This window comes from Dasypus novemcinctus, chromosome 6 (assembly GCF_030445035.2).
Source record: "Dasypus novemcinctus isolate mDasNov1 chromosome 6, mDasNov1.1.hap2, whole genome shotgun sequence".
Taxonomy (NCBI): domain Eukaryota; kingdom Metazoa; phylum Chordata; class Mammalia; order Cingulata; family Dasypodidae; genus Dasypus; species Dasypus novemcinctus.
This window is the reverse complement of record NC_080678.1, coordinates 23,239,014-23,302,904: the sequence shown is the minus strand read 5'-3', so window position 1 is coordinate 23,302,904 and position 63,891 is coordinate 23,239,014. Positions and strand designations below refer to the sequence as shown.

The window sequence follows — 63,891 nt, the reverse complement described above, 5'->3', positions numbered from 1 at the left end:
ATTCATTCACTTACCAAATTCTATTGATCATACCTCATCCTTCAAGTCTATCCTTCTTATCCCATCATTATTGACCCTTATAATCTCTTGCCTAAACTCTTGCAAAAGCGTCAAAAATGGTTTCCATCCTGCCTCTGGTTCCTCCCCTTAACAAACAAACATTAGGTTCATCAGTTACGCTAGCTTATAGTTTAGTCAAGGGGTTTTACAAGGTTTGTTATGAAAAACAGCAGGTCCCCAAACTCCCAGTTTAACAGCACCAACCTCTTTCAATACTTTGGTCTCTTTTATTATTTAGTTCCTTGTCTTTAAATACAGTATCTTGTATTGATGCTTCTTGATATGTCTATTTTGAGCATTAAGTATTATTTCCCCACTATGGATAATAAGGATTTAGCTTTCTTTTACACAAACTTACTCCACTCCCACCACACATCCATCCTTTCATCTTCCTACAATAGCGAAAATGTAATTGTAATGAGATCAACAGTCACTGTTTATATTACTATGATTATGTAAATGCTATTTACAGTTGAGCCATGAAGTATACTATGGTTAATTGTTCCTGCCCAACATTTTATTTTTCCTGCTGTTAATAATGATCTAGATTTTTTTTCCCTTTGCTGAGTTTCCTTTGTATTTATCCCTAATTCAACATAGAATTGTCTCCTATCTTGTAAATCTGCTCAATACATTAAATATTCTGTCACTTTCTCCTTCTAGAGGAAATCGTTCCTGAAGTCTTCTGACCTGTTCCAATCTGTGCTGACTGGTGACTCTTGAAGCCTGATGTTTGGTTACCATCCTGGGACTCTGCTTCACCATCATTCTGAGAATTTCCCTTCCCTCTCTGCTATGGTGGACCCTGTTACCTGGTTCCTTTGTCTTTCTCTTCCTTGGTTTATACCATGAGTTTTGATGGAGCATATATTCTAGTAGTTTCCTAAGAAAGGGTGCAAGGTAGGAAAATTTTTCAACACCTTACACATCTAAAATGACTTATTTTACATTCACACTTGATTGATAGTTTATGTTAGTATATAATTCTAGGTTGGAAATAATTTTACCTCAGAATTTTGAAGGCATTGTGCCATTAACCTTCTAACCCCCATGTTATTGAAAAGTGTCATTGTAATTCCTCATTCTCTGTGTGAACATGTTTTCTTTTTTTCTCTTGTTGGAAGTTTTGTGGGATCTTTCTTTGAGCCTGGTATTCTGAAATTTCATGAAAAAATGTATACTAGTGTGGGTCTATTTTCTGGGTACTTCTAGGACCTCAATTTGGTTATCTTTCAGATCTGGAAGATTATATTGAGTTTTAGTTTAATGATCTCCTTCCTCTATTATTTCTAATTATTCAGATTTGGATCCACTGGATTTGCCCTCTAATTTTAAAAAATCTTCCCCCCATTTTCCACTTTTTTTGTGATTTTTGCTTTGTTCTTTGGGAAAGTTCTTCATTTATTTTCCATTCTTTTTATATTGTTTTTCATTCTTTTATTTTTTTGTCTAAAAGTCGCCCCCCCCCTCTTTTTTTAGGGGGCACTGGGGATTGAACCTGTGACCTCATACATGGGAAGCAGGCACTCAACCAACTGAACTATACCCACTCCCTAAGAGTTGCATTTTGTTCTCTAAATGCTGTTTTTCAAAATAGCAATAGTTGGGAGAGCACTGGAGTTGGCTACAGGATGGCATCTGCAAGGGGCCACGTCGCACCTGACCTCCTGCCGCTGCCCTCTCCTGAGTCTCCCAGCTGAGCCCGGCACCAACCCCACCAGCAGCAGAGGCAAGAAAACGCCAGAAATTTACTCTGTGGCACTCAATGCAAACAAAGAAGTGGCGAAAATAGACAAAGGGGACGGCAAGGAGAAGTAGAGGGGCCTGAAGAACAATGGCTTGGAAGCCAAAAAGAATCAGCAGAAAGAAGAGCTTAAGAAAGAAGTTGATCTGGATGACCACACACCCAGCAACAAGGAATTGGAAACTAAATATGATACAAACATTGTTACGGTAGCAAACATTGTTAAAGGTCTTTCCAGCACCAGAGCTGAAGAGCTGCTGGCTGGGATAGCCCCAACACCCTCAGCCCTCCCAAGGAAACACCAGAGATCATCAGCTACCTCAAGCAGATGATTGGGAGCGGAGGGAAGGGGGATTTCTCCCTCTTTCTGTGTACAGGAGCCGTCCTATGCTGGACTGCAGATGGGATTCAGAAGCCCAGCCATAGATCCTCCTCGCTAGACAACAGGTATTTGGGCTCCGGGCTAGCTCTAGTTGTTATTTAAACCAGATGCTCTGCTTATTACCAAGAGTCAAAAAGCACCAACATCATTTCTACCTTCAGTAAAATGATTCCCCAGCAAGCTCTTGTCATCAGAGGTGCAAAGAAGATAATCCCTGCAGAGCAGCTGGTGGTGGGAGATATAGTCAAGATTAAAGAAGGAGACCAGATTCCTATAGACATCAGAATGCTGCCTTCTCAGGGTCGTAGGGTAGACAACTCATGCCTCACTGGGGAACCTGAGTCCCAGTCCCACTCCTGTGACTTTACTCATGAATATCCCCTGGAAACAAAGAATATTGGCTTCCATTCTACAACCTGTTTAGAAGGCACAGCAACCAGCATGATCATCAACATGGGGGACCACACCATCATTGGACAGACTGCCTCACTGGCTTCAGAAACTGGAATTGAGAAGACACCCATTGCCATTGAGATCAAGCACTTTGTTCATATTGTGGCAGGAGTGGCCATCTCCACTGGCCTCCTTTTCTTCATCATCACAGTGTCCATGAAGCACCTTGTGCCGTGGCCAATGTGCCTGAGGGCCTCTTGGCCACAATCGCTGTGACTCTGTCCCTGACAACAAAATGCATGGCGAAAGGGAACTGCCTGGTGAAGAACCTGGAGGCAATGGAGACCCTCGACTCCACCTCCATCATCTACCCTGACAAAACTGGGACTCTGACTCAGACCAGGATGACCGTGCCTCACCTGTGGTTTGACAAACAGATCGTCAGGGCAGGCACAAGTGAAGAACATTAAATCAAATGTTTGAACAAACTCTGAAACCTAGGTTTTCTTATTCAAGATAACACTGTATAACTGAGCTGAATTCAAGCCAGGGCAGGAAAGTGTTCCCATCATGAAGAAAGCTGTAGTTGGAGATGCCTCAGAAACACTTCTTTGAAAATTCTCAAAGGTCATTTTGGATGATGTGATGGAAATTAGAAAAAGAAAACCACAAAGTGGCTGAAATACCTTTTAACTCTACCAAGAAATTTCAGCTCTTTGTATATGAACTGATGATCACAATGACAAATACTTCCTCTTGGAGAAGTGCAGCACCATCATGATCAATGGCCAGGAGCAGTCTCTGGACAAGAGCACAGCAGAGGCCTTCCACATGCAGTTAGGAGACCTGAGGGAGCACATTCTGGGTTTCTGTCATCCCTACCTGCCAGCAGATGAGTTTCCAGAAATCTACTCACTTGACATAGACACCACGAACTTTCCCACCTCCAACCTCTGTTTTGTGGGGCTCTTGTCAATGATTGATCCCCCTCAGACCACTGTACCTGACACAGTTACCAAATGTCAGAACACTGGGATCAAGGTTATTATGATTACAGGTGCTCATCCCATCACAGCCAAAGCTATTGCCAAGAGTGCAGGTTTCATCTGAGCTAACAGTGAGACAATGCAAAATGCCTCAACATTGCTGTGGGGCAGGTTAACAAAGGGGATACTAAAGCTGCTGTGGTGACTGGCATGGAGTTGAGGGACATCAACCCAGAACAGCTGGACAAGCTCTTAGCCAACCACTCAGAAATTGTCTTTGCCTGGACATCTCAGCAGAAGCTGATTATCATGGAGAGCTGTCAGAAACAGGATACAGTTGTTGCTGTGACAGGGGATGGTGTCAGTGACTCCCCAGCTCTAAAGAAGGGAGACATTGGAAATACCATGGGGATAGCAGGTTCTGACACCGCCCTTCCCCCAAAAATGCCAATGATGTGGTCCTGTTGAATGACAACTTCACACCTATAATCACAGGTGAAGAAAGGTGGTCTGATCTTTTACAACCTACAGAAGACTATTGCATACACCCTGACCAAGAACACTACCGAACTCTGCCCCTTTTTGATCCACATTATCTTTGGGATCCCCCTTCCGACTGGCACCATTACCATCCTGTTCATCACTTTGAGCCCAGATATAATCCCCTCTCTCACCTTAGCTTATGAGAATGCTAAGGGTGACATTATGAGTAGGAAGCCTCATCACAAGAAAGACAAGCTGGTGAACAAGTCACTGGCCATGTACTCTTACCTGCCCATTAGTGTTATGCAATCCCTGGGAGGTTTTATGGTTTATTTTGCTGTTTATGTCCAGGATGGGTTTACACGCAATACTCTCATTAACTTCTGGGTAGAATGGGAGGACAGGGTGAATGACTTGGAAGACAGCTGTAGACAAGAATGGACAAGATATCAGAGGAAGTACCAGAATGGAAAGGTTACACGTCTTTTATTGTTTATTTGTTTCTTTACAATCTTTTCTTATTGGCATTATGGTCCAGCAAATAGCAGATCTGGTTATCAGGAAAACCCAGAGGAATTCCATCTTCCAGCAGGATCTTTTCAGATATAAAGTCATCTGGGTAGGGATAGCCTCACAAATTATCATAGCAGTAATCTTCTCCTTTGGACTTGGAAGAGTCACAGCCCTGAATTTCACTATACTCTGGCCTCAGTGTTGTTTTGTGGCTGTGCCATATACTAGTCTGATTTGGGTATATGGTGAGATGCAAAAACTTTTCATCAGACTTTGCGCTAGAAGCTAGTGGGTTAAGAATGTATATTATTAATACCATATTATTTGCCAGGTCTCCCAATTGCACATTAAGGAAGTCTTCTTCATCTTCTGGCCACTAGTTGGAAGATCTCTGGTACAATAAGGACATCATCAAAATTAATACAAGACAAGGAAGAAAACTGTATGAAAGATATTCAACTGTTTTGTACTTTAAAACTGAAATTTAACTGTTTGTATATGATTTTTATCTCTATCTCCATCTTCTTGTTTTAAGATATGTGAATTTCAAAGTAATGGAGTAGGAATGAAAGAAACATTAATATGTACATAAATTTCAAATGTCAATGTCTTGTGTAACAAGGTTATCTGCTAGGGTCTCCCTGCTCCTTAAGCTCTTGATAGGGTTGCTCAAACATCCATTCCAAACTTTGTTGTAGGTCCAATTCCCTTTCCAAAATTTCTGTGAATTCCAGAGAATATTTTACGCCAAAAAAGGTTAATCCGACTGAAGGTTTGTAGTAGATAGAGGTGGTAGCCGGGTTACTTCACAACAACATGGACAATCTCAATTTTGACTCCTAGACATTCTTCTTAAAGGTCTCACCATGCCTCACCCCAACGTCTTTCCATCTCACCAGTCCTTCTATGCGCTGTCTCCTCCTCTCTTTCCTCCTCACCTCCCTCTTAGACTTCCTTCTGCCCTTACCACTCAACCTTGGATTTGGGTTTCTCCAACTCCCCCCACACTGAGCTCCTAGTCCATTTTGCATATCCTTACTCAACTGATCCATAGGGCCTTTCCTTTACCAGGATTCAACCTCAGTAGAAAGCACCTGTGGTCTTAAATAGTAAATATGTGTTTCTTACAAAACAGTTGCATTCTAATTTTAAGTCAATCATGACTCCTGTTTTTTTTTTTTTAAGATTTATTTATTTATTTTAAATCTCTCCCCTTACCCCCCACACCCCGTTGTCTGTTCTCTGTGTCTATTTGCTGTATCTTCTTCTTTGTCTGCTTCTGTTTTTGTCAGCAGCACGAGAGTCTGTGTTTCTTTTTGTTGCGTCATCTTGTTGCGTCAGCTCTCCGTGTGTGCGGCACCATTACTGGGCAGGCTGCACTTTCTTTCGCGCTGGGCGGCTCTCCTTATGGGGTGCACTCCTTGTGCGTGGGGTGCACTCCTTGCGCGTGGGGTGCACTCCTTGTGTGTGGGGCTCCCCTACGCGGGAGACACCCCTGCGTGGCAGGGCACTCCTTGTGCACATCAGCACTGCACATGGGCCAGCTCCACACGGGTCAAGGAGGTCCGAGGTTTGAACAGCAGACCTCCCATGTGGTAGACGGATGCCCTAACCACTGGGCCAAGTCCGCCGCCAGGCCTCATGTTTTAACTTAGGCTTATTCATTTGTGAAATTCACCCACATTGACAGGTTCAGAGAGGTCTCATTTTTAAACTAAAGTATGTTTTATAAAACCAGGTCTAATTGTGGTGTTTTAATTATTTGAGTATTTCTAGAATGCAGACCATTTGACACAAAGAAAAAATGAGATCTCAAGATTTTTACCACTTCTTGTCATTTTACTTACCACCAGTATTCCTGCTTTATAACCTCTGCTTTCTGATGCATCTACATCTCTAATTCAGGATTCTTATGAGAAGGATACATCCTCAATCAGCAACCCTGTAGGGAAAGTAGTTTTCACAGACTTTCCATTGATTGTACACCCAATACAAATATCTTCTGACAGAGTCTGAAAATCATATTTGGTTCAATTTTTTCCCATTGACACAGCCTACTCCATCACCTTTTCTCCATCATGGTTATTAAGATAAGGGCAGGAAGCCACTGCTGGCTCTATATTGGGATCTCTGGGACAGGAAAGGAAGGTTTAGAGCCATAGTTCTCTCCCAGTTTTTCAGGAGTCACATTTAGGAGCATGAAAGAGTGAAGGGGCCACTATGTATAACTTTACTTAAATATATTATAATGTATTTACTTAAATTAAAACATTGCTGTCCTAAAAAAAAATAGCATGTCGTTCTTTTTGTCAGATGTCCCCTCCACCTCTAGATCAAGAGGGGGCTTAGATTCCACATGGATGATGGATGCAATTCCTCTGCTTACAGTTGTAGGCACTCTTGATTTCCTGGTATGGTGGTTGACCATCTTCACCTCCCTGCTAGCTGACCTGGGTAAGACTAACGAACAAGAGAGTAGGAGTTGCCACTCTGCTGAGGCTCAGGGCCCAGCTGGCACACGCGCAGTCCAGAGATTCAAGTCTCCTGAGTGTGGAACATCCCTAGTGCCAACCACAGGTTCAGTAAAAGTGACAGAAGAGGCACGTGTAGAAAAGTCACATCTGAGTCCAGCTCCGTCACACTCAGGAGTACAAATTCCAAAATAGGGCCCTCTGACATGGCACAGAGCTCCAAATCCATCTGCCATGACTATATACCCTCTGGATCTCCATAGCCTTCAGGAGAACCAGTACCTAAGGTTGTATCTATTTTGGCTTTTTCTGGGGTCCTGCTGAGGTGTGCGTAAGCTCGACCCCTCTGATGACCTCCCGACTCTTTTTGAAAGACTCAGCCATATCAACTCATTTGTCTTTGCCATTTCCCCCTTTTATCCAGGGTCAAAGAGCAATTTTTAACACTTGACCCAACATGTAGGCTGAGATATTCTGCTGGTCTGAGTTGACCCTTTTATTCAAGGTCTCTTTCTAGTTGCTTCTCCAGTTAGTGATTGGCAGTAATCCCTTGGCGCTAGGGAGGCTCATCCTCAGGAGTCATGTCCCACGTTGGGGGGAAGGTAATGCATTTACACACTGAGTTTGGCTTAGAGAGTGACCACATTTGAGCAACACGGGGGCTCTTAGGAGGTAACTCTTAGGCATCCTACAATTCTAGACCTAGTTCATATTTCAGGCACACAGGCTCCTAAGCATAGTCATCAGAATCAAGGACTCATTATTGGACTATCCTTCCTTGTTGATCTTTGCCGTTGTACTTGGGTCCTCAAATTTTTGATGACCTTAGGTTGTCTGACCATATTAAAGAGAACTACAGGAAAAACCGATCAACAGCTCTGAGGATGTAGATGAAGCTCGTTGAGTAGGGACTGCACTGTAGAGCCTTCTGGGTTTCTTCTGTCAATATTTTTAGGTCTTTTCTCTTGGACTAGTCAGATTGTCCAGAGAAGACCCTTCTATTCTCCTAGCTGGAGAGATCAGCCTGATGACTATTCTGGGAATCAAGAAGTTGGAAGTGTGTGTTTCAGCATTCACAATGTTTACATTTACTTTTTGTCCTCCTCCTCCTCCTCCACGACCTCCTTCTTTTTCTCCCCATATGGAACCCTTGCCCCAGGAAATAAGTGGGAAAGGAGCAGTCAGCCAAGCTACTGGACTGGGAAAGGGTATAATTCTAAACAAACTTTTAACCCATCCTGTGATCTTCAGTCCCATTTTTATCCCCACTTCCAGAATCACCTAATGCCACCAATTCTTGAGCCATTGAGAGATTCTGTGATATATTGTATCACTCTGGTTCTTGGCTTTCTTCATTGTTCCATTAGGAATCATCTTTCTTGGGCCAGGCACATAAGTTCCCTCTTCTACATTTACTTTCCAATTCTTAAAATTCTGTTGCTGTTATCTCCTCTTCTAATTTATTTGCTCTTTTGAGTTTATACTTTGAAAATTCCCTTTACTCTAATTTTAGTGCTGTTTGGGGAGGGAAAGTTGTTAAATTCCTACATTCATCCCACATTTTAAGCCAGAAGTCTGTCAATTTTTGGAAATAGGTAACATCTAACTCTATTTCCTCTCTCTTTTTTTAACTCCACCCAAAAGGGCTTCAGTTTTGTGTGTTTGCTGTGTCCTGGATGATTAAAGTTCATTTCAGAAAAGAATTGAACAAATTTCATTCACCCTGAGGTGTAATGAATGACAGAGTTTAATGTGTTATATCTCCCAAGTGTACATTAATCTTAGCAAGGAGTAAACTTTTTATTTGGCTAAGCCAAAGTAAGAAAGGAATAAAGTTCTAACAGGAATTTCAGGCAACTATACCTAAATGCTTTGGAGTCTAGAGGATCCCTTTCTTGTGCTTTCTTAAATGTTCAGATTAGGTCCAACTCTGCCCATGCATAAGGCTCATGATACTGTTAGTGTTACTACAGGCATTCTAGGATAAGAATGAGAAATAGGAAAACCTGCTCATTTACAATGTAGCCCAAATTGTATGTTATGGAGCCTAGATATCATCCTAAGTATTGATATTAACCTAGAAATCTAGAATACAAACATATATTTTATTGTGTTTATAATAAGTAAACAAAGATAAGCATCATCAAATGCAAATGTTTCTAAGTAAGGCTATTATAAACAGACTTCCTTATACAATTAGTGGTTGTAAGCCATTATGGAAATATAAAATGCCATATAAATGCATGATAATTAGGCCAGGAAAAGAAATATAGTTAATAATATGACTGACCATCTTAAACCATGTGAATAATAATAATAACCACTGTGTTATTATTAATAATAATTAACACATTGTGCTCTTGGTTGAAGGGGACAGAATTAGCCAGAATTAGATAAGGACTGCATTTCAATTTGCAGCAAACAACAGCGAATGTCTCCAGCTTTCTAGAGGACTAACACACAAAATTAAGGTCAAATTTACCTGCCATTGAGCACAGCAGGAATATAAGCAACAAAAACCAGGAAGAAAAGAAGACAAGCCTAGTTAAGAGTCTCCTCTAATCTTGATATCTGGTGCTATTATTTTGTAAAATACTACTAATACCAATAACAAAAATAATGATAACAGTGAATGCTTATAACGTATCTTTTACTATGGACTGGGCACTGTTGAAAGTGTTTTACATATATTAATTTCCACAACAACCTCTTGAGATAGATCATATCCTCCCTAGTTTACAAATGAGAAAACTAAAGCATAAAGAGGTCAAATAACTTGCCCAAGGGTATGGAAGAGCTGGGATTTAAGCCCAGGATATACATCTCCAGGGACTGGGCTTTTCACCCCACTCCTGCTGCCTTTTCTGCCTTTTTTCTCTGTTCAGCTAATTCAATTACAAACAGTATTTTCATCACTGGTTATGCAAAGCTTACTCCACTCCCATTTTATTAAGAACTTAATCATCCTTTTGATAAAATGCCAATACTAGCATAAAAAAAAAACACAAAATTCTCTGGGACACAAACATTTTCGTAATTTGTGTCAAAGCAAATTAAAATATACCCGCGCTGTGGATCTTCTAGCCTGGACTCATATATTGTTGCACAGTAATTTAAGAAGCCCCTATAAAAGTGCTTACCCTACATAACTAGTAGAATTGCTACCGATTTTCCTCACAGCTGTTTTCCAGTATCATCTGGTAAAGTGAATAGTAATTACTATACTGAATGTATTGCACCTAACAAATGTGTAACATTATAGTATTGAATTATTAATATTTAACTGAATCATCTTACCATTTGTCCAATGGGAACTTCTTGTTTTAACATTGGAAAAAATAACTATATTTTACAGTTATCAAAGTTACTTCACCTGCATTAGTTGACTTGTTAAAATTTTTAGCAACTAAACCCAAGGTCCTTTTTTTGCTTTAGGAATACTGTTTCTTGTTACCAGTCTTTCCCATCTGACCTTAAAAGATGAAGATCTGAATATAATATACATATGTGACTACATTCCCCAACAAAATCAGCATACTATTTTCACTGGGTGAACTGCGAGAACGACTGGGAATGGCCAGGTCCGAGTCACCCAGAGTCCCCGGGAAAGCGGGGGCTGCCCTCAGGGCCCGGCTCCCGCCGAGGCCTGGCCGCAGCCTCCGGGTACCTGTCCCGCCCCCGCGGCGTGGTGCTGCCAGGCCGCAGGGTGGGCCTGGCAGGGGCCTCCCCGGGCCGCGGCGGCGCCCTCTGCAGGCCCCGGCGGGCAGAGCGAGCGGAAGGAACAGAGCCGGGTTGCCACCGTGTCCCAGCCGGAACCGCCGCCACCGCCGAAGCTTCGTGGGCCCCGAGGCCGCGCAGAGCCCTCTCCCGCCGTCCGCCGCGTCTCAGCGCCCGCCCGAGCCGCCGCGCCGCCAGCACACACCTGAAGCGGCCGGCCGGGCCCTTCCTCGGCCTTGTGCTCATCCGCCCCGCCCCGCCCCGCACCGGCCTTCACTCTGGAGCGGCCCCGGCAGCCGCAGCAGGGGCGGCGGCGGCGGATCGAGGAGCTCTCCAGGTCGTCCCGGGAGAGGCTCCTGCAGTCCCGGGACAAGATGTTCTCCAAGTTCACCTCCATCCTGCAGCACGCCGTGGAGGCGGTAAGGCCGCGGATTGCGGGCGCACTCCAGGCCGGGGATGACCGCGGCCTACGCTCCCTGCCGGCCCCGGGAAGATCCGGGCGTCCTTGGCCCGGCTCTCGGCGCCACCGGCCCTTCCGAGGGGCGGGCGCCACCTCAAGCTGCGGGGCCGTCGGGGGCGTCAGGGGTCTCGGGCCTGGGTCTGAACAGGCCCCCGCCTTTCCTTCCTTCCCCGGCTCTGAGAGGATCCCTTTCCCCCGACCTGAGAGTGGGCGGCGGTCTCCCGGGAGAACCGGCCCTCCCAGCCAGGGGTCTGAGGTCGCTCATTCTTCCGGCGAGGGGCACTCGGGGGCACCTGCCGGGCCCTCAGGGAACTGCCCCAGGCTCCATGACCGTTAACCTCGTGAGGATAAAAAATGGAACAAGACAAAAGAAACAACCAGGCACTGCTTGGGCTTGTTTTTCTGTTTTGTTTTCTTGTGGGGGGTTTGGGGGAGGTGTGATCTTGCAGTGGAGCAACTCTGGGGAGGAAGCAGCTGACGAGAGCCCGTGTCGTAAGCCTGCTGGCAGGGCGTTTGCGGCCGAACTTGGCTGGACGTTATTGATTGATCAGAAATAGGAGTGTGGTGGCTCGTTACTGATCAAGTATGGTTTAGACAGCTTCCAGGCTCGCACAGAGACCATCTGTTTCCTTTCTTGTTTCCTGTCCTGCGTGGACTCTACGTTTACTCTACAATTGTACTCTGAGGATTTTTCGATGCCAGCATAGGAGACATTACCCAAATATCCTAATAGACTACTAATAAAAAAGAAGTACCTAAGATGAGAATGCCTTGGCTACTGTTTTAATAATCTAAGAGGGCCAGTTGTTTTACTTAAGTTGATTTACTTAACTCTGGGAGAGTTGTCCAGATTGAAAAAGGTATCCTGTAAAGAAACTATTACTTAGCTAATTCTTAGAATGTCATTCTCTTTCTCGTTCAGATTATGTAGTGTAGCACTTTAAAGTCCACACAACTTTTTTTTTTTCCGTCAATGACAATAGAACATTTTTTTATGAGCAGGTAATAAAAAATAAAACAAACCTTAATACAACTGATTTAAATGATACTTGGGAAATGTTTAAAAATGTAGCTGTACTCCAAGCTCTTGGGAAAATGTGGGTCAAATTAAGAAAAGACAGTTTTCATGAATGAAAAGCAGTATTACACATGAGGGAGATGACAGTTTGTGACTTTTTTAGGTTTTCCTTACTTGCCTATATAGATTCACTTAATTTATAGCATCAATACGTTAAAAGGATTTAACCAAAATTTATAAAAACAATGGTAATTACGTTTTGTGTTCTTTAATTTAAAATTACAAGAATTTTTATGTTTAACATTGCATTAATATTGACGTAATTGGGAATAAAAATTTATTACATCGTCTATATTCTTATCAGGTTGATTTTTACAAAAATGATACTCAGAAAAAATGGCTTTCCCGTTCTTCTCCTAGTGACTCATTTTTGTCCTGAGGCCTGTGTTTTCTGTCCTCCTTTCTTTTTATAATTGCATTTATTAGCATCTACCAGATTATCCACGTAAATTGTTGGGCTCTAGCTCTTTAATATCCCAGTTCTCTGTTTTGCCAACGTTAGTGAGAAATGCCTTACATTTAGAAAGGCAGTGTTTAAATTTACTTAATGTTTTGAGCCATGGTATCTCCTAGTTAGCTTCAACCAGATAAACATTTTTTGTGTACTAACTTTTTGTTTTTCCTTTTGAAATTCTTTTCTGGGGATGAACTCTTTGTGGTATTTGTTTGTTTGTTTGTTTGTTTTTTCAGGAGTAAGCTATTTATTTAGAGCTGAAATTTTATTTTTAACACCTTGGTAAAAATTCTGAACAGGTGACTAAAACTTAAAACATTGTCAAAGTCAATCCCATTCAAACTTCCACAGTTTACACAAACATTACAGGCTTTCAGTTTTGTAATATATATATACATATATTTTAAAGATTTATTTATTTATTTCCCCCCTTCCCCTCCTCCTTCCCTGCTGTTTTGCTATCTGTGTTGTCTTTGTGGTATTTGAAGAACATTTTTTCATAGTCCAACTTTGGTTTCCATTTATTCAGTTCTATTTATTTGTTTGATATGTTCTTCTAAACTCATTTTACCTTTCTTCAGTTCATTTCATTAAGCTTTCTCTGAACTCCTTTTAATTTTATGCTTATTATTAGCATTTTCTGATGCAATATTGCAGTTAACATACTTACCAGGATTAAATAGAAAGGGGAGATAATCCTATACCTGGATGCTAACATGACCTTTTTTCAATTGTGTCATTGTCATTGTATGAATCTGCAGAATAATGTTTCCCCCCCCCCCAACCTTCTTTTTTTTTTAGGTAATGGGGCTGGGGATTGAACCCAGGCCCTCATGTGGGAGCTGGGTGCTCAACCACTGTATTGGTTCCTCCCAACCATTTTTGAACTATTGCTTTCTAGATTTCCTAATTCAATTGGATGAGCCTTCAAATGTTTTTATATGGTTGACCAGGTGCATTTAATACAAATTAGGTTTAAATATAGAATCTTCTTTATTGTTTTATGTTAACTATTTACCAAGAGAAAAATGTAACTAAGATATTTTCAAAGATTAGTATTTTGAAATGTTTTTAAACTGATAAACACAAATCCTAGTCCTTGTAGCACTTACAATATCTAGTGGAGGATGAATTAAAAGGGCTAAAGAGATAGATGTGTATAGAATTGGCTATATTTTAGGCAAAGAGAGAGGCAAGGCTTTCCAGAGAACGTGATGACTGCGTTACACATTTATGATAATTCTTGGTTGAGATAGATTTTATGATTTTGTTTCTTTTTAAAAATTTTCATCACTGTACTGTAAAGAGAGACTCAAATTAGAATCCCATCATGCTTCTTTTCATATCTTTTTTCAACCCAGAGCATAAATGCTTTCATGCACTGTTAAAACAGGAAATTTGCATGTTAGAAGTAGTAATTAATGAGATAGGTTTACTAGGTTTTACATAAATAAGGAAATTTATTCATGTTGGAACAAGATTGGCTTAAATTATTAACAATTTAGGACTATTTAACTGTCTGCTTAAAAAGTTTCTTATTTAAATATAACTCCTAGGAGAGAGGTAGTCAAAAACTAAATAACACCATCCTGTTTTGAATTTGATTGTAACCGGTACAAAAGTCCTGATACAAATCTTATGAGACTTCTGTCCTAGTGACTTACCCTTCAAATTGAGTTGAGTCCCATTGGTGAAATAATCTGGAACAAGGATGCTGTCATTCTTTATGTACCCAAGAGATTTCCTTGGAAAAATTTAACAAATCACAATATTTACACTTAAGAAACTAGATATATTTCTCAAAACAACAGATTTTATTTGGGCATATCCCAATTGTTACTACACTTAACTATATAAAACTACTTCCTATAAGTAGGTTTCATACCTTTCATAAGGTATGAAAAATGAGGGAACTTTATACATTTTGAAGATTTTTTTAAAATGGCAAGTTAAAACAGTTTCCTTCTACACATAATTTTTCTCCCCATGTTCTCCTTGAAGTACAGTATCCCAGAGACTTTTACTCCTTTTTCAAAAATCTTAAAGTTTTTTGCATTTGTTCTTCTTTTTTTTTAAGATTTCATAGCATTCCCTTTGAAGATGAAATGAATACTTTATTGTCTTGGGCCAGTAGTATTAGGAGTGGTATGGAGTGGCAAGCATGAGAAGAGTTTGCATTAAGAAATGATGGTTGCTGAAAAATTTTCAGGTCCCTTTTTGGATCACAAGTACATTTCCTCTTCTGGATTAAAATACTCAGGATGTCTATGACCAATGTTTATGATTTGCTCAGTAGTTTAGAAATTGTTTTGACAGAGTTGTTTTCAACTTGAATTTGCTGCTAGGGATACCAAGATATAAAAATGGGACAAGTTAGAAGTATAGGAGAGGCTTGACTTCTTTTAGATCATCTTTTAGAATGAAGTATATGAAAATAGAAGATTACTCTGTCACATTTTAGGTTCCCAGATAATCCTGCTTGTTCTTAACTAAACCTGGTCAACTGTACTCTCTGACAAAACTGTATTGACTATACTGAGACAGGGGGCAGCTCCACCTCTCTCTCTCTCCCTCTCCATTTTTTTCTCTCTCTCTCCCTCCCTCTCGAAAAGAAATATTGCAGAAGGTGCATCCAAGTCTTTTTCTATCCATTTAACTCACATCTGAACCTACAAGTATGTAGGTTTGTTACAAGATGACAGAAGGGATGTAATTTTGGTCTTAAAACTTCTGAAGTACATTTTAAAGCTAAAATATAAAACATTTGACATTGTAGATTTTAAATTGGTAGGTTCTTGTTCATGTAATTATTTTGCTAAAAACATACACTGCCTAATCCAGACAAAAAAGTTTACATCTATATGTCACTGAAAGTGGGGAACAATTTTAGTTTGATTATGAAATCAGCTTTAGTGTATGTTTTAGTAGCCATGATGTGTAAGTAATTACGTAGCAGCTTTTCACTGTTTTGTGTTCCAAAGTCCTAGGTACAAAGATCCCTGCTTATCAATAATTTCATGTTACTGATACTGCAATAATAGAATATTAGTATTGGCATTTAGTACAGTGCTTTTGAGTCTACATGTAGTTACTACGGAGGGGGGGAAAAAGCCCAATACTACAGTTTAATAATTGTGATGAATGTGTTTTTCCTCATCCTTAATAAATAATTTTTACTTTCTCAGAATTGACTTGTTTTTATGTGCCTTACACATTATAATAGGTGAATGTGGAGTTTTATGGGAAATTTTTAATGACATTTTCTTTATTATTGTGGTCTTTTTGTGTAGCTTGCACCTTCTCTTCCCTTACAAGAAGATTTTGTTTATCACTGGAAGGCAATTACCCATTACTACATAGAGACTTCCGGTAAGAAACTTTGTGAGATACTAAAACATATTTAAATATATTTTCAAAGTATTTTGTATTTGAATTCATAGTTTATTTTACCTTTAATTTATCTTTTAGATTTCTATGATTATTAAAAAATACATCTATTGAGCACCTTCCTTGTATCAGGCAATATACTAGGCACTAGAGGATAGAACAGACAAAATTCCTGCCCTAATAGAGCATATATTTTGATTGGGGGAAGAAAACAATAAATAGACAAATAAAGCATGTCAGTTGATAAGTGCTAAGAAGAAAATGAAGCAGGGTAAGGGGGAAAGAAGTGAAAGAAGTGTGTGTTTGTGGTTATGTCTTTTAGGTTTGAGAAAACCTCATTGGCCAATGTGACCTCTAAGCTGAAATCTAAGAGAGGAAGCAAACCTGGTTGATATCTGCAGGAAGACTGTCCCAGGGAAAGTACTAAAAACAAATCCTGAGACAGGAACTTGCAATATGCTTGGAGTATTCCAGGAACTACAAGGAAGCCTGCATGGCTAGAGAAAAGTAACGAGGGCAAATGGTAGGATTAAGTTAGGTGATAGGGGACCATATTCACCCAGGGCCCAAGAGATGATGGTGGCTTAGAAGAGGGTGAAGTGGTAAGAATTGTTTGTATTCTGGATATATTTTAAAGGGAAATTTGTTGATGGATTAGAGGCATGGATAACTCCAAAATATTGAGTTTAATTGTTTAAAAATATAGAGGTGCCACTTACCGAGATTATCTAGGGAGTGAGGGTGCATGGATGAGAACAGGTATTCAGGAACTGAGTTCTTGGGCTTAATATTTAGAGTTTGAGAAGACAGGGAAGATAGCAAAGGAAGCTTTGTTTTTGCCATTGCTGTAAAAGTATTAAGAGAAAATGATGCTTAGAAGCCAAAGAGAAGAGGGGGATTGTGTCAGATGATGTTAATGTCAAGCTAATGAAGACTAAGAATGGATCATTGAATTTAGCCACAGGAGCTCATCAGCCCTCTTGATAAGAGCCATTTTATTAATGGCGGGGAGGAGAACTAAACCTGATTTGGAGGACCTTTAAGAGAAAAATAAATACTTCCAATGCAATGTATAACATATCAAATGAACTGAACTACTTTAGTACTTTACTTTTTGCTTCTACACCTTTACCATGATTATGTTAATTAACAGGTAATTTACTTTAGCAGTATAGGACTCCCAATGGAGTCAACAGTTATCTTCCCTTACCACCACCTTAACAGTCAGATTTACATTTCTGTCAGGCAGCGCCTACTCCCCCTAACCAGCATGAAGCAGCTCAGAAGAATGACCATTGCCTTCCAGTGCCCTCTTAAGAATAAGGGTGTAGGAAGCAGATGTGGCTCAAGCAGTTGAATACCCCCTCCCACATGGGAGGCCCCTGGTGCAAACAACGAGCGGACAATGAGCACAAACAATGAGAAGGCAATGAGTGCAAACAACAAGCAAAAAGAACAAAGAGCAAACACGAGAGAGCCATCCTGGGGTGGGGTGGCAGAATAAGGGTATAAACTCTGAGGGAGGGTTGAGGCAGGTTAGTATAGAGAAAGGGGGAAGGCGGCTAAGGGGCATGGCAGAGAACATGCCCGGCAGAAAACATAGCTGTGAGACCCTGCCTGGAAACCTCCTGAGGGGAAATCTGCCAGAAAGATCCCATGAGACCCTGGCCACGAGATCCCATTTGGAACTCGTTCTGGGGTCAAAGGGAAGCTTCAGATACCATCAAACAAAAGACCTCACTCACCATTGGCCCTCTGAGACCTGATAGGTGGGGCAACCAATCAGAACCGCAAACAGCTGGGGCCCTTCCCCAGCATTAGGGAAGGGGAGGAGTAAAAGTCTTAAAAGGCCTAACCTGGGGTCCCACATGTGCTACTCACCCTGTAGCACACCCACAATCTGCTCAGATTGTGTACTTCTCTAGTTTTCTTGTTTCTTAGTAAACCTTATTCCCTTGCCTACCCTAAAAGAGAGAGAGAGCGAGAAATAGGTGGACAACTTTTTTTAGGAGGTACTGGGGTTTGAACCCAGGACCTTGTACATGGGAAGCAGGCACTCAACCACTGTACTATATCCACTCCACAATGAAAGCTGTTTTTTCCATTTGTTTTGTTTTTAGGAGGTACTGGGGATTGCACCCAGGACCTTGTATATGGGAAATAGTTGCTCAATCACTTGAGCTACACCACTGCCTGCTGGACAACTTGTATAGACAGTATGTATAGATTGCTCTTTTGTGGAGTGTTAGTGTACAGGAGAGCTGCGAAATAGGCAGCAGCCAGAAGATGATCTGGCCTCAAGAGAGGGTTTTTATGGTTGTTGTTGTTTTTTTTGTTTCAGTGGGAAAAATTATAGTTTGTAATTTGGGAATGATCTAGTAGAGAGGAAAAGGTAGATAGAAGAATGAGATAAGACAGTTTCTGAGTACTTTCTACCTATTCTTAAGTAGGCAGCTGTGGTGGGATTTAGGGCACAAGTAGAGGTTTGGCCTTGAGTAAGCATGTGGACAATTCAGCCATAAAAATTAGATGCAAAGCAGAGCATAGGGGTATAAATGCAGGAAGGGAGTGGATGTGGTGGAGGGATTCTGGTGATGTTATCTTCTAGTTGCTTTTATTTTCTCAGAGAATGAGTGGGAGAATGTGAATAAATTAAAGGGTGAGGTTCTGCAGACTTTTTTGTAAAGGGGCAGATAGTAAATATTTAGGCTTTGCAGGCCATAGGTCTCCTTTGCATCTATCTAACTCTGCCATTGTAGTGCAAAAGCAGCTTTAGATGATGTGCAAAAGAATAAGTTTGGATTTGGACCCTGGGCTGCAGTTTGCCCACCTACCTCTGAAGTCCAGCAATATAGTAGTTTTGCTATTAAGCTTTCTAGGTTCCCTTAAGGAGGTAGAAGTAAACATTAGTGGGTATGCTGTGTGATTGGACATGTGTCATTTAACTGAAAGTGGGCATGAAATGAAGAGAATGCTTGATATGGCAAGCTAATGGGGTCATAGGTGAGTTTTCCTTTAAAAAAAATCCTTTGTGTTTGTGCAATATGTGAAAATCAGGGGGAAACATCCTTCAAATATAAAATATAATTTCTAATTTCATATGGATGTTTAGTCAGCAGATCTGCAGAATTGGTTTTTGAGAAGGGCTGCCTTGTGAGTTTTCTTTATCTCCTGTGGTTTTAAGGAAATGCATAAATTCTTGCTTTAAATGACATTTTGAAATTTAGTATGGGAAACAAGTTATGTACATTACAAAAAATTATGAAACAAATCTCAAAGTCAATGTCAGATAGTGTCTGGTACAAAGAGGACAGAAGGGAGAGATAGGAGGAGGCAGAGTCTGACTGGACTTTAAGGGAAGATTAGGAGATTGTGAGGTGGTAAAGGAAAGTAAAGGCATTTCTGATAGAAAGAAGAGCATATGCAAAGGTACAGACACACTTATAATTTAGGAATGATTAGAATGGAAGCAGAAGCTTAGCTTTTGGCTTCTAAGGAGCTAGATTTTAACACTGTAAAGTCAAGTTTAACTCCTATTGTTCATTCCCTCCCCCCCTCATAAATACCTACAATCAAACCATGCTTGACCATTCAACAACCCCCCTCGTTGTCTGCTCTCTGTGTCCAGTCGCTATGCATTCTTCTGTGTCTGCTTGTCTTCTCTTTAGGCAGCACCAGGAACCAATCCCTGGACCTTCCAGAGTGGGAGAGGGGTGCTCAATCTCTTGCACTACCTCAGCTCCCTGGTCTGCTGCATCTCTTATTGTCTTTCCTCTGTGTCTCTTTTTTGTTGCGTCATCTTGCTGTGCCAGCTCTCTGCTCAGGCCAGCTTGCCACATGGGCCAGCTTTCCACTGGGCCAGCTTGTCTTAACCAGGAGGCCCTTGGAATCAAACCCTGGAACTCCCATATGGTAGATGGGAGCCCAATTGCTCGAGCCACATGTGCTTCCCCATTCATTCTTTCTTGGAGAATTTATATACAGTCTATCATTATAGAGGGAAAAAAAAAATTAAGTTAATTACAAATAAATTTACAAGTTACTTTTTATTAGCACGAACTTACTCATTTTAGAAGAATATGAAATAAGACGTTGTTAAGTTAATATTTCTTGAATTCTTACTGTATGCCAAAGCAGGGACAGAATGCATTACATACGTTATTTCATTGAAATCACACAGCAACACTTGGTGTCACTTTTTATTGTCTCCATTTACAGATGTTGGTGAATGAGGCTTAAATAATTTGGCCCAAGTCATCCAGCTAAAAGTGACAGAGCCAAGATTTGATTCCAAGTTGTCTAACTCCAAGGCCCATGCTTTTAATGGTTATCCCACAATATAACAAATTTGAAGCATATGTCCCTCTGGGAAACAAGGGTGACGCTTCTCTTTCCATTGTTTTCTCCATAAGGGTTAATATTATGCTTTTCTGTATGTCTGTGCACATATACAAATGTAGACATATAAGCACATATAGCTAAAACAACATACTGTCAAATACATAGCATACAAGGATTATGTTATACAAACTGACAGTAGAGACACAAGAACTTGGCATTTCCTAATGTATTTTGTATTTAAACATTCTGTAAAACTTCACATTTTATTAGGAGTAATTTAACCCTTGTAAAATTAGAGTAGGTTGATAAAACCATGTGATTGTCAAGCCCAAATAGGACATGTAAAAATAAGAATTTTTATTTTTTAAAAATCAGTAAGATTTAATATTCTCCTGAGAAGTGGCTTTGAAAAACAAATTTTGGAAATAGCTATCAAGTAATGAAGGGAGATGTCAGAAATTTTTAGAGGGAAGTTTTCTTTTGGCTCTTGATATTTTTGTAGATGGGATGGATTAGGAGTATTAAAGTGACTTTCTTTCCCTGTTCCAAAGTAATGTGCTACCAATCAAAAACAGAACCTATGCTGTCCTTCTATCTTAGGTTGTTCAGTTTAATATTTAAGGTCAACCAGTCTCTAATAAAGTGGCTTCAAATTCAGATCATCTGAACTATTTAACTGGAGAAGAAATTTTTACGTGAAATTACATACAAAATTTTGATAGTGTACATACCATTTTTCCTGATCATGTTACCATTTCCCATATAAATGGCTGTTATTTCTGAATTATTTTGAATGAGTAGTAGCTTATAGAATATATTTCAGAATATTGATTCAGTTTTCAAATAACTATGGCAAAAAAACATTATCTGCATTCTAGCAAAGAGATTTATACCATGTGTATACACCTAACTTGAGTGTGTAATTGAGCTTTTTCTCAGTTTGAATAGGAACAGGGAAATATAAAGAGTATTTTGGTGCAAATCTGCAGTTTAAACATATGAAAATATGTTTAAATATGTTTTTGATCAATATTTTTTTATTATTTAGATGATAAAGCCCCAGTGACAGATACAAACATTCCATCTCATCTGGAACAGATGCTAGATATATTGGTACAAGAAGAAAATGAACGGGAATCTGGAGAGACGGGACCATGTATGGAATATTTGCTTCATCACAAGATCTTGGAAACATTATATACATTAGGGAAAGCTGATGTAAGTTTCTAATTTCCATCATGTTCTTGGACATGTAGCACATGCATTAATGCTTTAGAAGTAAGCTGCCAAGTACCAGATTTAGTTACAGGGGTACATATTGAGCATGGCAGGATTCAAATTAGTATTATGAAAAAAGGAAAATTGTGTGGCCTATATGAATCTGACTCCTAGCAATAGCAGAGCTCCCAGATGTTCTAGAAAACAACTGGTACTTAGACTGCTTAGAATGACATAAACATTTATGAAAATAAATGCATTTACATGTGCTCAAATCAGAATCAAAGGAAATGAGAAAGAACCCAGTGAAAACTGACTACAAAAATACGAGTTATTTTTCATAATCCCTAAAGAAAATGTCACCAATGATTGTGACATGAACTCCACTGATGAGTGAAGCCAATTCAAAATTTTAGGCCTAATGAATCTCACAAAATCTTAGCAAATCTGATATTATGATATATATAATATTTTGTGTGGCACAACTTTAAAATTATTTATAAAGACGAGTTTTCCAACCATGTGGTGATGTGAGAGAAGGGAAGAACCTTGGTTTCAGGTTAGGAGGTCTGGTTTCCGAGCTGGCTTTGTCACTAACACTATGACCTTAAGCAAATCTATTTGGTTAATCTCCCTCCTCTTTTCAAGGAGGAAGTGATTGCCAAGGGCCTTTTCCCCAAGTCTAAAAATCTGTATAACTGTTCTCTGAATTTCTATAGTATATTTAAAAATCAAGCTAAGAAAATAAACTAATGGACACACTTAAACACCAAAGAGGGTTATGATTATTGGTATTAAATATAATTTCCTTTTAATTACGTATATAATACTCCAGTTCTTTCTTTTTAAAGTTATATTCATTCCATTTATATTTTCTAGGTAATAAATCTGTTCCCTAAAACTCTGCAGTTCATTCCCTTTCTCCCCTACTTTTTCCTTCCTTTGATGAACAGCTAAATTGAGTTAGTATTAACTAATTTTTTAACATAAAAGTTAGAAATTGTACTATTAGTAAATTTATTTTGGTATATGTGATTGTGAATATTGTTAGTATTCTGAGTAAAGCAAGGTATTTGCTCTTTTAAAAAACCATTATTGTGTAAGATTATAGTTTATTCTTTTTCCAAATAGTATGCCTATAATGATACTTTGGAAGTACTCATTTTGTGACTGATTTTTAAATGTGAAACAGCTTAAGTAACTTGACTATAAATATATAACCTTGTTAATTTGACTCTTCTTATTCCATAAAATGAGTAGTCATCAATTTTATCTACTTTTCAGCAAATATTTAAAATAACCAGTATGTTGTAAATACTTTATTAAATATTCATTGCCTATAATAATCATAATGTAAATACTTTTGCAACTAATTTAAAAGAGAGTTGTTAGAATAAATCAGAGCAGTTTATACCATAAGTTTTCCATTTGTTTTCATGTACTTGTTAGAAGTCTTTATTTACTTCTCCATATACATGATAGAAAGTCACTGATTACTTGTCCTTATTGTAAGTGACAAGGTTCTGCTTTTGCTCTGGCCAGGTAGTTAACTGTAATAGTTTCATGTTACCCCAGCATTTAGAATATAAACAGGTTGACCTTGCCTGGACCAAACCCTCATCTAAACAATACATGGTATTATTACCATGCTCTTTGTAATTACATTATAGTCTCTGATGTGTAAAGTTATTTCTAGAATACCAGTCATTAATATTTGAATGAAAACTTTATTTCTGTTGAAGTCGTTACCTGGTTAATTATATTTTGTCTTTTGAGAGTAGAATACGTTCATATAAATTCTCCTAATTTTAAAATTTTTGAGTAGATGTGTTTGTATTGTCTGTTCTCATTTGTTTTCCTTTTTTTCTATACCCAGTGTCCTCCAGGAATGAAACAGCAGGTTCTGGTATTCTATACAAAGCTTCTGGGAAGAATCCGGCAACCACTACTTCCACACATTAATGTACATAGACCCGTGCAGGTATTTTGTTTCCTGTACATAAAATTTATTTGCTTTTGTTTTTTCTAGTATAAAAATAATTATATATGATTTTTCTAAGAGTAAAAATAGTAAAGGAAATTATTCTAAAAATAACATGCAAATTAGCAAATTTCTTTGTCCATGACATTGTACTGATACGTCTTGTCTTTATATTCCCCTTTAAAAATTTTACACTTTAGACCTACAACTTCTCTGATTAAAAAAAAAAATTATACTCTATTTACTAGAAACTTCGATCCATGACATCTCAAGGAGAGTTTATTATATACCGCACAAGTTTTTTAGGGTAATGTGAACATGTTTGAAAATTTTGAATACCCTTAAGGTCAGTGGGTGGCTAAGTACTTGTAAAAAGAAACCTAAGTTTGTTTGTTTGTTTATTTTAATGTTTTTTTGTCAGAAATTAATTAGACTCTGTGGTGAAGTCCTTGCAACTCCAACAGAAAATGAAGAAATTCAGTTTCTCTGTATTGTGTGTGCAAAGCTGAAACAAGATCCTTATTTGGTTAATTTTTTTCTTGAGGTATGGTACATTTCTTGTCAGCCTTCAAAGTATGCTTATATTAAAATTAGAATTGAATACTGTGAATAATATTAGAAGAAATCACATTTTGGACTATCAGCTTGTTTTACTTCCCACAATTATTTTTCATATAAGATCACCATTTTATTCTAACTTGAAATTGTTTGAAGAAAAAGATCTTCAAAAAATTTAGTTGATCCAGATATAGGGACGTTTTAGTGGAGTATAATAGTTTTGCAACTATGGAAGGACAGGTATAGACGAACATAAAACTTAGAGGGAATAGAGTTTGGGATATAGAAGTCATGGACATTTAGAAGAAACAGTATTTTCAGCCAAGTTTGCTCTAGTGTGTAGCATAGGTACTCTGGCCTGGGGTAAGGATGGTGTGTGCAGATTTGTACAAGGTATAAAAATCACTGGTTACCTCTCCAGCCTTTGGACAAGTTATAAGAAAATCACTGGTACCTCTTCAGCCTGGTACGGCAGTTGGGATCACTCTGTTATTATGTATTGTCTTTTTATAACCATAGTCACTGAGTCATAGTTTATTTTCATTGATTTATATTTTGGATTTAATCTCCAGTTTTGAAGTAGAATATAATTTTTGTGTACTTCCTGCTTTCATTCACTTTTTTTTCAGTAGTGAAGTCATTTTGGAATATATTAGAAAAAAGAATTGTAATTGTTTTTTGTTTTTGCTTATCAGGTTTTTTTTTTATCTTTTTGTTTTGCTTCTTTTTTTTCATTTTTTAAAAGATTGACTTTAGATTGATCCAAAGGTTGAATTGTATGACATTAATTTATACCTTAATCTAAAAAAATAAAAGCAGAATAAACAAAGATAAAAATATAAAAATAGTTTTTATAATTTGACGAAGAGTGTGAGGAGAATGTTCAGGTAGCTAACCACAGTCTAAGTTGGAGCAAGATAAGTATCATAAGGAAGATAGAAAATATGTCCCTTAAGTGTTCATAGGACAAAGAGATGACATCTGTTCTAGGTCATCAGGAATGACTTCACAGAATTCTTTGAAATTAGCCTGGACAGATGGTTTTATAAGAATGGATGAACATACATAAAGGAATGAAGACATGAAAATTTGTGCCATGTTCAGGAAACAGTACAAGTAGGATATGTGATAAGAGAAGAGCCTGGACAAATAGACCAGGAATCATCAAAGGCTTTGAATGCCAGGATGAGGACATTGTATTTTCTTTGTAGATACTGGGGAGTCATTGAAGATTTTCGAGTATGGATATTATTACATAAATGATGGTATCCATGCCATCGGAAGTTAAATTTGGCAGCATTTTGTACACTCAGTCCCTTTGAGAGAACAGAGAAAAGCAAAGAAAGAAATTAGGAGGCTGGTTGAATAACCCACCCAAGAAATAACAAGGCCCTGTAACTAAATTGAAAACAGAGGGTTGGAATGAAATGGAGAGTGTAGCAGTAGACTTTCCTTCAGTATTTGCTCAGGTGCTGAAAGCAAGAGAACGGATGATATATCAAAGTTAATTTCAAGGTATTGGTATTGAATTCCTGAACCAAAGGGCTGCCATTGGTGGGAAGAAGGGAGTCCTTGAGGGAGTTGTCTTTAAGGGAAGAGGATAATTTTTATTCTGGATGCTTTGAGTCATCATGATATCCTGATGGAAATAATTACAGGTATTTGGGATTGCAACCTACCACTTGAGAGGGAGACCTGGGTTTAAGAGATTTGAGAATATGTGCCTAATGTACTGTGGATATGGATGTGATCCTAAAACAGAAAGGTTTCAGTAAGAACCTAAGCACAAGAATTCATTACCTAGAGAGCTTGCTGAGACTGCAGCTTTCTTGGCCCCACCTCCAGATATTCTCATTTAGCAGGCCTTGGTGGCCTCAGGAATCTGCATTTATATCAAGCCCTACAGAAGATTTATTTGAACAGTCTTGAGTTACAGTTTGAGAAACAGTAGTTTAAGGGGTGAGCAGTGTACTAAGATTATTATTCTTATTCTTATTTGAGATAACACTCCCCACAGTATTACTAGTATTTTTAATGGAATAAAAGGTTTTACTTTCATGATTAATTTCATGTGATTGGTTTTATAGGTAATTGTTTATAGTATTCACTAAGTTCCATAGTTTTTTTCTTTTACTGTATGTGCTTTGAACTCAATTTTTCAATTGGATTCGTCTAAATTATACTTTTACTAGTCATAAAAATGATTTATAATTACTATAATGAACTTTTTGAAGTAGAACCTAGCATTTAGCATTTAATGTAACTCTGGGATAAGCAAGACACTGTGATAAGCTCTGTGGAGTAATTGGTTAAAGATGAACTCTAACTTGTGTGTGCAATTTGATTTTTGCTCTCTTGTTCAAATGGAAAGCAAGACAGTTTTGCCTCAGCTAATTATTTGTTTCAATTAAGATTATTTTGTGTGTTTGGGTATGATATATAGGTGGGGATAGGGCGACCAATATTTCAATCAAGTCTTTTTATCCTCAAAGACACTAGTAAAAAAGTCCTTGGAATAGTTTCTTGTGCTCTTTTTATAGAGCAGAAGTATATAGAAAAATTTTTTATACATTTAAGAGAATCTGAGGACTTTTGTGAACACCTTAAGTCTAACTCTAGATTACTTTTGAACTTCGAAATCCCATTATTTGTTAGCATGCAGTTTTTTCCCTGATCTTAGAAGAATCAACCTTGAGATTATTACACTTCAGTGATGAGAATATTTTTTCGATTAACTATAATTGAAATCTGAATCTTTTTCCCCCACTAATATCAGTTGTTTCAGTAATAGTCAAATAGTCATCATTAATATCGGTCATTGCTTATGGTTAGTGTAAAAACATTTTGTAGTTAGTATGGAGAGTCATAAACTCCTATGCGATTTAAAAATTCTATCTAAAATGGTTTGTTAAAGTTTGAATATTTTCATTTGTCATAACTTTTTATTTATTGCTTCATTGGTTAGACATGTGGAATGTTGACTGTTGAAAAATTCATTGAGACTAATTTCTGATTAATAAGGTTCTTGGTGTGAATCTTACAGAACATGTCCTCCTTTTCAGAATAAATTAAAATCACTGGCTTCCAAAGGAACACCAAATGTAATTTCAGAAGACACATTAAAAGGTCAGGATTCCTTGTCAACAGATACAGGACAGGCCTGTCAGCTGGAGGAACGATCTGGTGCTGCTGGAATGGCACAGCCAGAGTTAGAAGATGAGCCTCCTCATCAGGTCGACGATCTGTGCACGAGCTTGGATAATCTCAATGTCACTTCACTGCCAGAGGCCTCAGTTGTTCGTCCAAACCAGGATTACAATTTAGTGAATTCTTTGTTAAATCTTACTCGAAGTCCTGTAAGTTTTTTTCTGATATGATTAATAAGCATTTACAATAAATCTACTCCTATTTTTGCATAAACATTTAATCATTTAAGTTGAATTTTTCCAAACAACTGGAAGTATAGCTAATTCAAGAATTGAAGGGGTGTGCATTTTTCTTCCTCAGGATGGCCGAATAGCTGTGAAAGCTTGTGAGGGCTTGATGTTGTTAGTAAGTTTGCCAGAGCCCGCAGCTGCAAAGTGCCTTACGCAGAGCACTTGCTTGTGTGAATTACTGACCGACAGACTTGCTTCTCTGTACAAGGCCCTACCTCAATCCGTGGATCCGTTAGATATTGAAACTGTGGAAGCAATTAACTGGGGGTAAGGATGTTACTTGGGTTTTACTATAAAGGTGTGACTTCTTACACCTTATTTTTAAAGTTCCATTTTTATTTGGCAATAATAGAAGGCTTTTAGTTTTGAAAAATGTAACTTTGCTAGTGATCATTAAATGAAATTATTTTTTTGAGGCTTGTATTACCTTTGTTATCAAGTAGTGGTAACGAACTGGTATGGTCCATTACAGTGATTGATTTTTAAGGGCTTACATTAAGACCAATAACTTTATCTGGATTATTTTTATTAAGAACAAACAAAAATACTAAAAGAAGAAATCTCCTTTATTATAAATAACTTGCACAGCCCCTCAGGCAGTCTCACACTTTGTGACCTGCTTGTGTAGGATTTCTCCTTCCACCCGTTCCTTCGCCCTTTATCTTTTAGGGTTCCCCTCCCTTGGTTTTCATAGAAAAACATAATTACAGAACATTTACAAGTTATCAAAAACTATAAAGCAGCATAAATAAAATTACCTGTAATCCCACTCTTACACACAGTCTAAAATTTTGACATATAACTTTTAATATTTTTCTGGTTATGTTTAACACTTCTTTTTCCTCCTCTTTTGTTAGAGAAGTTGTAGTTTACAGAAAAACCATGCATAAAATACAGAGTTCCCATATACCACCCTATTATTAACACATTGCTTTAGTGTGGTACATTTGTTATAGTTAATGAAAGAACATTTTTATAACTACAATTAACTGTAGTCCATGGTTTTCTCTAGGGTTCACTGTGTTTTTTTAAATTTTTATTCTAATCACCTATATACAACCTAAAAGTTCCCCTGTTACCCACATTCAAATATGTAATTCAGTTCTGTTAATTACCTGTTTTTTCTGCCCTATATTCTGTCAACATCTACAGGGGAGATCTAATTGTTAACATCACTGCTGTATTATATTTTAAGGCAAGAAGAGAAGTAAACTATCCAGTCATTATTTTTTTGTAGATACTCCTTTACCTAGAACCTCAACATTGTCATGGCTATTACTTGATCAAATTTATGGTGGGAATATAAAGAGCTGTCTGAATAGTTTATTTTTTCCTGCAGTTCCTTTTAGCTTTAGTCTCTCCTCACTTAATAAGTGAAAATTATTTACAACAACTTTTATTTTAAAGGTTTTCTCTGAGCTTTCTCTTATAAAAACCCTTTTCTGTTTGCCATCCAGCATTGCCTTTGTGCATATATCATACCATGAATTCAGTCATGTGCCTTCATTTTTCATATATGCTTGATAGGATTGATGCTTCTAAATAACTTTGGACTTTGCATTTCTTCTGTGTTGACATCTACAGGTTGGACTCATATAGTCATAAAGAAGATGCTTCAGCATTCCCAGGAAAACGAGCCTTAATTTCATTTCTTTCCTGGTTTGATTATTGTGATCAGCTCATTAAGGAAGCACAAAAGGTTTGAATTTTTTTGTAGTTTATTGTTAATTTTAAAATGTAAATATTCACTAAGTAAAATTTGAATCCTCAGTTTATATCTCCAAATGCATCTTAGTTGTCTTAGGATGGCATAGTATAATAAAATAAAACAGGCAAAAAATATGTATACATATATATATTATGTGTGTATCTGTATTATATCTTTGGAAAAAAGCAAATGAAAGTTCTGTCCTTTTATATTTCTTTATGTATGGAAACCTTGACCTCCCTCTATTTCTCCTGTTTGGGATGTTAATACTATAAGGTAATTGGGGTAATGTTTTTGTCCTGTTCTTCTTTTTCTTGGGAATTAAGTTAAAATATAAAGAATCCAATAGCTAATATCTAATCCAGGTTTATATGCCATTAACTAGATGGTCAAAGGGAAATTTTGTTTTTCTGCACGAATTCAGATGGGGAGTACAAATTGATTTGTTTAAGTCACAGATTAATCTCTTTTCCATGAAAAAAAAAATGATGCTTATGCTATATTCTAGACCGCTGCTGTTGCTCTGGCTAAAGCTGTTCATGAAAGATTTTTCATAGGTGTTATGGAACCTCAGTTAATGCAAACGTGAGTGGCCTCTTTTCTTTAAAAAATAAATATAAAAAAGAACATCACTGTATTGTTCATGTTCTTTTTGCCCACTCAGTATCTGTTTGTTGTCATCAGTTCTGAGATGGGGATTCTGACATCAACTGCTCTGCTTCATCGCATTGTTCGGCAAGTTACCTCTGATGTTCTGCTTCGAGAAATGGTGTTTTTTATCCTTGGAGAACAGAGGGAACCAGAAACCTTGGCAGAAATTAGCAGACATCCTTTAAGACATAGGTTAATTGAACATTGTGATCACATATCTGATGAGGTAAGCTGTTATGATTTAGAATTGGACTTGCTAGACTTATTTTAACATACTTGCGATGGAAATAAAGCCTTCTATTTTTACATGGCTTTAAATACTGAAAGCATGATTTATGAAATGGCAAGAAGAAAAACTTGTTTAAAGATATTTTTCCTTTAGCTTTTATCATTTTTTGTTTCAGATAAGCATAATGACGTTAAGAATGTTTGAACATCTTTTGCAAAAACCCAATGAGCACATTCTTTACAACTTGGTCCTAAGAAATCTTGAAGAAAGAAATTATACAGAATATAAACCTGTGTGCCCAGAAGATAAAGATGTGGTAGAGAATGGACTGATAGCAGGAGCAGTGTAAGTTTTTATCCAGCTCCATGAGTTCAGCATTTCATATAGAGTTGTAATAGTCTCTTTATTATTTCTCCCCCATTCTTAAAAAAAAAAAAAAAGAATATTTTTAGAATAACCTTTATATGCCCTAGAACTACTACTCTCCTTTTAAATAAAAGGTGTTAATATCTCTTGATTAGTGTAGTCTTGTGCATGATGTTAATATGTTGATTTTGTCAGTAGAATATAAATACATTATTCCTTAATTTACTGATGTAACACTTTAAAATGATGTCATATTCCTAAACATAGCAGAGAATCTTTTGGTTTAGAAAACATCGTAATAATTTTTTTTTATACATCATTAATTTAAACTTAGAGATCTAGAGGAAGATCCATTATTTACTGACATTTCACCAGATAACACTTTGTCAAACCAAGAGTGGCTTAGTTCTTCACCTCCAACTACTCCAGACCACCCCAAAAATGATGGGAAAACTGAAGTTCATAAGATTGTGAATAGGTGAGTTGCTATATAAATATGATTTACATCTCTTTTATTTGTTTTCATAACATGTAAGAGGTCTTCCCTTAGATTGTTACAGAAAAATGTTTTGAACTCAATGGAAGTCATCTCTTATTTTTTATTTTATTATTTTATTTCATTTTATTTTTTAGTTAGGCCAGTAGAAAGGATTTATTGGGAAGTGGGGGAAAGAACAAAACTTGCTGAGAAATGGGAGAGAAAGATGGCAATATACTCCAAGATTTGGTACAGGCTCCTCTACGCAGAGAGAGCCTAATCTAAAAATTATGTCAGCTTCTTGTCATGCTTTTGTAGTGACAGCCTGGGGCAACAACCAGTACCAAAAGAGAAAAGTCCTACTGTAATATAGAAATAAAAATGAATACATAACAGTGATTAAGCTGTTAAAGTACCCTACTTTTTTTTTTTTTTTTAATATAAATGACTTAATTCTGAGTACTTTCCAATTAGAACCTTGAGAATGCCAATTTGACAAATTATACTTTCTAAACATGTACTCATGTAGGCTAAGCACAGGACTATTCCTTTTTGTTCATTTATGTTAAAAAAAAATTTTTTTTTTAAACAGCTTTTCTGTCTGTGGTCATTTTCTTCTCTCTTTTTCTTGCCTTGTGCTGCTCTCACTGATATATCTGGTTCTGGCAGATGACTTTAGAGAAAAGTGCATGGGGCTCAAGATGAACAGTTAAACTGCATAAAATTCTTAAATTCAATTACTTAAAAGCCAGTTTCCTGAGATTAAAAAGTATCGTGGCATCTGTCATTGTGCAGTATTAGAAAAAAGGAGAGGAGGGAAGAGCCTACTTCCACTTCAATGAAATGAGTAATTTTTAATTAAGCTTTTGAAATAATGAGTGTTTAATCAGTGAGTAGTAAGACGGATTCAAGTTAAGTACTTAAATAACATAATTTTCAAGTTTTCTTTTTCACTTACATAAATAACTTTACCTCAAACTCAATAAAATAACAGAAAAAGGCAACACATTTTAAAAGCATTACTCCTAAAAATTCTGTCCAGGCCCTTTTATCTCATCTAATTCCAGTACTAACTCAATTGTTCCTCTAGTGTCAGAAAGATATACACATGAACACAGATTAGTTAAATGATGTAGTCAAGGTCTCCTTATTAATGAAAAAAATGAAGAAAAGAAAAAAATTGCTTAATAATATTCATATCTCACAAAACCAAATCCAATATTATTTTTTTGACCTTTAGTATTAATATAGTACAAACTTTGCTTCTGCTGCAAAAACATTACAATGTTGTTGTTAACTATAGTCTATAAATTAATATACTTTTCCCATTTATCACCACATTCTTAACACCTTGTAGTAATAGACATTCCTGTATTTATATTATTAACCACAATCCCCATCTACTGCCAAAATCATTGTTTTACATTCCCTGTATTACCTTCCAGCTATTCCTCCAACTAACATTAACCTCCCTAGGCATCTCGTTTCAGCCACAATCACATCCATAAATAAAATAGTGTTTGTTACGTTCATTTTAAGTTTCCTTTTGTGTTAATATTTGGTTGGACTGAAGATGTCAGTAGATAATTTAGTACATATAAAGATATTATTGGATTGCGAAAGTATTTACACTATTTGTTATGGCTTTCTTGTTGTGTTTAAGTTTTCTCTGTCTAGTACCGGATGAAGCAAAATCATCTTACCATGTTGAGGGCACTGGATATGACACCTACCTCCGAGATGCTCACAGGCAGGTAAGGGAAGTAAATAAAATCTAGTAAGAATGCATAAACATACCTTGTCAAATTTCCTACAGTCATTTCCCCAATTTTGTCCCTTTTTCTTTAACACCTGAACTTTACTCTCACTACTTTTACTTTCTGCAAGTGACCTTGCTTTGCATTTTCCTAGCTGTGTTCTTTTCTCCAGTTTTGTTTTTTGTTTGTTTATTTGTTTTGAGGTACCCAGGGCTAGGGATTGAACCAGGGACCTGGTATATGAGAAGCTGGTGCCCAACCATTGAGCCACATCAGCTCCCTGAGTTGGTTTTTTCCTTTGCTTGCTTTTTCTGTTTTTATGAGGCACTGGGGACCAAACCTAGGACTTTCCATGTCGGAAGCAGGTCCTCAACTGCTTGAACCGTATCCACTCCCCTCACTACATTTCTTTATATGCTCTTTCTTTTTTTGAGTGTTTTTACTATCTCCCCTGGATCCTTTCTTCTTCTGATCCAAAATCAATTTCTTGTTAATTCTGCCTACCACCCATCCTTGCTCCCAATCCACAAGAAATTATCCTTTCTCCTTCTCTACCATAATTCTTATCCAAAGAATAATTTATAAGTCCTATCTCTTCTGCCGACTCTCACTCCATCCTCTGCATTCTAGCATTCTGACTCACTGAAACTGTTTTCTCAGAGGTGCCCTCTTAGTTAATGAAACAAATAGCCTTTCCTCAAGCCTTTTTCCTCTCTTTACATTTTAACTCAGCCACTCCTTTTTAAAGCTTTAGCCCTTTTAAGGCTTTTGCAGCACCCTTCCTTTGTGTTGCTCCTTTATATATCTGGTATTTTCTTCTTCTGTCCAAAACATGGTGATATAGCCAAAACGTAACAAAATCCCTCTTTCTCCATTCTTTCGGCATTCTTTTGACTCTTCATTCTTTCCTCTGGTGAGTAAACCTACTTCCATACTTCCATATCTGTCCTTCTCTGTCTGACATGTAGTCTAGATGCCTAGATGTCCTTCCAGGATCTCAGCCTTCAGCTGTTCAAAGTAGAACTCATCATTGCTTCCTTCAAAAACTGCATCTGTTCCTTTATTCCCTGCTGTGATCAGTGGTACCTCTGACCTCCTAGTCACCCAGGTTTGAAATTCTGAGTTGTCTCTGATTCATCCACTTTTATTCTCTTTCACTTCCAGTAATTGCCAAGTTGTAATAGTTTTGCCTCTACCATATCTTCCAGTCTTCCCATCTCTCCATTTATACTTCCAGAATCCTATTCCAGGTCTTTATTACCTTTTGCCTAGGATTTCAATAGCCTGATAACTTATCTTATTACCTTGCTTCTTCTGCTTAGGATCCATTAACAGATTGATCTCTTTGAAGTATAGACCTGAACAAAATTACCCCTTCTCTCTTTAGTAACTCATGTAGTCCAAACAGTTCCCCAGCCTGCCTTTCCATCTGTATATCCTACTATTTTCATACTCTATCCCTACGTGGCACTTATATGCTTTTAGTGATGCTATTGTTTGCTTAGCAGACTTTCCTTTTCTTTGATATTTGATAGCTGTATTTCTGCCCTGTCTTCAAGGTCCAGAATATGCCTCCTCCTGCTTTATTCTCTTTACCCTCTTCTCCTCCTCCTCCACCAGTTAAGCACTCCTCTAATTAATATGGCATTATCTCTACCTCTTTTGTGGCCTTCTATGTTTAGTTTGTTCTATTATGGTTATATAGGTACATGTAAACTCTTGAGGGTGTGATTCATGTCTGATTTACCATTGAATCCCCCCCAAAATTTGTAGCTTTGGGCTTGATACATAGTAGAATATCAGTAACTCTTTAATATTTGTCAATAAATAAAACTAGAACAAAATATTCAAAATTTCTAAAATCAGAAAAATATACATTTAACTTTCATTTAAACCCTTTGGACTGAGGTATGCTTATAAATACAGTTAATATGTTTGTAGTTAATTTGCAATACTTTACCCTGAATTCAAGTCTACATTATGACATGGATAACTGGACTTGTGGAGTAGCAAGTAACTTCCATGTACACATAAATTGAAAGCAATAAAAGTGGAAAAAAAACAAACCTCAGTAATACCAATTTAATTTTTAAACACCTTTTCTTTTTACTTTAAACTTTCTTTCATTTCTATCAAACGCAATTATTATTATTGTTTAGAAAACCTATAAAACAGAAACAAGTAAAAGGATAAAATTTTTTAAACTCCTACTTTTCTAGGTCAGAATTTTTAAATGCTTAGTTAAAGCTAGTGATTCATGGTGAAAATATGTTCTGTTTTAATTTCATGCAATTTCCAACTAGAGAAGTCAAAATAAATTACTAAAAAAATTAAAGGAAAAGAAGATACACATAATATAAGCCCTGATTATTTTATTATTAGATTCAACAGGCATAAAATTACTCCGTCAGACTGCAGAAGCCAAGCTTGACTTTCTCAGATAATACATATCTGTTATATGTGTACTTTAGGAAAAATATGAAAACTTAGCTAGGACTTAACTTTGCATTTTAAATGTACTCTTAAGTCTATGATGAAAATTAAAGAAATACTTTGGTAAAGTTAAAATATGCTCCTTTTCCATCAACATATGGAATTGGTATTCCTGATTATGATCTTCCCTTATGCCTCTTGTCCCAGTGTCATTTGAGCCATCTCTCCCTCTCTTTCCTGGGACAGCTAACATGTAGCAGGGGCTCAGCATTTAAATACACTTTTTATGTGCCCATTTGAAGAAATCGTTTCTACTTTATCTCAACGTTTTTTTTTAGTTCTGTAATAATTAAAATGCTTTTTCACCGCTAGTTCCGGGACTACTGTGCTATCTGCTTGAGATGGGAGTGGCCTGGGACTCCAAAAGCATTGGAAAAGTGCAATTTAGAAGCAACTTTCTTTGAAGGTCATTTTTTGAAAGTTCTGTTTGACAGAATGGGAAGAATTCTTGATCAGGTAATGTTTTAAAATACTAATTTTCATATTATTTTATTACCATTCATCATGGGTTCACCTCAAGTCTTAGTTTAGACCTTCAAAGTCATATAATTATTTTCCCAGTTTGTCCACTTGGTTACTTTTTCAAAAAGCTTGATTGTCAACAACCAGTGGGTTTCTGATGCATTCCATATATTAAAAACATTTATTTGGCCTAATAACTGTTACAGAATTGAGGTGATTTGGAGTGATTTCCTTTTTATGAATAACTTAGGAAGCCTTTTATTTAGTACAGTTAGTACAGTTACATATGGAATAAACCTTGTTAAGTTCAATTCAGAAGCCCTTAAATGTCATTTCTAATAGAATCTTGAACACTCTGGTTTCTTTAAAGTTACTGAACAGAATATTAGACAAACCTGCATCTTCAGACAAAGAACTTATGAATGATACTCATATTAAAGGGGGTTGTGAATTTTTTTTTTTTAAAAAGGTTAATTTATTCATTCAGAGGTGGGTAAAAATCACTATCAGCTGACATGTTGATGCATATGTCTCATTGGTTAATAGAAATATAATTCAGAATTACAGAATCCTTCCCTCCCTCTCTCATTAACAAATAAAGTGGTGATGGAGCTTTGAATTATTTTAAGTTAACAAATTTAGAATTAATTTAAAATTGTATATTAAAGTACTTGTACCTTTTTGGCATTTTAGCTAAATATTTGTGTGAGCATAGGGAATAATAAAATAAATTTACTGTTTAAGAGGCTGCCCTCAATAACCAGAAATTTGAGTACTATTTTGACCATCTGCTTATCTGGCCTTTAGTAGAAGGGGTGAGCCTGAGTTCGTTGGTGACATCAATATGCTTTGATGTCAGAGTTTATTGTCTCAAAATTCAGACTTTAGATTCAGTGTGTGGTCAGTCAAGAATGGACCAAGTCCATTTGACATGTCAGAAATCTGGTTAGTTTTCCTTTCAGGTGAGTACTGTATATAATACAAAACAATTCAAAATGTCAGTATAAACACTTACTCTTAACAAACCTTCAAAAGACATTTGTTTTAAAGTTACTGCCAATGTGAAGTAGAGACCATTTCAGAAAGAAATCATTGCTGAAATTTTTTTTCAGTATTTGCAATCCATCAGTCTTTAGTTTCTTAAACAACCTAAATCATGGATTAATGTTAAAATAAAGTTAAAACCCAAAGTAATGTCAGACTGAGACAATACAAAGTTTAAGTTGCAATATCTTTGTTTTAAGCCAAATTTTGTTGACTTACTTGTTTAAGCACCATCAAATGACAGGATTTAGTGACGACAAAAAAAAAATCTGAATTAACTGAAATGCAGTCATGTGCGGTTCTGTACTTAAGTTGTATTTTGAATTTTTTGTCCACATTCTTTACCAAATGCATTTTTATATAGAATTTTTAAATATGTACTTTGTACCTAAAATACAACTTAATGTGAATTCATTGTCATCAAGTTGTGTCTGGCAGAAGGCTATTCTGTTGCAAATGTTATCAAGAAGAATATGCTCTTCAAATCATTCCTTTCTAAGGACTATGTCTCTCCTTGCATTTCTTTTGCTTAAAACTAGACTTTGAATAAGAGTCACTCAGGGATAATTTTCTTTCAAAAAATCCGTGCTCATGAATTTAATTTGTAACTAAGAAAGACTAAAATTGGACTTAGAGCATAGGATTTGAGTTTTGATTCATATACTGTGCCTTTGGTATCTTGTGGCACTTACCTGGGCATTTCTTCTCTGAATGCCAAATATTCAGCTTTTAATTATCATTGAGTATGATCAAGTGTTTAAGAGCTGCTCAAATGAATGAGAATAAAACACTCCAGTTCCACAACTAAATGTTAAACATGGCCCTGAGTCAATTCTCTTTTCTCCATGCTACAGCATGTATTTCTTACTTATCCAGTTATCCGCGTTCTTACTCAGTCTTCTGACCAAAGTTCATTTTGCTTCAGCCACCCAATTTTCTTTGGGTGTGTGGAAGGGGGGTGAGAGGTTTTGTTGATAAGTTCTAAGGTAATCACCGGAACTCAATTTGTATAATATATCTTTTGTTTTAAATGTGACATATTCTGTAAAACATCTCCAAACTGCTTTCTGTGAAGAATGAACACGTTAGAAATAGAAAACTAGAATTCATGTAAAACTACGAAATTAACATGCTCACATGGATGGCTCTTTATGTGGAACAGTATACAGCTGGACAACTGTTTCGGGAGAGTTAAATGTTCATGAAGTAAATAAGATGATCCTTGTCAATAATCACCATTTTGAATCTTCTCATTCATTTGGAGGCATATGGTAGTTATTGCTAGCCCCAAGTAATTTCATTCTATTGACAAGGTTCTGTGGTTTATTTGACTTTTATATTACATTGACAGTTTCTGATGACTTTTAAACTATATAAAACAGAACCTATATAAAACAGAAATTCTGTCAGTTACATATTTGCTTTTCCTATGTTTATATACATGTACTTTAAAAAAATTTTTAGACTATGATATATGTACTTTGCTTATGATGAGAAGAGCTAGTTTAGTTACATTTATTTCCATTGCAGAAAAAGCATTTGGGGTGGGAGGCAGGGAATAAGATGGTAGATTTTCCTTTCTTGGAAAGACAGATTGAAATGGTAAATTAACTACATAAGTATGTACTTTATAAATAATATCAAATGTCTATTTTTTACCTCTCCATAGCCATATGATGTGAATTTACAAGTAACCTCAGTGTTATCCAGACTCTCTCTCTTTCCTCATCCACACATCCACGAGTACCTTTTGGATCCTTACGTGAACCTTGCTTCTGGTTGTAGATCTCTCTTCTCTGTAATTGTCAGGGTAAGTTACTAGTTCTGTTAAATGCTCAGGATCAATAAGTCTAAAAATAACTTTTTGAAAAGAATTGTATATAGTGTCACATAATGAAAAGTATCTGCAATTTAAAAGTAATTATTAGACATCTGAACTAGTTTTCAGAATGTAAAAAAAAAAAGAAAAATTCATTCTTTTAAAGGGTATTTATCAGTTTTATACTTTAAGGAATAAAATACTTATGGTTAAAGATAATTATGCAAGGGAAGCAGATATGGCTCAAGTGATAGGGCCTCCACCTACCATATGGGAGGACCCAGGTTCAATCCCTAGGGCCTCCTGGTGAAAAAAAAGAAGAGAAAGTGTGCTTGCATGTTGAGCCAGTGCCTGTATGGTGAACCGAGTGCCCATGTGGGTGCCCACGTGGTAAGCTGAGTGCCTGTGCAGTGAGCCAGTGCCCATGCAGGTGAGTCATGCAGTAAGATGATGATGCAACAAAAAGAGAGACAAAGGGGAGAGTAAAGGTGACATGCAGCAGATATCAGGAACTGAGGTGGTGCAATTGACAGGGAACTTCTGTCCACATCAGAGGTCCCCAGGATCGAATCCCGGTGAATCCTAGAAGAGAAAGACGAGAAGACAGAAAGAGAAACAGATACAGAAGACCGCGCAGCAAATGGACACAGACAGCAAAAACAGCAGGGTGGGGGAAAGGGGAGGGGAAGAAAAAAAGATAATTATGCCAACAGTGAAAGTTGACATTCTTCATTCAGCAATAGGGATGAAGTTTTAATTTTTCTGCAAATCCCTATGTAGTTGATTTTGGTAACTGAGACCTTTTGTGTTTGTCATGCAGGTTGTTGGAGACCTTATGGTTCGAATTCAGCGAATCCAAGACTTTACTCCCAAACTTCTGCTGGTCAGGAAGCGACTACTTGGTTTGGAACCTGAAGGCCCTATGTAAGGCAGTGTTTTACATGTTTTTTTAATCTAAAAATTTTACCAAAAACATGATTTGCTGAAATCCTGAATTGATTTACTGTCTGCTTCTCTTTCACCAGTATTGACCACATCACATTGCTAGAGGGTGTGATCGTGTTGGAAGAGTTCTGTAAGGAACTGGCAGCAATTGCATTTGTGAAATACCATGCTTCCTCCACACCATAAATAACACCTTTCAAGTAGCCAGGGGAGCAGAACAATTGTGTATATTTCATCAAAAAAAGACTCATTTCCACCCAGCCAAGAGAGGATAAAAAGCCTTTTTTAATGAAGTATTGCTCTAAGCTGAACAGAACCATTAAGAACCCACTGAGTGGACACTTGGTGAAATGTTGTACAGTCTTGTTTTCATTGGCTTTATTATAATGGTTCTATATACAAAACTGCACGTCATTAAACCCAGGATACAATCAAAGGAACTTCAGGAAAAAAGCATTTCTAATGACTGTGAAAAGCTGCAAAATTTCTGATGATATGACTTTGATGATATTTCTGTTATTTTAATATCCTTTTAAGTAGGAAGGCATTTTAACAGTGTCTGGGACTCAAGTGCTTATATTCTTTTGGATTAATAAGTAGCAAAGAAAATCACTAATTTTTATAACTTTTTAAGGTCAGAATTCTTATCAAACAAAATATGAATTGGAAAAAATACAAATTCAGGAACCATCAAAGGAACTGAGTTAATCACAAGAGTTGATAACCCAAGTACAAATGTGTAGAGTACTATTAGCTTACTTCAGCTTTTCTAAGAATAACAATTTAATATGATAAAGAAATTCTTGATTAATATAATATATATATTTTTTAAAGAAACGTTCTTTTACTCTTTTATGCACATAGCCCTTTAGTGATTGGTTCTCACGTGTGGATTCCAGTTTGTTTTAAGTGGTGTCATTGTTGGAACATTGTTGAATTTATGCTCATAATTGGTAGTGTTTCCTAAAATAGTATTTTAAGTTAATTTACCTGTATTGGGTTAAGAACCTTTTTCCCTTCTCTGGAAGTTGGATAAAAATGCTTTATATTTTGATTTTCCTATTGAAACCCATGGTAATGTCTAGGTGATGAACTGACTAATAACTCTTAGATAGCAATCAAAATGCCAATGGTCTCCTTAATGTTTACATTTTTTTTTCATTTTGTTCAGTCTTTTGTTTTAAATGATTCTAAAGAGATTTTTTTTTTAAGAAACAAACAAACAAAAAGTCTTCTAGAAGTCCTGTTTACATGTTAAAGGATTTTGGAAAATTGGTGTTGTATGTGAATGGGCATATATTTAGGAATGTCTGTTGGTAGTTGAGCAAAGCTGCGCTGTGCACAGCATATTGATTTACAAATGGTGTTTGCTAGTCCACTTCCTATTCTTCATTTAAGTGATGATTATCACCCAAATTCCTTTTATTATCATTTGAAATATTAAGCAGCAGCACTTTCCTTCTTTACATTTACTGATATTTGGAGGAGCAGAATATCAAGCTTTCCAACTTGAAAGGAACTGTTACTGCCCCTTCTGAGAACCTATTTTATATAGCATGTTTGCATATATACCCTGCATGATGTATGCATAGAAGCATGTTTTATACCTTTTTTTTTTTTGCCAATTTTGTTGTTAGCTTTTCTGATTTATAAAGTTAATATTTGCTATTTATTAAGAGCAAAATATCAAATAATTATGAATATTCTTTACTCTATTAAAACAACAACAAAAAACTAAATTTCTAATTTAATGCAAATCTGTTAGAGCATTCCAAGAACTGTATTGCGTAAAATAATGAAAAATCAAAAGTGGGAGATAGCTACTTCATGCATGGTTTTCTTTAAATGATTTTAGTGATGAGAAAGCACTATTCAGTTTGCTCTATTTATTGATCAGTTCATGCAAAGAACACTGCCACATCTCTATATTTAGATGTAGTTATGGTCTTCTTTGATATAGGTGTATTTAAGATAAGGCATTAAGAGATGAGATCTTTCTTAATGTTTTCACATAGTGCTTAATAGGTGTAATAGCAGTGATGTTACCTCTCAAACCAAATGCTATTTGATCCTTGATTTCACAATGAGACGTTATAGCTGATCCATGAAACCAAGCTCAAAAAAGCTTTAACCCTTTTTTGTGTGTGTATATGCTGCTTTTGAAAACAGTTTCCTAAGTTATTGTAATGACTTTGGTTTGTAATCAGCTAAAGCTTAAGGCATAATTTTTAAAAATTTGTTTCTCTTCTAAATTTCATATATATATATATATATATTTTTTTTTTTTTCGTATTTAATTCAGACCTGGAGCCAGCACAATTTCTCACAGTCAGTTGAATTTGTTAGTGAAACATTCTACATCACTAACCCTTTTCTTCCTGTCTCTGGGAAGCTGAGTATTTCCATTACTCCTTACTTAACAAAAACAGTGACTAAAGTGTGCTGTTTGGGGTGGAAAGTACCCCTTCAGCAATTGATTACCATAGCAAGTTCCAAAATGAATTCTAACCTTGCTTCATATTTGTTTAAATAAGGATGCGCATTTAAAAAAAATTATTCTAACAGTATAGTCCTTTGGGTTTATTTTTAGTAATAAGCCACATTCTTTACTTGATAGAACTCAGATTTGTTCTCAGTCAGTTGTTATAGTACGCATATCAACTATATAATGTTCTCACATTGTGTCTGTCTGTGCAATATGGAAGCTGTGAGTTCATAGCTTTTTGGTTTAATTTTACATTATTGTGTGCTTATGTGTATATATATGTGTGTATGTATATATAAGGACCAAAATCCTTAGCTTGCTTACACTGTTGCTAGTGTAAAGATTGTTACACTTAATTTTATGGGGCACAAATTATGGAATTATTTCATAAATTCATGGTAACATTTCCATAAATTATTGCATTAATATTGAATTACCATTTAATTATGAAGTTCATTGGTATAGACAGAAGAACTTACAGGAAAGTGCTAAAACCACAAATTATATGGTAATTCTATTTTGGGAGAATAATAAATCAAAATAATGCATGTTATCGTGATACTTGATGTGTTAAAACATGATAGATAATCATTTTTTCTGGGCCCTGTAAAATAGTATTACTATAATACTCTGTTTTGCCTCCTGCCTTGTTTACATTAAACAGGATATTTGGTAAACTTTTTTATTGAACGTTATGTAGGTTACTGACAGTGTTACCAAGGTCTGGCATTCTTGGGCCATCCATGAAGAAACTCTTCAGATGGCGATTGTGTACCTACTCTCACTTCTTCGATGGAGATTGTGATCAGGTTCAACATTTTTGTGTTAACAATGCATGCAGGACTAAGAGGGATAATCTAAAAATAAATAATGTAATTTAAACAAAGTGTCTTTTTTATGTTTTTGTAGAAATTGAATTAGAAAAATCTTATCCACTGATAACTTATAAGACAATAATTCTCAACTCTTTACCATCCCACATCCCCACGCCCATCCCCCACCCATGCAAAAAGGGTATGACACACTGTAATCAGTGGATCACTATAACATTGATTCCAAGGAGATAACAAGAATACTTGTAGAGGGGGAATGTATAGTTTGAAAAATTCCCCTGGGTGAGATGCTTATACATACATCCACTCTTATTCCTTAATAATCAACTGCCATAAAGGAAAGACTGTGTTAGAAAAACAATTCATTCTAAACATTATTAATATTTTTCTAACAGAAAAACTTTTCTTTTAAGCTGATTTGAAACATAACTCTAGGCTTCTTCCACTGACTTGAGTATTTGCCAAAGTACCTTATTTGGAACCTGAAAGAAACATGTAATTCATGATATAGGCAAAAAGAGAAAAAAATCTAGTTATTAGTCCCACCTCCTGAATATTCTTTTCAGCCAGTGTTCTTCAAAATAGCTTTAGAGGGGAATAAAAGGGAAAATAGGTTGAAAGGACTCAGGGAGATAAGGGTTAGGCATTGGATTGGAATTGACCCCCTTGTCCTGAGCCACTTCAAAAGACCACTATGTATTTTTGTTTTTTGTGGGTTTTTTTTTGCTTGTGTGTGTGTGTGTTTCCTTTTTTTAAAAAAGACGACTGTATTTTAAGAATGCGTAATTGAGTTCCCAGCCCAAAAACCTGGTTCAAACTGCTGTTAAGAATTTTTCAGAGTTTCATCTGGAAAACTAGTAATCCTAAGGGAATTTAAAGAATTAGCATGCTATTTTTTAACTTGAAGTTTTGTTAGAGTAACTCTAAAGTAAAAGCTTTACCTCTTTCCTCCAAAAAAAATAAGCAAGCAAAAATAGTACATGCCGATATGATTGACATCAAAGTATCCATGGAAGAAATGGAATTGTTTTTAGCTGGTCTGAGGCCAATAAGGAAAGTTATTGACTTCGGACTACCTTTTAGGACACCGATTTTTAGCTTTACCTGATATATACCCCACTATCCACGCTAGGCAGAGCCTGTTCCATATATACTCACTACCCTTAATGGTTTGGCTGTTTTGTGCCTTACTGTTTTTGCTTTGTTATATGATAGCATTTCTAAAATTTTATCAGAAATATGACTCATAACATCCAAAACAAAACAAATTCAGATTATTCAATGACTATTTATTAAGAACTTTCTATTGACCATGCACTAAGTTACTAGGAACTACCCTCAATAAAGCACAGTCTCTCTGGGAGACCAATATGTTTACAAATGTAAATTACAATACACACTGGTGAAGGCTCTTAGAGAAACAGTATCCAAGTATTTTGAGAGTATGCGGGAAGGAAATAGGGTTGCAGGTTCATGTAAAAGGGAAAATCTAAAAATCAAGTCTGGAATTAATATTCTTACTCTTGAGTATAGATAGGCCAGATATTCTGAAGTCCTAACAATACTATAAAAAGTCAACTCAGTAAGAAATGGAAAACTGTTCTATATCCTATTGAACATGCTGTGACAGTTTGAAACTATTTTATGAGTTCCAAAAAGAGAAAGAGCATGTGTGTGAAATAATCCATTCCTGAGAGTTTGAGACTCTTCGAATTGGACTGTGTCAGCGAGGGGTGATTCAGATTGAGTCTCTGCCATCTTGTTGGGTCTGATAAAAATGGAGACCCAGAGAAAGGAAACTGCCATATTTAATCCTGCCATGCAAAAGAAAGGTTTTACCCATAGCTGAGCTGCAAGGAGAGAAGCCCCCAGGAGTCTCAAAGAGCTGAGGCCCAGGGAAAGATGAGCCATATGCCTGACAGCTCCACTGCTGAACATTAGAAGAGCTTAGAGCTGCAAAACAGAGGAGGCCCAGTAAGAGACAAGCCCTATGGCAGGTTTACCTACAGCTGCAGAAAGGCGGAGACCTTGGCAGAGACCAGTGGCCATCTTGCTTTACAGGGCAGCTGACTTTGGTGAGAAAACACCGCTTTTTTTTTTTTACATACAGTATAACTTCTTAGTTTAGTTTATAATAAAAGTAATACATGCCCATTGTGGAGAACAAGATTTTATACAGAGGACAAAAGCTTAGTATAAAGAAGACCCAGAGATAATACTGTTAACGTTTTAGCCATTTCCCTCTGATCTTTCTAGTACATGATTTAATATAGTTGATATCATTCTGAATATATAAACTGATATCTTAGAAAACACCTTTTAAGTTGCCTTGAGTTGGACTTTTCACGGCCTTGCAACTGTAAGCTTTTACCCCATATAAATTCCCTTTATAAAAGCCAACCCATTTCTGGTACTTTGCATCAGCAGCCCTTTAGCAAACTATAACACATGCCTAACTATTTCCTTCCATGAACTTCATTCTGAGATTAGTATAAAGCACTAGTCCAAGCAATTGTGCTTTTTCTCTCTCCCTGTTTGCTCTTTTTGTGGTCCATATTTTTGTTCATGTTTAATAATTAACCTTTCTAATTTAAAAAATCTCTGGAATCATCATGTACAGGGAGGGAAAAAGTCCATTGAAATAGTAAAAAAATTTAAGTAGGTTTGAAAAATATGTCCCAAAGATTACAGGTAAGATTTGGTTTAGGTAACATATTTAAAGAACTAAATCTTTCTCTGGTTTTAACTCAATGCTCACTTAACCACATTCTTTACTCCTGCCCAGGCAGGTGCACAAGGTGTATGCATCCAAGTGAGAGAACAACCAAGGTTGATGGAGGCAGGAGAGGGGAATTCAGAAGCCATACTCTGGATATGTACGGAAAAATGGAATGTGGAAACCTCCACAAGCTTCTCTCTCATCCCAGAACTCCCATCCGTTCCTGAAATTTAAGCCTGGGGTCCGGCTGGAAGGCAGGTGGACAGAGTAGGGAGCAAGATGAGGAGACCTGACTTCTATTTAATTTCCCTTTATACCCAGTCTTCTTGAGATAGCCTCAAGGAATTACCAGGTCTCCCAAGTGTGAGTCTAAGGAGTTAAAATTCAGCATGCTATATTATTTTATATTAGGACCTTATCCTTCCCTCCAATTTATATTAGGCTAGTCAGTGTTTTGAGAACTGAAAGGAAGTCTTTTAAAATAAAAGGCATTAAGGTAATTCTCTTGACTGAGTGACCAAATCCATGCATGAAAGAAGGACCCACTAGCAGGCTGCCAAAAATCTGAATACTGTCATGAGTCACTTTGCACTTATTTCAGAAGATGGGATGAGAATAGAAGGAAGACATCTTTTGACTTTTGTAGCTGTTAGTTTCATGGTGATAGCCCATGTTTTATATGGTCATTCATTTGCTTGGTGATCATTCTATTCTTTTTTTTAAGATTTGTTTTATTTATTCCTTTCCCCCTTCCCCCTTTCCCTCCGTTGTTTGTGCTCACTGCCTGCTCTCTGTGTCCATTCACTGTGTGTTCTCTGTGTCTGCTCATCTTCTCTTTAGGAGGCACCAGGAACTGAACATGGGACCTCCCATGTGGGAGAGAGGTGCTCAATCATTTGAGCCACATCAGCTCCCTGCTTTGTTGTGTCTCTCATTGTCTTTCCTCTTCGTGTCTCCTTGTTGCAACAGTTCACCACGCCTGCCCATCACACCAGTTCGCTGTCTTGCTCATCTTCTCCAGGAGGCACCAGTCACCAAACCCGGGGTCTACTGTGTGGTAGGTGGGAGCTCAATCACTTGAGCCACATCCACTTCCCTCTATTAATTCTTAACAAAATATTTAATTCCCACAATGTGCTACAGATTTCAGGGATAATACTCAGTTTAAAGTATCCAAACAAGCCAAGAATACCTCCTAAGTCTGGAAGACCGCTTTTTTTCAAAACTTATTTTTAGGTTGAGAACTAAAACCAGAATTGCAAGCTAGAAGAGCTACATTTGGTTTGGAACAAAAGCAGCAAGTAACATCCCCAGCCTGAGGCTAGGGAATACAAAGCAAAAAGAGCTCCAAGCTGTTACTGCCTCCAGCCTGTAATTTATGAGTAAGGGATCGTAAAATCAGTTTAACATGATGAAAAAAGATGAGGTGACACACGAATTCACTGTAATCTAGATAAAGTTATATTTCAGAGCCCTGAAAATGAGATTCATTTATGTTATAACACGCAAAATATATTCCTCATTCCACTCACAAGTAGAGTAGCATGCAGGCTTTTAATTGATTAGTCTTCCAAGAGAACCATGCACTGAAGATTTCTAGAGGGAAAAAAATTAGCCATTCCTTAAACATTATTATTCCATGTGTAAAATATACTTTTCTCCTTAAATTTCTTTGTTCTGTTGCTTTTATCAAAAATGTAACAAGTCACAGCATTTTATAATTCTATAATCTTTGTTACCTGCTCCAATTATTGGAGTGTCTTGTGATCTTTATTTCCATTCTGTTTTAGGAGTGATTATCTATCAGAAAATAGATAACCATCTTTTTTTTTTTTTTAAGCACAGTGGTATTGGGCTCCAATAGAAATGGAGGTTGAGAAGAAAATATCTAGTTTTAGGATATAAATATTACCTAATAGTCCATGCATGTAACTCCTTGACAATAAACAGGTTATTTTTATAAAAGCCTACATTTTCCATAAAATAATCCCTTCTGCTCTATCTTTAAATAAATCTTTCCCTGAAAATACTTTTGGCTAGAGTACATGGGACCTAGTGGACTTATTAGAACTGAGATTGAAAACCGTGTCCTAAACATACTTAAAGCTGTAAAGGCAAATGTACATAGCAATTTCTGGGTGTCTATCTTTGGAATTTCATATTGAAATAAAAAGAAATTTTGCACAGTTCTTAATGGTTGGAGTCCTTTCATGCATGGCGAATAATGTAATTGATATTCATTGAATTCTGAGTATTTCAAAGAAAAAGCTGATATATATCTTGCAGAGTCGTGTTGCACATTATCATTTTACTTCAATAGAAAGAAAAAGACTAGGGCAGTGTAATTAATTTGACATAGATAATTCTGGACTGAGCACTTCAGGTTCAACACCATTTTAAGGTCATTATTGAAAGTTCTTTGTCCTCATTGTACAGCTTACCCATTACCATATTTTCTGATACAAGACCATTGTATTTTGGCCGTTCCTCCAGTGAGCTGTGTAATCAATGACTCAACTAGTATTGATAACTCCTAAGAAGAGAAATCCTCACTGTAAGTTTTATTTGGTTAAGAAAGATGTTGGATAGGTGCTGAATTTTTTCCCTCCTGATTCTTAACTTTTAGAAAGACCTTTGAAGTGTCTTAGACCATGCACTAAATTCTTTACATGCAAACTCTTCAGAATCTCCATATCATAGAAGCTGATATCTGACTCTTAACTCTTTTTTTAAAAGGTGTATTTGCAGGAGCAGTTAAGCTGTCTTCAGTACATCTAGTCATCAAACCACTGACAGCAAGAGGCTACTCCACTTGTACAAAAGGCTCTCTGCTCTTCTGAAATGACTTTCCAAAATGATTCTGCTTGAAGTAAAATAAACTTTCTAGCTAGATACATAAAATACTAAAATTGAATGCTGTATTCATAAATGTTGAGGTCTGAGGTCCAAAATGGCTGGTATTGTTGCAGGGATATGGTAACTCCAGCCATGATGTTCAACAAATATTTACTAAGCTCTGTATGGCTCTGGCAAGAGGAGGGTATTTCAAGAAAGTCCCTATTTTCAAGGGGTTTGCTTTTTAGGGTAGCAGGATAAGATAAATGGGGCAGGTTATTAAGCTATTGTTCATTTCAGATCCACTCCTCTAACACTCTGCTTTGGGATGCTGGAGCTAGCATTTTACAATCTATACTAGCTAGCTTTCTATTTAGGTTTTGTGAATAAGGCATTCTAGATGGAGATGGGAAAGCTGGAGGAAGGGTAAAGGAATATCCTTCTTTGAGGTTGTTGCTGTTTCTGTCAGTAACACCTCAGCAATGGGTTCAGAGCAGTTGGCTTCAGCCTATCCTTTAAGCCTGCCTGAAACAGGCCTCCTCAAGGCAGAGGCAGCGACGGCAGCACGGCAGCTCCCCCTCTCAGAGGTCTGAACCCCAGCTTTACAGAACCCTCCTCCAAGCTTCTGGATCTGTAATCCCAACCTCTTCTCTTTGCCCTCTCATCCTTAGGGCTGAGAGGTACTTCCTGTGTTGTTATTTCTGAGTGATTCATTTTGCTCATTCAACCCTCCAACACTGGTGCAAACAATTCCCATATTAAATTCCTCCTTTGAGATACACTATGTTGGTTAATTTTATGTGTCGGTTGTTTAGTCAAACTCTAGTGTAGGTGTAGGTATTTTTGTGAATGTGAATGGCATCTACAATCGGTAGACTTTAAATAAAGGAGATTACTCTCAATAATATGAGAGGCCTCATCCAGTCAGTTGAAGATCTTCAGAGGAAAAACTGAGGTGTCCTGGAAAGAAGAAATTCTGCCTCAAAACTGCAGCATAGAAATTCCATCTCCATTTTCAGACTGCTGTCCTATGCTACTGATTTTAGACTCACCTGTCCCTCAATTGCATAAGCCAATGCCTTAAAATAAGCTTCTTTATATAGATTATATAGATAAAGATAGGAGATAGATAAATAGATAAAGATACACACATATATCCTACTGATTCTGTTTCTCTGGGAAACCCTGACAGATACATACCTATTATTTTGTTATTTTGTATTCTTGATTGGACCAATCTCAATGATAGCATCTTCTACTATTAACAGCAGCCTAAGGAAGAGAGCCTCCACAGAGCTTTTCAAGGATGCTGATGATTCCCTCATTAAAATATTTCTTAATGCTTTAGTGAAGGGAGTGTCCTCTGAATTCTATCAGGTTGGGGGTGGGGCTATGCATGCCCCACATAGATCCACATTATTAAGTTTTTGGATTTTTTCTCTGTATTAGAAAGTTCTGACATCTCACGCTCATTGAAAGTAGATCACAAGTGAGTACACCCACATTTCATTAAACCAACCAAGAAAATATTATAGCCAATTCCAGGCTGGGTGAGCCAACACATTAAATCCAGGCTTTCTGGTAAAAGCACCCAAATCCATAAGTTTTGCCTGATCTAATGCTATATTTTATCTTCCTTTGACTTTATTCCCACATATAATTACCAGATTTCTACCTACATAAATCAGCAAAATGCTATAAATCTTTTGGAATATAAACTAATCTCCCAAGTCAGACTTTGCTTTTTTTCTCTCTGGGGCAGGCTAAGATCTGACTATAATGATAACCTTAGGGGCAAAATGCTTCACTGGCAATGAGGCCTGGGGTTCAGGATTCTCCACTTCATTTAAGTCTACCCAAATCAGCCCATTTGAAGTCCCAGGGCCATACTCCTTCCCAGTCAATACCCTTCCACATAAGAGTCATGGCAAGTCTATGAATTCACCTTACATTGTAATTCTATAACCACACAAATTGTGGATCATTTTTCTCATTGATATTGGCCATGTGACTAAAAAAATTAAGATGCTTCCATAGAATCTTTCCAGTTCTTTGTCTGGAATTTGAACTTAAAGTTTAAAGCCCTGAATTAGTAATTTCCTTTCTGTAAGGTCTCCAGTTTGGTAAAGCCATCATCACACAGTTCCTGTTGTCATAATTACTAACATAGTATGTTAACAGTTACATTTTATAGCTGTTGACTTTTTCACTCTCAATTTATATGAAAAATGATATGTTTCCCAAAGTACTTGCTTCAGAAGACATTTCATCTCAGTCACTGGAGGTAATTTAATAAGGCTTCTGTATGCCATGGGCTATTAATATTCTGTGTCTTATTGACAGGGAGCTCAGCACAGCATTCAAGGTCAAGGACATAATGAATTCAACACTCCAGAACCCATCTTTAAGGGTATGTTGGGTTTTTCAGGGTTCTGACTTCATTTCTGGTCAGAGTTCAGTTAAAACACACATACATACACACACAAACCTAGAAACCTCACAAGGTATTTCAACAGAGAATTTAAAAAAGGAATTGGATGTTTAGAGGGCTAAATGAGCAAAAGGGGAACATTCGTGTAATTCAAAGATTAAGAAAACCAAACAAAACTTCAGGAAGCAGTACCACCGTAAAACTGGGGCATTCAAAGGAAAGAAGTTGAGGTGCTCAGAGCCCAGAAGGTCAGAGGGATAAGCCTTGCAGAGCTGGCATTCAGACCTCTGAGGAGGGGTTGCTGCCAGGCCACTTCTGGTACCTCTGAGGGGGCACATGAGGCAGTTCTAGAAGTGATAAAAGAATCTGGAGTCTAAAACCACTGCTGCTGCTGGGCAAAATGTCATTGCTGGGATGACACTGACAAGAAATGAAAGCAAAAGGAAGAAGGAACTCTCTTCTTCTCTATTAATAATCTTGTCCTCTCCCTCCTGTACCCACTTTTGGCAGAACTAATGATGTGGGCTATGGGTGGGAGGCTCTTTGTCTCTTCAGAGATAACCTTAACCTAAGCTGTCTGTCCTGACTTGTGGGTGTGGGACGGTAAGAGGCTGCAGTCCTGCCCTTGGTGACCATGGCAATGACTCCAGTCCCTGAGAAACAGTTTAGCAACGCAAACTCTATAAACTTTAAATATTCAAGGACAACGCAAACCAAATGTGCTAACAGCTTATCTAGAATGTATGAAGTCCATGCTAAAAGCTTACCTAGAATGTAGAAGATATATACTAATTCAAACCTATTGAGCACTGAAACAAAGAACGATTTAGCTCTTACCCTGTGTAAAAGGAACTTGAAAATCTTGTTGTTCGGGGCTCGGGTTTGAAACAGAAAACTCCCGAGTCTGGCTGGCAGTCAATAAACCATTTTTCCTTCTCAAAATCATTCCTGAGTCCTGGCCTTTCTATACTCTCAAATTCTACAACACTAATAGGAAGCCAGTCAGGAAGGGAGAAAGGGAGTTTGCAGAGTCCCAGTGTTCAGGAACACAAAAAAAAGAGTCTAGAAAAGTGGTTTCCAACCTGAGAGACAGTAGCTTGATAATTAGCACGACATGCACTCACAGAATTTTTGACAGAATAGTAAGCAACTTTAGTAGAAGCAAAAGTGGGGTGCAAAGAAAGGTGAAGTCAGAGCCAACTGGGTGAATACAGGTAAGTAGTTGGTATTCAAGCTGGCCCTTGGGGGATGGCGGGAGACTGGGAGGATGGAGATTTGTTCCAGACAGAGGGAAATGGATGAGCCAAGTGCAGATAGTACCATAAGTTTGTAATCAGTCAACCAAGGCCAAAAGCAATGTGGTGGAAGGAGTGGAGGTAACTCAGAAAATGCAGGAACTTGCTGTAGGAAAAATAGATGAGCTAGATAAGACATATGGAGACAAAAGGTCAGGAGCCAGAGCTATTTTTTAAACTGAATTTTGCAGCAATGCATTGGCTTGGCATGCTGCTTTGGATCCACATAGATGAAGAAAATCTATTCGGATTAAATTTATGGGATTAATAAAGCCTTTCCACCTGAACATTAAGACAGGCTAGAGGATGCTGGTATGCTAACAGAACTATGCAGGTGAGGGACAGAATGGGAAGAGCAGTGGAACTTGTTCAGAGACAAGAGTGTCTACATTAGCATAAGGGGAATCTTCATAGTCACCAATATTATAGGGCTAACCACATGGCCACAAAAAAGACTTCAAATTAGACATTTAATGTTATATCCAAAGATAATCATACACTGACAGGATCAAAAGGTTATTCAAAAAAAGCTTTACAGAGAAGTGGACGTGGCTCAACTGATAGAGCGTCCGCCTACCATATAGGAGGGTCTGGGGTTCAAACCCAGGGCCTCCTGACCCGTTTGGTGAGCTGGCCCATGCACAGAGCTGCCGCGTGCAAGGAGTGACATGCCACTCAGGGGTGCCCCTGTGTGGGAGTGCCCCACATGCACGGAGTATTCCCTGCAAGGAGAGCCGCCCCGCATGAAAAAAGTGCAGCCCGCCCAGGAGTAGTGTCACACACACAGAGCTGACTCAGCAAGATGACGCAACAACAACAACAACAACAACAACAAAAAAGAGACGCAGTTTCCCAGTGCCACCGAGGGTGCAAGCGAACACAGAAAACATACAGCGAGTGGACACAGAGAAGACAACAGGGGGAAGGGGAGAGAAATAAATAAATCTAAAAAAAAATCAGCTTTACACCTGTGTCCTATAGCTCATAGTGCACCATGAATTATTACTTTTTTACAAAATGTTTACAAAACATATTCTTATAACTAGATTATATTCCATTATATCTTTTGTGTTAAAAATATTAACTTGCTAATGATGAACATTTACAGTCAACCACAATTTGTATAAGCTAATTTTTTCAGACTCACAGTAAATTTCCTGGGAGACTAAAAAAATGGAAGTGACCTGGGTCCCTCTAGACCACAGAGGCCTTTGTATATAGATTTTCCTTTCTTCTGACAGAACACATTTGCTGAAATCTGCACAGATGAGAACACAATTACCTTAACACAGGAAAATACACATCCTACATTTCTGTTTGCTCTGTAAAGGGCAGCATTTCTATATCTTAAGCTGCATCTTGAAGGCTTTCCTGTCTCAGAAGCTCGCTTGCATTAAACATGAGAAACTAAGTGCTGTTGCCACTGGGAATTGCAGGCAACTCTCTACCCAGCAGAGGATGATCTCAGCTCTGAGGGAAGAGAGAGCTGGACTGGGGAGGGCTTTGGGTCAGCAGAAGCAGCAGCGCGACTGAGAGGACTGGTGCAGATTCTGACTGCAGACGGATCTAAAGTGTGATGTGGTTCTTTATTTAAATGATTAATTTTTCTCCTTGACAAACCATAAAGATCTGAGAGGAAAGATAAAATGCCCCCTCAAACCGGGAAGAGAAGAAACAGGAAGAAGGAATGTAGGAGAATTGAGAAAGAAAAAGGAAAATCTGTTCTAGAAAAAAGGAACTCAAGGAGAAAGGAGTGAGAGCGCGAGCAGAGGAGCCACCCTTGCACCACCCTATCCCTGAGCCAGCGCTTTGCCTCCACCCTCACTGGTCTCTAGCTCCTGGCCTGGTTCCTAGCGCTGCCTTTCTCCACTCTCTACCTTCTGCCTTCTACTCCAATCCTTTCATAACCATTCCATAGGTGTGGCCCCACCCCAGGCTCTGGGACCACGCCTGTCCACAAGCAGAACAGAAGGGCCCCAAGGAGCTCTGCAGACACGGAGTGCAGGCCCATCTCATCTCTGGTCCTGCTCTCGCACTTGGCCCCAGGCCTAGGAAATAAGGATTTGGCTTGTTTCTGGGACCATCCCCCCTTCCACTCATACACACACACACACACACACAGTCCAGGCTCCATCACAGACTGTGATGCAGTCCAGGCTCCATCACAGACTGTTATGAGACCTCAGGCACCCAACTCCTCCTCCATGAGCCTCAGTTTCCTCATCTGTGAAATGGGGATGGTCTCATCCACCTTAGATGGTTGCTGTAAGGACTCAATGAGGGAATAATGTGGTGGCACCATGCCTGGCACCAATCTTAGGGCCTAGATGATGGTCCTGCGCTCTGCCGTTTCTCAAAATCCCCTGAGTCCTCGGCCTACTGGGTTATAATTGATGGGAACAGGCCTTGCAGGCTGGACAAGCATCCCAGGTAGTTCTGATGTACAGTAAGTCTTGCTTCACAGAGACTAGTCTCCCCTGGTGTGCTGGCTCCAGCGGCCAGGTCTGCAACCCTGGCCCAGGGTTCCTGCCCACCTGGTGAGACTTCCTTAGCTGTCCTCTCCCTGCAGTGTGCCCCCCCACCCCCATCCACACACAAGGGAAAAAGCTAAGCTGAAACTTTCAGATGGTTTACCCTCTTCCTCCTTCCTACAGCCATAACTGTTGAAGCCATTGAACAGGAATTATTTCAGCTCAGCTCAGCATTCCCAGGGTTGACAAGCAACTCTGCACTTTGCTCTGTGATTGTTCCTCCTGAAAATTAAGAACAAGTCTGGAAACTTTGTCCCAGGTTTATGGTTCTGAGTCTGTTGCTGATGTATCAGGAAAGGGCAAATAGGTAACTCAAGGGCACCTTCCCAGAGAGCAGGACCATACCCAGGCAGCCATCGGCTGAAATCAATGCAAGGGAAGCGTAAATCCAGCTTGGCTAAACAGTTACCAAGTCTAGTCACTGGAGGGCGATGTCTCCAAACAGTCTCTCTCCTCACAAGCCTGCGGCAGCTGGGAACAGTGCCCAGATGGTGAGTTCTGGCACAGGTTTCCAAGTTCATTCAATTAGTAGGGCATTTGGGAATTGTGATGCTCCTCCTGAAATCCTGAGAAGTATGGATATATTGAGCTTTAGACAACTAAGTAACTGAATACATACTTTTGAATCTAATCAGAAATTCTAGATAGGTGATTCTCAATTCTGGCTGAAGATTAGAATTACCTAAAGAGATTAAAAAACTATATAGTCTGCTTGGGCTCCACAAATAGCCAATTAAGTCAGGAATCTCGGGAAGATGGAGCTTCAGATGTTTTTGAAGCTTTCCAGTGATTCTAATGTTCACTGTAGAAAATTCTAAGCGAGACACTGTTAGCAGTCACCAAAGGAAAATTGAGGGCGAAAAAACTTAAATTTAGAAAATTTTTATCATTCTGTTTTTCTTTGCACATTGAGAAACCACAATGGATATTTGATTTTAGGGGCACAACTCTTAACCCAACTTTGGAAGGGATCAGTAGTTGAGAATTTCTACATGAAGTCATTTTGTCTCTGTAAGCCCATTTTCATATAACACCATAAAAGGGCTAATAGGCTATTAGTACTTGTGTGTAAATTAGTTCATCATATATCAAAATAGCTAGGATCCTGAGGAAATTGAGGCCAGAGGAGTTAAAGTTTTTTAAAGGTGAAGGGAAAGAAATTTACATTGATTTTTTTTCTGTATATAGCCTTTTCTTGAAAAGTCAAAGTATTAAAAAATAAGACACCCACAATCCCTCTATCATAAACATTTTATGTATTTCCTTTAGACTTTATGTAATTTAGACTCATTTGTATATATTTCTAATTTCTGAGGTCTACATAATTTTGTTTTATCCTTTTTTACCTTAACATTAAAATATGAAAATTTTCACAGGGGACTGGATATGGCTCAAGTTGTCGAATGCCTGCCTCCTACATGGGAGGTCCCTGGTTTGGTTTCCAGTGCCTCCCAAAGAAGACAAACAATGAGCAGACATAGAGCAAAAACAGTGAGCAGACAAGGAGCAAAAACAAGATAATGAGCAGACAACAAGCAAAAACAAACAAGCAGGGAGCAGATGTGGCTCAAGCAGCTGAGTGGTGGCCTACCGCATGGGAGTCCTGGTTTCAGTTCCTGGGGCCTCCCAAAGAAAAAACAAAAAACAGACAATGAGCAAAAAATAAGAATAAAAACCAAAACACTGCAGACCACAAGTGTAAACAATGAGAAAAACAATGAGCAAACAGATGAGGGAGCCATCTGAGGGAGGGGGAGGGAGGAAAACATTTACTTGTGCTTTAAAATTTCTTTAGAAGTGTTATGAATGGCGACCTAGATCCACATCAAATGAACACACTTCAAATCACACTACACCTACAAGGGAACACTAACGTGTGTTTGTGTGTGTGTGTGTGTGTGATTATTTTATTTATTTATTTTTAAGATTTATTTTTTTGTTTATTTCTCTCCCCTCCTCCATCCCCCCCTCCCGCCAGTTGTCAGCTCTCTGTGTCCATTCGCTGTGTGTTCTTCTGTGACCGCTTCTATCCTTATCAGCGACACCGGGAATCTGTGTTTCTTTTTGTTGCATTGTCTTGTTGTGTCAGCTCTCCACGTGTGTGGTGCCATTCTTGGACAAGCTGCACTTTCTTTGGCGCTGGGCGGCTCTTCTTATAGGGCGCAATCCTTGCGCCTGGAGCTCCCCTACACGGGGACACCCCTGCTTGGCAGGGCATGCCTTGCGCACATCAGCACTGCGCATGTGCCAGCTCCACACGGGTCAAGGGGGCCCCAGGGTTTGAACCGCGGACCTCCCATGGGGTAGACGGACGCCCTAACCACTGGGCCAAGTCCGCCGCCCACACATTTTCTGTCAATCCATCTATCCTTCCTTGCAGTAGCAGCAAGAAGCGCTTCACCTCCATAAAAGGGCATCTCTAGCATTATATGGAAATTCCATTCTGAGGGAGACCACAGGAAACTTTGAAGTATGAAAATAACACACATCTCTGAAAACAACTGCAAACTGCTGCCCAGCTGGACAGGACTTATTTGCTTGAGCATGGCCTGGGGACTGCAAACTACCTTGTACCTGAACCAGAGCGGGGGCTTGGTGAGGTGAACGTTCTGAAAGGGCTCCTCAGCTTGCCAGCAATCCTTCCTGGGCTTGAAATTCTTCTTTTCCCAGTGAGTAGCCGTGCTTCCCTTAGCTAACTCCCACCCCCCCACCCCCCTTTTTAAATGCCTTTGATGGACAGAAGCATCCCAACAAATAAACATGAGTTGATTGCTAGGTCACAGACTCTAAGAGAGCTCTCCAAAAGCCTTCAAGGGAAAAGAAGATAAGCTGGAAAAATATTTGAAAAATCATCCAGCCTGTCTCTTTATCGAGGACTGAGGTTCCTTCCAGTCATGTCTTTGGCTCTTGCTATCCCCCTGTGAGGCAGACAGGGCTTTATTACCCAGTTTTGGCAGATAAAAATAGGATTCTCGGAGAAATTTAAGAGATTTGCTTAAGATTACCCAGCTGGTCAGTGGTAGCCACATCTTGGGCCTTCATTCCAGATCTCCAAGCCTCGGGGCTTTCCAGCCTGCCTCTCTGTCATAAACATTTTAGGGAAGCTTGCCAGGATGTAAGAAACTTTCAGAGACTTGTCCCAGCCCTTTGGTTACGAGGGCTGGGTTTACAGAGCCGCTCATTCACTTTGACAGCGTCTCATTGCCTGCGGAGCCTCAGCAGGAAGTACGCGGACGACGTGAACCGTTCAAGGATGGCTAGCCGAGTTGTTCTCCCAGAGTGCCCATTCTAGGACAGCTCAGAGCTCTGCCACACATGTGCACAAACACACAAACACAACTGGAAAGAAACAAACACAGCCTGATTTGTAAGCCCAGGTGGCTAATCTATTTCTGACAGTCAAGACCTAATCCTAAAACCATACCTGTAACAGAGCGTGTGCTTTGCTCTAACAAGGCTGCTCGTGGTTTTCCTGGGTGGCAGGTACGTGGAAAAGCAAGCAGAGGCTGGCTGACCCAAATCCACACTGTGTGCTGCTATGTGCACATGTCTGCTCATCCATGGACAGAGGAGATTCTCGTGATTGTTTTCTAAGCAGCCTCTGTGGGGCGGCGACTGCTCATCACCTCCCAGGAGCTAGAGAAGCTTTGGCAACCACCTCAGGTAGGCATCTCTAAGTGTAGATAGAGACAGAATGTGAGCCCCCGATTTTTGTAATTTAAAGGGACAGAGGAGCTCACATGGTTAGACCCTACTGTGTGGCGTGCTCTTTACCTGCATTATGTCCTTCTACCCTTATAACAACCTTGCATAGAACCTGCTTCAATTCTTATCTTACAGATGAGAAAACATGCCCAGAGGGGGAGATAGACACTAAACAAATCCTTACCAGTGTCCTAAGGACTACAAAGGACACCGCAGGACGTGCCATATAAGTGTTTGAAAGGACACAGCCCTAATTATTTACTATTTAGAGTACATACTTTTTGATGAGGAGGAGGAGTAAGGTAAAGAAGATTGGGCATCTGATTCATTTGTACTGGAGAAAAATACATGCAATCTCCATGCCACTTTAAAAGGACACATTAATTTTGTTATACTACAGGTCAAATCATGCTTCCCTCAAAAAAAAAAATATGACTGGTTTCCATCCTCCCTGCACAACGATCCATTCGAATATAGTTCCATCATGTACAGAGTAATCCGTTGATCTCACTAAATTATGTGCCAAGAATGAATTAATGCCCTGCTACATCATTAAAATTGCAGTGAGTATTGAATTGGGATACATTAGATCACACGTTTCAGAAACTCAACTTGAATTAACTTAGGAAAAAACTAACTTATGGGAAAGTTCACACCATAAAGAGAAGGGCAAGGGTACAGCTCACCTCTGGTGTGATTAGAGTTAGGAAACACTTTCAGGACACCATGTCTCCTCTGGCTCCTTTGGCTCCTTTTGGAATATTGCTTTTTTGCTCTCCAACCACAGATACTTTTTCTACACTGCCAGATACATGGCTCCACTAACTCCAGATCCTTGCATTTCTATTATCAGAGAGGAACCAAAAGTTGTTCATTCTGGTCCTAAGGTAAAAAAAATTCCTAGGGAAGGGTTCAAATGGCCTAACCTGGGCAAAGTTCTCTCCTTAGAGCAATATTGTTGCCAGAGAGACAGGATCTGTATAAAGATGGTAGCTCCCATATGGTTAGAATGAGCACTTCACAGGGAAAAGGGGATACTCTCTGAACAAAAAGTCAAAGTTAACTGTTTAAATTTTGAGCCTTGTTCTGTGATGTCAGAAGAATGGAGTTGGTGTAGTGAAAAGAGCAGCATGTATTCGTCAGGGTTCTCTAGGGAAACAACTGACAGGAGATATCTGTAAATATTATGGGATTTTATAATATTGTCTCCTTGATGGTGGGAAGGTATGAGAACAAACTCTGTAGGGCAGGCTGCAAGCCAGGGTCTCTGATGAACATCCTCAATGAGTTCCCCAGGAGAAACTGTCTGTCTGAAGTAGAGATGGGAATTCTCTCTTCTGACTGCTGAGATCACTTCACCTTTTAAGTCCTTCAACTGATTAGATGAGACATCTCTCATCACTGATCACAATCTCCTCAGTTGGTTGTAAATGTAATCAGTCTTAGACACATCAACTCACTGATGATGTAAGTCCATGAAATGTCCTCAGAGTACAATTTGGCCAGTGCTTGCTTGACCAAACAACTGGACACCATTACCTGGCCAAGTTGACACATGGGCTTAACAACACTTTTGGGGGTCAGGCAAAACTGAATTTGAACCACTGTTCTGCTATTAACCAGTTCTGAGATCTCACCAAATATCTTCAACTCTCTGAATCTATTTTTCTTCAGCTGAAAAAATGACTATTAAAGGATTTAGGGAAAGTATGTGTATTAGTCAGCCAAAGGGGTGCTGATGTAAAATACCAGAAATTGGTTGGTTTTTATAAAGGGTATTTATTTGGTGTAGGAGCTTACAGATACCAGGCCATAAAACATAAGTTACTTCCCTACCAAAGTCTTTTTTCATGTGTTGGAGCAAGATGGTTGCTAATGGCTACGAGGTTTCAGGCTTCTTGGATTCCTCCCTTCCAAGGTCTTGCTTCTCTCTGGGGTCAAGTTTCCTTCCTTCCCAGGGCTTGCTTCTTCTTGGGCTCAGGGTTTGCTTCTTCTTGGGCTCAGGGTTTCTCTCTTCCTGGGGCTTGTTTCTCTTTCCTCTGTGAGCTTACTTCCCGGGGCTCCATCTTAAGGCTTCAGCATCAAACTCCAACATCAAAAACCCTCAACTCTGTCCTTTGCCCTAATGATGTGGCCCAATCAAAGCCCTAATCATAACTTAAGCACACCCAGGTACAGACCAGATTACAAACATAATCCAGTATCTATTTTTGGAATTCATAACCATATCAAACTGCTACACTGCTACAGTATGTATAAAAGAACATAACACAGTGCTGGAGACTCACAAAGCACTTAGTAAATGTTAGTTCCATTCTCTCCATTACTTTGGAAACGAGGAATAATCACATGCACTAAATGACACAGTATGCATAAAGTATTAGGACAGTACCTGATGTGTGGTAAGAGCTCAATAAATGTTAGCTGCAATTATCATCATCTGGATCACTGATTCTATTCCCTATGAGAATACCCCTAAATAAATCCAATGGCTTCCCAAACGGCCCACCTTCCAGGGGGAAATAAATGAAAAGATGATGGTCTTTTTTGTTTGTTTATATGCTAGAGATTGCTCTGGTTGTGCAGTACTCAACAGACTTTGGACACTTAGTCAATATTAATTAATGATGTTGGTGTGTCAGCTCTTCGATGCTAAAAATTTTTATGCCAGCAAAGTCAAGGTAGAATTAAGTAGCTGTGCTGCAATCCTGTCTCAGATGCAATTACCATGCACTTTGTTCCTATTCCCTGTGCTATTCATCCTGCTTAATTAGTCCAGTTTTGTTACATTTACAAGGATTGCAGCTGACACACCTTCTGAAGTCTCTTCAGAAATAATCCTCCCTCATTTTTCTCTTCTGTAGCTGTGGGTATTGGAAGAAACAGCCTCTCCCTGATCTAAAGCCTGAGTATAACTTGTGGTGAAGAGAGTGCAGAGAAAGCACCAGGCTTTCTCCCCTGGTGCATTAGGTATCCCAGATCTTTTCATATTTTGTTAGTTTACTTACTGTTATTGGCTGTCAAATAAAACCTCTCTAACAACATAAAAAGATGGCATGGGCATGGCTTCTCAGGGAAGTGCATGTAGCTCAAGTGGCTGAGTGCCTGCTTCCCATGTACAAGGCCTGGAGTTCAATCTGCAGTACCTCCTTTAAAAAAGACAAAAACAAACAACAACAAAATGGAAAAACCCAGGTACAAACATAATCGAAGGTCTATTTTTAGACTTCATAACCATACCAAATTGCTACAGTATGTATAAAAGAACATAGCACAGTGCTGGAGACTTACGAAACACTTAGTGGTTGAGCGCCTGTTTCTCATGTATGAGGTCCTGGGTTCAATCCCAGTTACCTCCTAAAAAAACAAAACATGCACACACAAAAACAAATAAACAAACAAAAAAATCCCCCCAAAGCTACAACTATCCTTTCTTTAAAAAAGAAAAGGAAAAGAAAAAAGAAAAAAAATAGGGCTTCTCAGATCAAAGAAGTGTTTCCTCATATAGACAACAATCTTCTTGATAGGAGTGGCATTGAATAAAGCATCTTAGTATCTCCTATAGTGCTTTAACTTAGGGCCTTGATCAGAGTAATCACAGTAATAGTAATAATAACAGCAGCAGCAGACACTCTTCCAAGTGTCTTTACATATTATAAATATGCAGGCATTATTTTCGGCACTTCACATATGTTCTGCTAAGGAAGAGGCAGAAACTCTAAATGGTATATGAAAAGGCAGCTTTATTCAATCAAATGAGTTTCAGTTTATATCAAATGATTATAACAATTGAGCAATCACAGAAAAGAAGAGTAATTAATTAAAGACATAGGAGAGAATGAAAATATATACAACCACTTACCAAATCAGGGGAGAACTCAACATCTGATCTCTCACATGTCTGGGGAACTCCTTTGCAGCCAATCAGAGTCCCAACTGGAGAAAATGGTCTCAGGCAGAGCGTCCCCTCCTGGGTGAGGCTCCAACTGGCAGCTTAGGGGCTACAGCTTCTAAGGAGTACTGAACCTCAGAACGCCAATGAGTCTTGAAACTTGTGGAGAATGACCTCATTGAAAGTAACCAAATCCATCTGCTGAGGGGGTGGCCAGCCTTCCATAGGAGAGACGTGGTGTCTCAAGGGATCTATTTATGGTTCACTCAACAGGAACATAAAGGTTTTCAGGTTTTAGTACTACAGGGGATACAAACAGGATGTGTAAATATCATGTCTGGTATTTAGTTCTTCTTAAACATTTGCTTTTTGGGTAATGGATGATGGGGTTGCCTGCATAGCAGTGGTACAACATTCCAATGGACAAAGGACAAGCTAATCATTCACAATTCTAGGCTAAAACAGCAGACACTATTGATTAGAAAGCTTATGAATTCACAATTCTTAAGAATAATTTTTTTATCGTACATCAACATATTATAAATCAATTAATTTTTAAAACAACTCTAGGAGATGGGTACTATTAGTATCCCCATTTTACAGATGAGGAAACTGAAACAGAGAGAGGTTAAGTAAATTTGTCACAGGTCAACCAGCTATTATGTGGTAGACCAGGCTCTCAAACCCAGGAAGAGCACTTCAGAATCTGTTATAGTAGATATTAAATAAATACTTATTGACTGTTTTTATTCTTTATTTTGCATTCATCTGCAAAGTGAAGATTTTCACTAAAGAAAGAAAAGAAATATTTGTTGAGTACCTACAGTGGTCCAAATCTGGCTAGGTATTATCACATGCCCTTATCTTATTTACTTTTGCAATAACCTTGCAAAATAGATGTTATTCTCTCTGTTTTTATAGATGAGGAGCCTGAGGCTAGAGAAGACTAGGATTACACAGTTAGGAAGTGGAAGAGATGGGATTTGAATCCAAAGGTCATAATTCCATGCATTTCCTACGGCTGCCAACTTTGTATCAGAAATGGAATAAGTAAATCCTTATGAAGTATACTCACCAGGTAGAGAACATTATAGATGTGCACATGGCATGTTCACTGTGTGACTAGCATCTGGGAGACCCAGCAGCCTCAAGCCTAGAAAAGCAGCTCCTTTCTAACAGGGACCACAACTGTAGCCCTAAATAACAATACCAATAACTATAATAATAACAGCTTACATTTTTATATTGATATTACATCAATACATTTTCATAATGTTTACTATGTACCTGACACTGTTCTAAGCATTTCACATATATTAAATCATTTAATCTCATAAAAGCCCATTGAGGTAGGTCTATTATTACTCCCAGTTTTTAGATTGGGAAACTAAGGTACAGAAAGGTAAACAACATGTCCCTGGTCACCCAAATACTAAGTGGTGGGGCCACACCTGAACCTTGGCAGTGTGGCTCCTAAGTCTGTGCTCTCAGCCCATTCTACGTGGCCTCTCATTAATTAATTAATTGATAACGGCCATTTCCATTCCTCT

The 63,891-nt window shown here is 38.1% G+C and overlaps 1 protein-coding gene and 1 pseudogene across 2 annotated transcripts; both read left to right on the top strand.

The window, feature by feature from the left end:
- Positions 1 to 4,657, top strand: part of LOC101427632 (potassium-transporting ATPase alpha chain 2 pseudogene) — a 5,345-nt pseudogene extending 688 nt beyond the window's left edge.
- Positions 4,658 to 10,793: 6,136 nt separating this feature from the next.
- On the top strand, positions 10,794 to 40,584 carry FHIP2A (FHF complex subunit HOOK interacting protein 2A). Of its 2 annotated transcripts, XM_004448776.5 has the most exons (17): positions 10,803 to 11,168; positions 16,032 to 16,110; positions 21,518 to 21,687; positions 23,564 to 23,668; positions 24,090 to 24,212; positions 27,289 to 27,582; positions 27,734 to 27,930; positions 29,248 to 29,362; positions 29,880 to 29,956; positions 30,056 to 30,248; positions 30,427 to 30,596; positions 30,952 to 31,095; positions 32,759 to 32,849; positions 35,658 to 35,801; positions 38,521 to 38,661; positions 39,491 to 39,594; positions 39,696 to 40,584. In XM_004448776.5, exons 1-17 carry the CDS (start codon positions 11,124 to 11,126, stop codon positions 39,799 to 39,801), a joined length of 2,298 nt encoding a protein of 765 aa, XP_004448833.1. In that variant the 5' UTR covers positions 10,803 to 11,123; the 3' UTR covers positions 39,802 to 40,584. The 2 variants fall into 2 exon arrangements, with proteins under 2 accessions (XP_058154314.1, XP_004448833.1); XM_058298331.2 differs by lacking the exon at positions 24,090 to 24,212 and having other exon boundaries at positions 10,794 to 11,168.
- Positions 40,585 to 63,891: the final 23,307 nt, after the last annotated feature.

Excerpts from the sequence above, each read along its gene's own strand:
- FHIP2A (XM_004448776.5), top strand. The coding sequence starts at position 11,124 with ATGTTCTCCAAGTTCACCTCCATCCTGCAGCACGCCGTGGAGGCG. Across the intron at positions 30,249-30,426 it reads GTGATCACATATCTGATGAG|ATAAGCATAATGACGTTAAG; the intron begins GTAAGCTGTTAT and ends TTTTTGTTTCAG. Across the intron at positions 39,595-39,695 it reads TTGGAACCTGAAGGCCCTAT|TATTGACCACATCACATTGC; the intron begins GTAAGGCAGTGT and ends CTCTTTCACCAG.